The following is a 65,718-nucleotide window of genomic DNA, read 5'->3' on the forward strand; positions in this document are numbered from 1 at the left end:
TAGATCTACGGCGGCTAAAGTTTGCACGTCGAAATATTTCTGGACTATAAGTCATGAAGAATCAACATAATCTACATTGGTGGCTGAGATCTGCACGAGCTGTAACTTGAAGAACATAGATCTGAAACGGCTGAGGTGGTCACGTTGAATTATTTCTAAGCTGCTAACCTAAAGAGCATAGATCTAAAACGGCTGAGGTGGTCACGTTGAATTATTTCTAAACTTCTAACCTAAAGAACATAGATCTAAAACGGCTGAGTTGGCCACGCTGAATTATTTCTAAGCTGCTAACCTAAAGAACATAGATCTAAAACGGCTGAGTTGTTCATGCTGAATTATTCCTAAGCTGTTAGCCTAAAGAACATAGATCTCGAAGGAGGCGTGCAAGTATAAATATTTCTGAGCTATAAAACATAACAACATAGGTCTACAGCGACTGAAGTTTGCACGCTGAAATTTTCTGAACAATAAACCACGAACGACATAAATCTACCTAGACTGAGGTCCGCACGCTAAAATATTTATAAGCTGTTTATCTACAGCAGTTGTGGTCTGCACACTGAAATATTTTTTCAGCTGTAAAACACGAAGAACAAAAATCTACATGGGCTATTGTCTGTACGTATAATTATTTCTGAGCTATAGAAAATGAACAACGTAGATCTGCAACGAATGAGGTCTGCACATTGAAACATTTCTCAGCTTTAAAACACGAACAACATAAATCTACATAGACATAGGTCTGCACGCTAAAATATTTCTCAGCTTTAAAACACGAACAACATAAATCTACATAGACATAGGTCTGCACGCTAAAATATTTCTCAGCTTTAAAACACGAACAACATAAATCTACCTAGGCAGAGGTCTGCACGCTAAAATATTTCCCAGCCCCAAAACACGAACAACATAAATCTACCTAGGCAGAGGTCTGCACGCTAAAATATTTCCCAGCCCCAAAACACGAACAACATAAATCTACCTAGGCAGAGGTCTGCACGCTAAAATATTTCCCAGCCCAAAAACACGAACAACATAAATCTACCTAGGCAGAGGTCTGCACGCTAAAATATTTCCCAGCCCCAAAACACGAACAACATAAATCTACCTAGGCAGAGGTCTGCACGCTAAAATATTTCCCAGCCCCAAAACACGAACAACATAAATCTACCTAGGCAGAGGTCTGCACGCTAAAATATTTCCCAGCCCCAAAACACGAACAACATTAATCTACCTAGGCAGAGGTCTGCACGCTAAAATATTTCCCAGCCCCAAAACACGAACAACATAAATCTACCTAGGCAGAGGTCTGCACGCTAAAATATTTCCCAGCCCCAAAACACGAACAACATAAATCTACCTAGGCAGAGGTCTGCACGCTAAAATATTTCCCAGCCCCAAAACACGAACAATATAAATCTACATATAGGCAGAGGTCTGCATGCTAAAATATTTCTCAGCTTTAAAACACGAACAACATAAATCTACATAGACAGAGGTCTGCACGCTGAAATATTTCTCAGCTTTAAAACACGAACAACATAAATCTACATAGACAGAGGTCTGCACGCTAAAATATTTCTCAGCTTTAAAACACGAACAACATAAATCTACATAGACAGAGGTCTGCATGCTAAAATATTTCTCAGCTTTAAAACACGAACAATATAAATCTACATATAGGCAGAGGTCTGCATGCTTAAATATTTCTCAGCTTTAAAACACGAACAACATAAATCTACATAGAGGTCTGCATGCTAAAATATTTCTCAGCTTTAAAACACGAACAACATAAATCTACATAGGCAGAGGTCTGCACTCTAAAATATGTGTAAGCTGTAAAGTTAAAAAACATAGATCGAGAGCGACTGAGGTCTGCACGTGGAAGTATAATTTTATCATATCAGCTATAAAAATGAAGAACATAGATCTACAGTGAGTCAGATATTTCCGAGCTTTTAAAAACGAAAAACAGAAGAATAGAGGGCGAGTTTTGAATGTTGAAATATTTCCCAGCTCTAAAAATGAAGAAATAGATTGACAGCAGTTGAATATCTTAGTCCAAACATAAAATGTGTACAAAAATGTACTCACCTTATTATGATATAAAGTTCTATTTGAAATAATTTCTTAATCCGCTCAAATACAATACATAAAAGAGATTTACACAGAATAAAATAGCAGCAACTATATGAGACAAACTCGATATTACAAATAAAATACTAGTAGCTGTCAGAATATATTATCATAATAATAAGAGACAAAGCTGTTCTTATAATACAGCCGGCAAAGGGTGGCACGGAATCAACATTACATGTGGACATTAGTGTTCAATTAAATTGAGATTTTACTAATTATTCTGCAGTAAAACTGATTTTTAGGAGAGATCCCGTATTACAAATTCGTTTGCTTTCGACATTCGCTCGATTGTTCTCTCAGAGAAACAAAAAATGTGTGCGTGCGTGCGTGTGCGCACGCGCGCGCGTGCGTGTGTGTGTGTTTGTGGGGGTGGGGTGGGGGTAGGAATGTTCGTTGTTAATATTTGACAAAAGAAGCAGCTACTTTGATTAATAGTGCCTTATCATGCTGGACACGATTGGTTCTGCCTTTGCGAGCAGTTCATCCGCACTGTTCGCCATTCAGTCAGTATCTTTTTTGGTACGCACCCCTTTTTAAAGTTAATAGTACTGTCAAAATTAAAAGAAAGGACAAGTGCATTATAAAAATTTAGCAGGGTAAGGGTTGAATATTAGACATATTGGACTGCTGGTAATCGTTCAAGTAATATTTCAACCAGTTCAAAAACCCTTTATTTTGTGGTGTTTCTGTATCCATCCGAATGATGGGAAAACATGTTGCATTTATGAACGAGTATTTATTCTTATCGTAGTCATCATCACAAAGTGGTAGCCGTTAATTGACAGCTACGGCTAGATAGAAAGAAAAGTCAATACTTTAATTATGAATTTCACGTTTTCAAATTTCATATCGTTCAGATATTATAGACAAACTCCTAAATGTCATGTTTTTTCCTATATATGGATGCTTTTAAAGACCACCGATGTTTTGGTTTAAAAGTATCACATAAATTAGATATATAAATTAGGTTTAAGAATTAAATGTGGAAACAATCCACTTTTTCTTTAACACCTATTAGGAGATATATGTGAATTACCACCATTCTATTAATTTAATTTGCCTAATCATAATTAAATTTACATCATCACATATCTGACATTTCTTTAGTTTTTATGTTAAAATGTATTGCAGTCTGGTATAACAGTTTATAAAGTTTCAGAAATTTATATTTCAAGATCTGGCCTATAAAGGAGAGGTAATCCCTGTTTACTTTGATAAAGGGAGATAAGTTCTGGTCGACTTTTATATAATCAGACCTATAAAGGGGGGTAATTTAGAGACTTGTCAAAGGGAGATAAGTACTATTGACTTCACAGTCAGACCTAGCCTGGGAAGCCGTTGATAATATTTGTGCTTTGTCAGAAGAAATCATACCTGATATTTATGCATTAATGATATCACTTAATTCGCGCTAATTAGTGTTAATTGGCATTCATCGAGTTTCTGATATTATCAGAAATTGCAGGTAGAAAAATGTTAGAAATTGTCAGACTGGATTCCCAGGCTAAGTCAGACCTGAAATGTAGATAAATCCTGTTGACTTCAGTCAGGTCTATGAAAGAAATTTAATTTTGGTTGACTGTATAGTCATACCTACTAAAGAGAGGTAATAAGAAATTCTTAATATAATAATACTGTCAATTCTGCAAGAAAAAATATTCAAAGATGATGTTTGATTTATAGAACGTTGTATAAATTACATGTATTTTGATTGCAAACGTATTGTTTTGTTTATCTGTTTATCAGGTATATCACCTTTAGATGAATATATTGACAAGATGTTCAATTATTTCACTACAGTTAACTTGACCTTTAAAGGTACTGAATCCGATCAAAACTTTAACATATGATTTACACAATTAAATTCTAAATATTCATTGCCTGAACATACATACGAGTGAAAATGTAAGATTGAAACATATTGTGATTTTACATTTATACTCATACAGAAGAAACAAAAGGTAAATAACAGCTGCCTTGTTTTGGACAAAGAAAAACGGGGACACCGTTAGTAGCCATTGATGGCTATATTGTGCCCCGAATTGCCCAAGATTATCATGTTGGTAAAATGCATAGTGCACAGGAACAACTCTATACCAGGTTTGTATTAATGATTTACATGGCAGTTATTCTGCTGAAATATGGTAGAGTGATTGGTATCAGGCAAGGAGTTTTGTCTCTTTTGATGAGGCAGTAGACAGTTTCTGTATCGAAAATAGTAGTAAATGCGAGAAACAGAAATACAAGGTAAGTTAACAATTCAGGCATATTATTGGTCATGCAAACTGTTGTGGATAAAAGGCTTATTTTTACCAAAATGGTTAGTAAGCTGATCAGGGTATATAGTATTGGATTACATTAGGTTTCGGATATATTCTGGGTTGTTTGTCTTTGGACGGTGTGTGGTTATTAATTTTCAAACAAGACCAGATGGATTACTCCCCTTTAAATACACATTGTTTTGTCGGTATCCCTTTCAACAGCTTAAGAACATATTTGTTTATTATAAGTTGCTAGTTTTCGAGTTGTTTCTTCATTTATGCATAAGCGGGCATATAGCTGACAATTTTTTAAAAAGAAACTGACCAGTAGTTGTACTCTATGGTGCTAAAACTACCCAAAAGCTGAACATTTCAGTGGAGCTGCATTCAAATTTCATTATGTTTACAGATGGGTTAGTGTCTTCTGCACTTAAATGTTATTATCATACTTTATACTCATACAAAAGAAAAAGAAAACAAAGGTCACAACTGTCTTGTTTTGGTAAAAAAAAAAACGAAATGGGGACATTGTTAGTAGCCATTCATGGCTACATTGTGCCCCGAATTACCCAAGATTATCATGTTGGTAAAATGAATAGTGCACAGGTGGCAACTCGTCACTAGGTTTGTTTCTATGATTATTTTTACATGACTGTTGTTCTGATGAAATATGGTAGAAGAATGGTTATCAGGTGGGATATTTTGTCAGTAAACAGTTTCTAGCACTGCATTTGAATTTACCGCGTTCGAAATCAGAAATATTACTTAATGTAGCAAACAGGGTAAGTTATTTATAATGTAAACAATTGTCTATGAAGGTTCATTGTTCAGTACCTATTGAGAAGTGGCGACGCATGCGAACCTATGTCTTTTTAGTGTCAGTTTGTCGCTAATTTGACAGGGGTCTTCAAGGACAATATAAATATCTCATAAACGGTACGAATCAATAGCAAACACATTTTAATACTTACTTTTTAGATTCTGCTAAATGTCCTGGAATATAGAGCAGTAAACTAAATGTTTCTATCATTTGCAGGGAATTTTCTATGACTTTTTTTAACTTTGGCTAATGTGTATGTTTTCGTTACCAGTTTTTGCGGTCATTCTCTATAGTGGTAAAAGCTTAGCAGTAACTAAACAGACAGGCAAAATCTTGTTTGACCGTATTTCGAATTAATAAGAAGTCATTGTTAATCAGAAAGTAATATATGAGCCGCGCCATGAGAAAACCAACATAGTGGGTTTGCGACCAGCATGGATCCAGACCAGCCTGCGCATCCGCGCAGTCTGGTCAGAATCCATGCTGTTCGCTTTTAAAGCCTACTGCAATTAGAGAAACCGTTAGCGAACAGCACGGATCCTGACCAGACTGCGCGGATGCGCAGGCTGGTCTGGATCCATGCTGGTCGCAAACCCACTATGTTGGTTTTCCCATGGCACGGCTCATATTATCTTTTTATGTGTGCTTGTTTACACTTACAAACTAATTTCATTGGTCGGGACACATGGCTTATTTAAGAAGCTCCAAAAACTGGTGCTTGTCTCCAACACATGGTGGCAACTGTGACCGATTTTTGGATGGGTAAGTAATACAACCTTTTCGAATTAAATTTAATTGGAATAATCGGAAATGAATTTGTTTACATTCATTGCTTCTTTTGCATCTTACCTGGCTAACAGTCATGTTCTTTTGAATGATAATCACGGGAAAATATAAACGTAAAGATGTGACTTTGCAAGAAAAAATTATAATTGATATGTGAACGGAATGGCCAAAGTCAGGGCAGTTTGCCGAGCAGTTTGGAATTGGAAAAACATAAGTATGAGGGTACTGTAGAATTTGTCATGGATGGAGAAGAGTGTTTAGAAATTACAAACAATCTGAAAGGTAAGTAGAAATCATGGAAATATTTGACAACGACGCTGAGAATGACATTCACCTAGAAGAAGTAAATACTTCAATATGGGATTGGTTTCAAAATGTTGTGAAACAAGATGTTTGTTTCAGTGGAGCAATGTTGCACGAAGAGACACCTATGTATGCCAAGGAGCTCGGTATATCGGAAGTGGACTTAAAAGCCTTTAAGGGAAGCTCAATCGATTCTATGACAGCCATAACATTTCATTTCGAACTGTTTGTGGTGAAAGCGGAAGTGTCGAGTTCTAAGCTGTGCAACAATAGGAAGTAAAGTTGCCCGACATCATCAACGGTTATGATAAGCGTCACATGCCTAACATGGATGAAACAGGACTGCACTTCAGGGCACTACCCGAAAAAGAAACTGTGTGTGTTCTTGGTGATGATATGAAATGTGGTAAACGTTTTAACGACAGGTTGACAGCCGTTGTGTACAAATATGAACGGGGAGTTAAAAAGCTGTTAAGTTATTATCAAGGCTAGAATGCATTTTTTTACAGAAATCTTCAAGTGAATGATCTTCCGGTCACATGAAAGTGGAATAAGAAAAGCGTAACTAACCTCCGATAGCACCTCCCAGCAGACCTTTATCTGAGTAATGTGAAAATTCTGTTTTACCAAAGAATATAACTGTTACAAAAGTTCTTCAACCACTTGACCAAGGCATCTTGCAGTATATGGAAGTTCACTACAGCAAAAGGCTAATAAGATCAGTGTTAGCAAATCTTGATGCCAGCTCTTTAAATGAAGAGATCCTTTAAAAAATGTATAAGTGTGTTGTAAGCTGTGCGTTACGTTAGTGGTTCTTTGAAAGACATAAAGCAGGAAACTGTTTGTAAATGCTCTATGTAAGCTGCAATTGACAACAAGTCTGAAACTGAGAAATTTGAAGATGCACGAGGATGTGCCTCTTGCCTAAAAAGTGGTAGAATTGCAAATTGTAGAATCATTTTCGCCAAAACTGTGTCACCGGAAGAGTGCATCAGTGCTGATAATGAGTTTCCAGTTCAAGAGGAGCTGTCACCAGAATGGGAACGTGAACTGTTATGATCTGCGAGTACAGAGTCGAAGGACTGTGAAAATGGTGGAAAACTGCAGGATGGGGAGGCTAATGATGACTGTGATGAAACTGAAAATGAACTTGTGATAAAGTCGCATTGGGATACTCTTTATTGCACTGAGAACATTAAAATGTACTTTTTAAGCCAAGGGCTTGAAGATTCTATTGACATATTTAATACTGCACAGAACAGCCTTGGGAAACAGTCAGTTAAAGCCTCAAGCTATACAGAACAAAAACGTTTTAGTCTAATGTTTCCAATGTCACAGTGGCTATTACAACTGTCGTGCAAATTACTCCGCTTCTTTGGGTAGGACCATCGAACTTGCGTAGGCCAACTGGGTGGCTTCCTCACACCACATAACGAATTTTACAACTGAAGTGAGGTTTGAAACCCACATCGGTGATGGGCAAGTTATTGAACTCAACGGCAGACGGAGGATACACACATGCGTGCAGCTATTTTTAATGGCAAAAAAAGCAGTTGTCTATTTCATTTTTATTGTATGATGATGAGGTAAATATCCAAGTTTACAGACCTGACCAGGTGTTTCATTTCATGATATACTGAAAAAAGGCAGTATCATTATCATCTAAACATAAATGCTACATTATTCATAAGAAAATAGGTTTACAGGCAGTCAATTAAACATATAGAAATTTTCTCGGAAGATCTGTGCCCGTATTCATAAAGCTCCTAAGGAGAAAACTTAGGAAAATCCTAAACTTTGTAAAATTTCCTAAACAACATAGCACAAAAGAAAAGTGTAAACTTTATAAGATTTATTGATAATCTTCATTACTATGCCAGACTCTATGAGACAATATTGTTAGACCTTTCAAATATCTCGCCGATTGTTCATAAAACGCTTTGGAATGTTCCCTTAGTTAGCTTTATGAATATGGGCCCAGGTGTTTGAATACATATCTATACTTAGTAGAGCATGTGCGTTTGTTTTGAAGAAGAACTTTTAGGTCAAGTCTTTTTTCAAGAATATCACTTTCTATGGACATCCATGTGACCAGTTACCGATCACAATGATAAAGGATTTTACGATGCATACAAAATAAAAGCAAAAGTCAATTGAGCAATATGTCAGAAAGATTAAGTTTATGCAGATATAGGTCTGCAGGTCCCAGCTCTTTGATCAAGCCTATGTCTTTAATAGTTGCAGCAGTTCTCATAGTCTCTCTGGTCAGGTGTAATTGGATAGCTTTGTATTTGCAGTAATCTTTGTAAACATTTCATTTCCCTTTGTTTGGAGGGCTACTTATTATATGAGCCGTGCCATGACAAAACCAACATAGTGGGTCTGCGACCAGCATGGATCCAGACCAGCCTGCGCACCCGCGCAGTCTGGTCATGCTCCATGTTGTTCGCTTTTAAAGCCTATTGGAATTGGAGAAACTGTTAGCGAACAGCATGGATCCTGACCAGACTGCGCGGATGCGCAGGCTGGTCTGGATCCATGCTGGTCGCAAAGCCACTATGTTGGTTTTCCCATGGCACGGCTCAATTATTATGTTGATCACCCACTATTTTCTGGGATTAAAATTGTCATTTTGCTTTTAGGGATAGGATGTTGAGGCAGGCAGTTCTAAATACTATTCTTTATTTCTAACTATTTCAGTATTTCTACACTACTTTCAACAGTATTAGAAATGGCAACTTTTGGTTTGATTATCCAGAAATGACGGCGTAACGTCATTTATCTGGAAAACATAGACTAACTGATTCAAAATAATAATGTATTTTAGTAAGCAGCAATGTACGGACTCTATTTGGTGAATTGTTGGAAATTAATAACGCGAGCCTATACAATATGATATGACTGAAAGTAAGAAAATCTACAACTATGAAAACCTACATTGTGGAACCTTTTCTGCACGTCATCAATTGCGGGTTTCCCATACAATCCCAGAAGTGACAATTAGACCAATATTTTCGTGTCGGTCTTACGAATACGACCCTATCTTTTTATTGACAAAATGCTATGAAAAATATGGTTTTAATAACATTCTACATGGTAGAACAATATTTATTTCAATCGTGCAGAGCTGCCTTAAACCAAAAACTTGAGGCATTATTGTTCTCTGTTTATTGATAAATACAGCTAATACTGACTGCCTGTTGTTGAATTTACACGTCTGCATTGTTTGATATATGTACCAGGTAACGTAAGGTACTTTAAGACGAAAACACTTAAAATGAATTTTAAGTTATTGACATAAAATGTACGCAAAACGTTGCCGGGCGTTGTGAAGCCACAGCTTGCATGTTAAAGTTTGGCCAGTTCATCTCGAAACGTGTGTCAACATATAAAACTGCAAGTTTGTCTTGTCAGCATATCCCAGAAAATACCGAATAGTCTTTGCTTTTGAACAGTATCAGATAAGCGCGATTTTAGCTCAATTTTAACATGTTAGTGTAAATAAAGTACACGGGTTGCAAGCTTGTACGCATTGTGATACAGCCTCAGTACAGAAAAAAAACAGTCTGACATATTATGTTTACTCTTTACAGAATGGCGAGACATCCTTCGTTGTTAAATAGTAAGATCCTCGCGGCTTTCCTTCCGATGACGCATACCCCATGCGCGCGCACTTGCCATTGCACGGGCAGCGTCCCATCTCGAAATCCTCCGTACTTCCACAAGGAAACGCTTTGAAACGGCAAGTGGAATTTATGGACTCGATAAAATAATCACGTGCTCGTGCGTGGTCGCATCCTATTCCCTTTCTAAATGCTGGAAAATACAAATAAATAGTATTATTGTATACTGTATTACATAATTTATTCTATATTCTAAGAAGAAGGAAACTAATAATGTAAATCAATATGAACATACAGGAAAAAATAAATAATAAAAAGGGTTTTAAATCTTTAAATATCTCCCTCAATGGAAGCAATATTGTCTATTTTTTACATCACATACTGATGAGCTTCGGTAAAGCACACACGTGAACAGACACCAACGATAGAATGCTTAACAGCCTCATGTAAAATATAATACTTGACTTTATCCTTAAATATATATTGATGTTAGTAAAAAATTATACTTTTAAATTTTCCCGTGATAAGCTTGAACAAATGTTTTCCCGGTGCTTTACATCCAGGCTGGTTCTTTCCGCCGTTTGGGTAAAAGTCGGCATGCCCCATCGGGGTACTCGATCCAAGACCTTAAATAGAACAGTAAATAAGCCGCGCCATGAGAAAACCAACATAGTGCATTTGCGACCAACATGGATCCAGACCAGCCTGTGCAGTCTGGTCAGGATCCATGTTGTTCGCTTACAGTTTCTCTAATTGCAATAGGCTTTGAAAGCGAACAGCATGGATTCTGATTCGCACAGGCTGGTCTAGATCCATGCTGGTCGTAAACGCACTAAATTGGTTTTCTCATGGCGCGGCTCAAATGTAATATTACATATATTTCACCGTTGTGTCAATTTCTAAGACTAAGCCGGTTTGGAATTCAATACAATGAACAGTACAAAACATACAAAAGTATTATGAAGAGCCTACAGCGGCCCAGACCCTAGACAAAAGATATACATTTTAGTTTTCGGGTTCACAAATTAGTTTTCGTGTTTGGACGCAGTCTCCTACGAGTTATATAATTTGGGGTTTCGTTGCAAATTAGGATTAAGTTTTCTCTCGACAGCATGGACGTATTTAAGAAAGTTTTACACCATCATGCAAGTAAATTATTGGACAACAAATAGCATGTGCATTTTCAGTATATATGTAAAGCAAAAGCGAAAATCAAGAGAGGGTATAAGTAGGCACAGAATCGAATAATTTCCCTATTTCCCTAGTGATTTTTTAGGGTATGGTCTGGACCGAGGCATTAGCCGAGTTCATTAGACCAGCCATGAGAATATCACCGTATCCGAATATTCATTTGAGAAATCGGATCAGTAACATGGTTCTAGGATCCAAAAACACAGGAGGCAACGATTTTGGTAAAGGAAATAACTGGATTTGTCCCAACATAACGACTGGACACGATGAATATGATGTAAATTGCATAATATTGATGATTTAAACTTAAACATTAAATGCAGAGGTTGCGCATTAAAGAAACAAGAGGACCATGATGGTCCTGAATCGCTCACCTGTTCCCACATGACCCAGTTTTGAGTATGACGTTGTTTTTTCTATTATTTGACATAGTGACCTAGTTTTTGAGCTCATATGACCCAGTTTTGAACTTGACCTAGATATTATCAAGATAAAAATTCTGACCAATTTTCATGAAGATCCTTTGAAAAATATGGTCTCTAGAGAAGTCACAAGGTTTTTCTATTATTTGATCTATTGACCTAGTTTTCGAAGGTACGCGACCCTGTTTTGAACTTTACCTAGATATCACCAAGGTGAACATTCTGACCAATTTTCATGAAGATCTCATGAAATATATGGCCTCTAGAGAGGTCATAAGGTTTTTCTATTTTTAGACCTACTGATCTAGTTTTTGACCGCACGTGACCCAGTTTCAAACTTGACCTAGATATCATCAAAATGAACATTCAGACCAACTTTCATACAGATCCCATGAAAAATATGGCCTTTAGAGAGGTCACAAGGTTTTTCTATTATTTGACCTACTGACCTAGTTTTTGAAGGCACGTAACCCAGTTTCGAATTTGACCTAGATATCATCAAGTTGAACATTCTGACCAATTTTCATGAAGAAGTTTTGAAATATATGGCCTCTAGAGAGGTCACAAGGTTTTTCTATTTTTAGACCTACTGGCCTAGTTTTTGACGGCACTTGACCCAGTTTCAAACCTGACCTAGATATTATCAAGATGAACATTCTGACCAACTTTCATAAAGATCCCACAAAAAATGTGACCTCTAGAGTGGTCACAAGCAAAAGTTTACGGACAGACGGACGCACGGACGGACGACGGACGCCGCGCGATCACAAAACTTTGTGACAGGTGAGCTAAAAATATGAAACAATACATAACGTATGCAACTATTCTAACAAAGCACAAATATTACCTAGAGTACGAATAGGATGTCCATCTGTATGGATGACGTCAACAAACTTTGCATCCGTGGGATCTAACCTCACTTCCGGCGACTTTCCTCCAAATGCAAGTCCTGCGGGGTCCAGCCCTACAATATGGGATTATTTTTTTATCAATCTCGTTAGCGGATAAATATTTGAATTGTATCTTGTTGATAGCACATGCTTTAGATTTTACAGGTCTTTTTTCAGAATACTGAAAAGGTCCACCTTCTGTTGAAATGTTTCAGACAAATATCATGAATGTCTTATTTTAAAAAATACTAAAAATACGAAATAATCGTAAAATGACTTATATTCCTTAGGGGAAATGATATGCAACCAGAATGTTCTCAGCTTTGGAAAAAATAAATGCTACAACGTCATTTTTCATGTGCAAGCTCTCATATTTCTGAAATCTGACCAATTTCTCTTTTGACAAGGCAGTCTGAAAGACATCTAAATCCCCCGCTACTGCTATGGATAGTGAAAGGGTAAACCTTTGATTTTAGCTGTGACCTTGACCTTGAACTGACATGGCTGACTCATGAATTCCGTACAACGTCTTGATGAGGTGATCATTTGACCCAAGCTTCATGAAAATCCTTCAAGGGGTTTAGGAGATACAGAGCTGAAACCTTTGACCTTCAGTTGTGACCTTGACCTTGAGTTGACATGGCTGACTCATGAGTTCTTGATGAGGTGATCATTTGACCCAAGTTTGATAAAAATCCTTCAAGGGGTTTAGGAGATACAGAGTGGACACAAAATGGAAGGCTCAAACCTTCGACCCTTAGTTGTGACCTTGACTTTGAGCTGGCATGGTTGACTCATAATTTCTGCACATCGTTTTGATGAGGTAATCATTTTACCCAAGTTTTATAAAATTCCTTCAAGGGGTTTAGGAGATATAGAGCGGACACGAAATGGAAGGCTCAAACCTTTGACCTTCAGTTGTGACCTTGACTTTGAGCCGACATGGCTGACTCACAAGTTCTGCACATCGCCTTGATGAGGTGATCGTTTGACCCAAGTTTGATGAAAATCCTTCAAGGAGTTTAGGAGATATAGAGCGGACGCAAAATGGAAGACTCAAACATTTGACCCTAAGTTGTGACCTTGACCTTGAGCCGGTATGACTGACTCATGGGTTCTGCACATTGTCTTGATGAGGTGATCATTTGACCCAAGTTTGATAAAATTCCTTCAAGGGGTTAAGAGATATAGAGCGGACACAAAATGGAAGGCTCAAACCTTTGACCTTGAGTTGTGACCTTGACCTTGAGCCGGCATGGCTGACTCATGGGTTCTGCACATTGTCTTGATGAGGTGATCATTTGACCCAAGTTTCATGAAAATCCTTCAAGGAGTTTAGAAGATATAGAGCGGACACAAAATGGAAGGCTCAAAACCTTTGACCCGAAGTTGTGACCTTGACCTTGAGCCGGCATGGCTGACTCATGGGTTCTGCACATTGTCTTGATGAGGTGATCATTTGACTCAAGTTTTATAAAATTCCTTCAAGGGGTTTATGAGATATAGAGCGGACACAAAATGACAGGCTCAAACCTTTGACCTTGAGCTGTGACCTTGACCTTGAACCGACAAGGCTGACTCATGGGTTCTGCACATTGTCTTGATGAGGTGAACATTTGACATAAGTTTCATGAAAATCCTTCAAGGGGTTTAGGAGATATGGACCGGACACGATTTTGTTACGGACGGAAGGACGGACGTTCTAACGAAACGGTCTTTATGTGACTCCCCCATTGTTCTCTCTATTGTTCTAACAGTCACATAAAAAGAAAAATAGTCACATAAACAGAACGGAATGAATGACATCAAAGAGAAAGTACCGTTATGCAGTCACTTAACCATCATTTCGCGGGCACGGACAGACGCAGACCATTCCTATAATCCCTCCGCCACGGCGGGGGAATAAAAAATCTGAACAGAGTTCAAGATAAAGATAAAGATAAACAGTCATTATAACGGTTGTAAATGAGAGCAAATAAACTGTTTTGGTAAAATGGTGAACAAAAGTTAGATTCAGTTTAAGACTGAAAATTTGTGGTAGTTTTCTATACCTTTTATAAAAATTAATCTCACAGCATACTTTACCTACCAGTAATCCTTCCAATACCCTTAACTCTCTTTCCGGCATATCCAGCTATATGTGCCCCAAGACTGTGACCAATCAAATGCATGTCACTAAACTGGGCACCTGCTGACATAAGCAATGACGTAATAAGTTGAGCAATTAACGCGCCAACAACCCGGGTGTTAGCGGCAGCTTGGTTATAATCTTTGGTGTCAGCGCCTTTCTCCCAGTCAACAGATATAACATTTACGTCCTCCTAAAAGTGATAGGTATCAAAAAATATAATAAGTAATTTTGTAATAGATACAAAAAAATTGGACCAGCATTTGTTCAAAATAGGTATGTGTAGGATCAGGGATAAAGAGTGAAGGAAAGGCCCTAGAGAACAGGTTGCTGACTCTCCTATACATCAACCACTCATATTCGAGCGTGGGATAACCACATAATATATATCAATACAAATAACCATGACGATGACGACGACCACGATGATATGACCGCAGCAGTGGAAATGGTGATAACACTGTGTAAAAGTACCAGTGAATAGAATACTAGGTTACTGTCTTCAAAAAATTGAATCTAACAGGCTTGTCTACGAAAAAAAAAAGTCTCGGCTGAGCCTCGGTGTGTGTATTTCATGAACTAGCCTGATAAGTCAGTGAGGTACTATTCTCAAGTAACGTTTATAATGCTACTTACTACAATTTAATAATAATGACAGTTATATATTAAATTAAATGAATTTATCTTTTATGTTATACCAGAATGTGCATAGTATACCTTTTCAAGCAACGCATTTTTCATATTGACAACCCATGTTTCCCTGCCGTCGTCTCTATAACCGTGAATTATGAATTTTGTTCCTTTGGTTCCATTAAAATTAGATCTTCTTATGTCAACTACATCTTTAGTAAGTAACTGGTATTTATCTCTATTCTGTCGGGTATGTAACAGAAACGATACCTTAAATATTTATATAAAAATATCATGAAATATTTGGATCAAACCCTGAAATATTGATACTAAAACATAAGCTGTTCATAATAGAAACCTAAAACGCTACAAAAACTTGAATTATTAAATTAATATAAAACATACATTTTGATTTAAAAACCTGAAATATTAACAATAAAAGCCTAAAAATATTGATATGAAATTATTTTAGAAAGTGTATGAATCAGCATCGTCATGTCAACAACAACGTCATAACTGACTTTTTACTTATCTGCTAACTCTCTTCTTTTTATTTTTTTTTCACATATAACCTCATTTTCTGAAAACAGTTACAAAACAGTCGGTTTCCCGGATAACTAACAAATTATCGATCTCAGATAGACAGATAGTGATATCAACTGCGCAACGCTTGACTGATATCACTTTCTGAAGGTCGATAAATCTTCATAAAAGTATTCTTTCGACGTCCGAACTAAAATAACACAAAATTTAATTAAGTACCTTCTTTTTCTTGTTAGAATCTGTTACGAGTTTGAATATTTTGTTAAAAGTAGCAAGTTATGTTAGATTACCTCCCTTTATGACTCTTGTTTTAGCGTTTTTATTGGATTTTAAAGGAACAAATGTTCCGCCTATGTTATAAAACACATCTCCCGTGCACTTTCGTGTTAAATCAAACATACTTACCCCTACTTCCGCAGGAGATTTTGGCAATTTTCCAGCGGCATTTGTGAATGGCGGATCGTTAGAAAAGCATCCAATACCTTCATTTTTAAAACATAAATTCTCACTGTGAATGTTCAATACAGCTGCCACAGCCATTACGGTGTTCTTTAGCGTGGACCACAATCCCATTGTGAATTCAGATCAGCCTTAAACTAAACATAATCGAAACTTTAAACATATTCTGTAAGCAATACGATTTTTGGTTGCGGGTTTACCCCGCTACCAAAGTTACAAGTGTATTTCTGACAATAATATAGCATCTTTATTTTATTCCTAATCACATTCAAAGGATGTTAATGCGCTACACAAAATAGTCCCATTCCATGAACAAAGCGGATGAATTATCAATGATCAATCAGTTATAATTCAACCTGTATCACACTGACCATTTAGATTATGTAAGATCTATCAATGATAAGGTATTCCAGCCCATGGTTACATCACTGATTTCCAGCTGGCAATTTAGATAAGTTCATGTAATATCAGACAGAGTTCATCTTAGATATAAGGCACATTTGTATTTGTTTCTCATACACGTATATTTATAGACTGGCATTTAAATAGAAAATAAATCTACCAAAACCCGCAACTACCAGACTTCTCAAGGCTTTGATTACTGTATTGTATCTCTATACCCCAGGCATATATACACAATAGTCTATGTATTACTAGATTTTTTTCAAAATCAAATCTAAAATACGTTATGATGAAATGTATGTTCATAAAAATAAAAGAGGTTGCAATATTTTGAATACATGTACGTGTACATGTACGAGAATATTCAGAAATAAACTGCTAAAAAGAAAGCAATACGTACCACTCAAATTTTCTGCTAGATATACTTTATCCGTACGTTTTCGTTGTATACATATATATATAATAAATAGAAATATAGTTGAAAGTAAATATACATACACGCTTACCCGTCCACGAACAACAATCTCAATATCTCTTATTTATCAGTTACGTATTAACTGTGACAGCCTGTATGATCGGGTCAGTTATCGTGTCCTGCTTATGTTGACGATTAGTGCAAAATAAAAATCAGTTTTCCTAGACATTTATGTTATTTTGGCAATGTTCGGAAACCTTTGATGTATTATGCTGTCCGTTTTATGAGACTTTTGTATGTTTCAATATTGAAACTCATATTCGTAATAATTTGACATCAGATAGCAGTTGTATTTTAGATTCCGTTTTCTCTGTTTTATGACGTAAAGTTTTCAGTTTGTTGTCTCTGCCAAGAGACATATTTTTACGCGGATCGACTGTCAAAAAGAGAAAAGTGTGAGTTACCCACGGATGAAAACCGCAAGTCGTGATGCATGTGTTGATAGTTGACGATATTGTCGTTTCACAGATCTATAACCTAAAATGTGCCACTCTGTACTAACAATGTGACAAAGAAATAAAAAAAAACATTATTTGAGGTTTACTTATTTTGGCTTCCGCAATTTCTTTTAAACTCGCCCATTTATTTGATACCCAGATTGAACCTATATATTATGTAACCGCGTTTTAGTTTTAAATGTTTATTGCGTCGCAAACAGTCTGCGTCACATTTCTCTCAACCCACTATAGATCACTTGATACAATATATACGTTTTCCTGGAAATGGAGTTGTTGTATATATCCTGTGCTTACACTCCATACATATTCTCTGTCATTTTATGTTAACGTTGAACTTTTAAACAACCAATATTACAAACATTAATGTCAGTGAGGTTCTTTTTTATCCATGACCGCAATCAGGTTCAAACGTAGATAAATCTCAGTATTGTTTGTGTCGGCAAAATTACGATGTTTTAATAAAAAAGATAAGTTTCTTAAATGTTACTGTTTTTCAATATCAATTTACAACAAAAAACACTTCCAAATACTGTGTAAAATGTAACATAATTGAAACATCTACTCTTTTTTTTTGCAATATTTTTCATATCACAAGTAGCATTTTTATGAAATTTTGCATTCTTTTAGAAAAAAAACTGACGTACGTAACTGATAGAAAGTTCAACAAATCCGAACAATGAAATATCATAATGTAAAACATATTGTTCTTAACTTATGAGAAAGTTCATGAATTATACTGTTTGCAATATGAAAGATAAAGATAAAAAATATCGACGGGCTTCAGAAGTTTCGTTCAGTGTAATAGTAAGCAAATCTATCTATAAATGGAAACTCGACCGTCTGTTGTTGTTTTGGCGGTTTTTTACAAACAGTAACCCCCAAAATTGTACTAACAAAAAGGGTCATATAAGTGAAAGAGATATTACCTTTTTTATTAAATATAGCTTACAAAAAATGGTAAATTGGTTTTATCAAAACGTGCAGGGAACATTACTGGAATATAACACTATGGTGTGTACATTGATCATGTGGTACCATGTAAAATCTCATAATTTACAATACGAATTCACATTTGTATAACTATATGTTTTAAAGATGTTTATACTTGTTTAAAAGAAAACGTTATATTGCATGAATACGTCACATTGATGCATACCACCATTCAAGGACGTGTTGCTGAAAACTCCATCAACTGGATACACTTATCAATTAATAGTCCACTAGTACAGAAAATTGTGTTTTTTATTTACTTCATCTTTGGATGAGAATGTGCCATATTTCAAAATATGAACAATACCCAAGCTAAAATGCAAGTGGCATTTTTCTCTCGAATTCAGAAGTTTAATTAAACTGTGTAGAAGAGAATTCAAAAAATAAGCTAGTGACCAGAAAAAAATAATATACATTTTAGCAACTAAGTTCAGGGCATCTTTTGACGTGCTTTGCCCATTCCATTTAATACCGGATGATAATCATCGAAGATTTAATAACTGATAAAATACTGAAAATGAAAAAAAAATCAAATTACCTTATGAGATCACTATCAATCTATTATTCAAATTTAAATACATCCATTCGCTGAAATATAACTAAGCAACCGTATATACATATCGCCTTTTATTTTTAGATGACCCGTAAGGCATTTTAAATGAAGAAATTATCATTTGCACTTCGCTAATTGTGACCAATGATTGACATCCTGACACCGATATAAACCATAAAGCATGTTCAACATGCAACGTCACCATCGTATAAAACTGCAATAAAATGCACATCCGCCTTTTCAACTGTTAATATATGTGTTTAATTGATTTAACCATATTTTATTGCTTATATATACACGCAAGTAGAATAAAAACAATACAAAAGCAAATGGGTTGGGCAACAAGTTCTAACAACATTACATAAAGCCCTTCCCAGTAGTGAAAATTACAGAAAAATACAATGGCGACTCAGAATTATTCACCATTTCATTACCTAATTTGATAAAACAAAATGCATGTTTATTGTGCAATGCAAACTTTTGTAAATAACCAATTATTTATTTTGCATCAGACAAAAACAAATCATGACATTTGTCAAGTTATTTATGCTATTTTACAAATGCATGTCCGTGCTAATGCGAAATATAAAATTACATTTGCCTTGTCCTCCAAGTGTAAATTTATCCTATTGAAAGTCAGAATGACAGCTGTCCTTTCAACTTCAAAAACATTACATGAGTTATTTTGCATTTTCTTAATGTCTTAAACCACCCCAACCACAAACAACAACAAATTTACAAAACACACTTTGTTTCGTAAACATATAATGCGTTGCAAAATAACTATATGCACATGAGTGAACATTGCATCTATGCTCATAAAAACGGTCTTTACTATAGGGTTGTAAGATACATTTACAAATATTTACCACAATTTTTCCATTTTTTATGTCGTTAATCTGTTGAATTTTTGCACATTAGGCCATGAAAGTTTTGGTATATACTTTGACAGAATATTAGAATATTTGCAGCATGTCACCAAAATGTGACGTTAGTTCCAGTGACCCTTATCAGTACCAAGGTATCTTCGTGGTTCGATAGCGTTAGATGAAAGCATGTAAACAACTATCCGAGATTGTCATGTTGTGCAATATAAAGAAAAAAAGTTCATATCTACATTTGGTTTTTGATTTTACATAATAGTCCAACTTCAGCATATTATTAATATCAAAGTACCAGTTAACTCTAATTTTCTGAGACGAGCCTGTAACACTGAAAAATAATTAATATTTTCACCAATATTGTTCCACACATTGCTAAAAACTAAAGTGATCGTACATGTTTAGCTCAACATTAGCCCTTATCATCCTGGACACGATTGATTCTGCCTGTGCGACCAGTGTAGATCATGATAAGGCAGCACATCCATGCATTCTGATCATGATCTGCACTGTTTGCCATTCAGTCAGTATCTTTTTGGTAAGCACCCCTTTTACAGTAAATGATACTGTCCATATTGAAAGATGGACAAGTTCATTATAGAAATTAAGCAGAGTAAGGGTTAATACAATGTATAGTAAAACATGATACATCAGGAAATCTATTTTTCATTACTTTCTGCCACAAAGCAAATGCAATACTCTACTTGCACAAAGTATATCTTCCTTATTCTTTAAAAAAAGACTTTCGAGTACCCATTGTTTGGTTCTAGTATCATAAAAACAAAATGCATGTATTTCTGAGTAGTAAAATACAATATGCCCCTTCATCATGTCAACTAACAAACTTTTTCAAATCAAATTAAATATAATCCATTCATTGCTTTGAGGCATTGGTCAGACAAAGAATTAAGTGTCCAAAGCTTTGTATCATTACTGCTATACTTAACCTCGATCAAGACAGCAAATGGACAATCGACCTCATACATTCATGATTCCGTGACCGAGTGGTTAAGGTCGCTGACTTCAAATCACTTGCCCCTCGTCGATGTGGGTTCGAGCCTCACTCGGGGCGTTGAATTCTTCATGTGAGGAAGCCATCCAGCTGGCTTACGGAAGGTCGGTGGTTCTACCCATGTGCGCGCTCGTGATGAAATAATGCACGGAGGGGCACCTGGGGTCTTCCTCCACCATTTAAAGCTGGAAAGTCGCTATATGACCTATCATGTGTCTGTGCGACCTTAAATCCAACCAAAAAAAAAACTTTCATGATTGGACAAGGCAGCTAATGGACAAGGGACCTTTCGACATTGGACAAGGCAGACTAGAGCAATAAACAAGAGAAATTTTGACATTGGGCAAGGCGTTTTAAAGCAAATTTACTAGAGACCTCTGACATTGGGCAAGGCGCTTTTAAGCAAATGTACTAGAGACCTTTTGACATTGGGCAAGGCGCTTTAAAGCGAATTTACTAGAGACCTTTTGACATTGGGCAAGGCGCTTTAAAGTGAATTTACTAGAGACCTTTTGACATTATGCAAGGCGCTTTAAAGCGAATTTACTAGAGACCTTTTGACATTAGGCAAGGCGCTTTAAAGCGAATTTACTAGAGACCTTTTGACATTGGGCAAGGCGCTTTAAAGCAAATTTACCTGAGACCTTTGACATTAAGCAAGGCAGCATATTGACAATTGACCTTGAACATTGCGCAAAATAGCTAACGGACAAGGAACTTTTTGAAATTGGGCAAGGCACTCTAGGGCAAAGTGACAAGAGAAATTTTATACACGGCAAGGCAATAAATTTACAAGTGACCTTGACATTAGGCAATGCACTCTTTGAGCAAATTGACAATAGACGTTTAGACATTGGGAAAAACACTCTTGAGCAAATTGACAATAGACGTTTTGACATTAGGAAAAAAATACTCTAGAGCAAACTGATAACCTACCCTTGACATTGATCAAGGCAGAAAATTGAAAGGACAACTCTGACTTTGGACAAGGCAGCAAATTGGTAAAATAACTTTTTTGTTTTAATTAGATTGAACGTCGAACCGACACAATTATAGGTCATATGGCGGCTTCCCAGCTTTGACGGTGGAGGAAGACCCCAAGTGCCACACCGTCATTATTCCTTCAAGGGCGGGCACCTGGGCAGAACCATTATCCTTCCATTAGCCAGCTAGATGGCAGAAACCTTTTGATATTTCACAAAGTAGCAAATTGACATTAGACCTTTTGATATTGGACAAGACACTCTGCAGCAAATCTACCTTATGCCAACTTAGCCAAGCAAATTAAGTTGTTTGATAGCTGGTGATGTTAGAAGGACACGAAATACTTCATGTTATAAAACGATGTTTGGAGACATGTAACAGAAACATAATAATACACGTTCAGACCGTATAATATCTTCGTAAATGTGGTTTATGTTTATATCAAGATACCTTGTACGTACTAATCTACCTCAGAGGGCATATACTGTATGAGGTATACCGCAGGACTATAACTTGTCCAAATCAAGGGCAAAAATTTCATAAATAGGAATACACTAAATAAATTAAATTTAGGTTCATATTATTGAAAATCAGGACAAGATCTAAACATTTACAAGTTAAAATAGTATAAATCATTCTTTCTTTCGCAGTAAAAGACTGTTCGCATCTTTTCATTTGCCGACTGCTTAAATAACATTTGAAGTAACTATAAACAACAACTTAGTTTGATTTAATTGGTTCAATTTAGACGTTTTAATAACAGGCAAAAGCTTAATACAACGCTATTGTTCGCAGAAGTGAGAAGTTGCCCTTGTTGTGAGGTAAAATGTACCATGCGGATGCCCTTGGTCCGCGTTGTAGCCCATATTAGCACAACCATGCCCACAGGAAGTGCATCTTCCGCCATTAAAATCACTCTTGCTCGCACATGGAAATGACCGGAAATGGCAATTTGAGTTTATAGACTCTGTAAACAGGTCTAACACTCGCATGTGACTACAAGCAACTCTGTCAGTAAATCCTGTTAAAACAGAAAATACGAACGTTAGAGCTAAAATAGAAAAACAAATCAATTTATTTCTGTATTGTTATGGCTGACTTGTATTGAAATGTAGTCAAAAATTCTGTAACAAATGTCAGCTTGCTGGGAACAAAAAAGAACTCGTCAGTACTTTTTGATGTTTTCAGAAGTACTCACAAGCAATTACTTCTTAGATTTAATGAGATATTTAAACTGTTTTCAATTCCTGATCAACACGTGCATAAACTGGAAATGCTTTCCATTTCTTACTATGTTTGATATGAAAGAGTTTACAGCCGAATACACTGGGCAACAACTTGTGATGTCTGCATTTGTTTGCATTACTATCATACATATTATTAAAATCGACTTAACCCTTACCCGGCTAAATTTCTATAATGAACTCGTCTGTCTTTCAATTTTGACAGCACCATTTACCGAAAGGGGTGCTTACTAAAAAGATACTGACTGAATTGCGAACAGTGCAGATCATGACCAGACTTCACGGATGTGCAGGCTGATCATGATCTACACTGGTCGCAAAGGCAAAACCAGTCGTGTCCAAAAAGGGTTAAAACAATAATAAAAGTAATAAATAATAATCTAGTGCAGTTATGGAAAATGGCCATACCTTCAATTTTTCCTGTGATCAAACTAAACAGATGTTTTCCAACTTCATGTGTACAGCCAGGCTGTTTCTCTCCTCCATTGGGGTAGTAGTCTGCATGGCCAATAGCCTTCTCTAGCCCAAAACCTATACGACAGTATTGCAAATATACATAGAGATATACTAGGTAATTGCACTGGTCACTCTGAAATTAAAGTGAGCAAAACGCCAAAAACATTACAGCACGGAAAACTAATATTGGTCCATGGAGGGTCACAACAAACAAATGTTCTCTGATGGTATGAGGATGTTATAACACTACGTCTTTACTTGTTTTTAGGTACCTACTATAACACGCAATAACACTAGGCACAATGAGTGACATTGTAGCAACAAGCTGGTGGTTCGATGCCAGTTAAGAATCGTTTAACTTTTTTTCTAAAATTGGCTGAAGTTATACCTACATTTTATCTATTATTAATGATACTTAACGAGTTACCTAATTCCAGTAGAGAATCTCCATCAGTGTGTATTGCATCAACAAACAGGGCATCACTCGGGTCTAGCCGCACTTTGGCATCTTGCTTCTCAAACAATGGTCCGGCGGGGTCAAGTCCTTTGTAGAAAAATGGTATTGGTGAAATTTTATTATTTTTTTCCGCGTCTGATTTAAAAACTGGGTTCAAAAATAGTTTGTACGCTTTGTCAAAATCTTTATTAAGATAATTACGAACACCTACAAGTAAAGTTCTGACTTCTCAAACAACGATCGTTATTTAGCGGAAACCACATTAGTTTTAACTATTAACGGAAACGGTTGTATAATTTTCAAATTGAAACATCCAAAAGTCATTCTATGATTCCAAAAACAAAACATGGCTGAAAATAAAACATATTTACCAGTAATGCGACCGAGTCCATGTATTCTCTCCCCGGCGTAACCGGAAATGTGCGATCCTAGACTATGGCCAATCAGATGGAAGTTTTTGTACGGAGCATGCGCAGCGGTATGGAGAGACGTAATAAACTGTGCAATAAGCGCACCAACAACGCGCGTGTTGGCTGCAGCCTGTATGTAGTTTATATTGTCGGCTCCTTTGGCCCAGTTGACTGCAAACACGTTGGCGTCTTCCTATTAAAATACTATTCAATTTTATATTTATATATGCATAACAGAAACGGAAATATTTGTTTATTTTCACATTTAAAATTTATAATAACAGCAAAAGAAAGTTTGATAGAAGGTCAAAATTGTACTGTTACTCTTAAAAATTCTGGCAATGAGAAAAAGTCATTTCTGTTATCAAAATGGAGCTTTTATTTTACTCCTTGACAACCGCGGGAATAAAACTTGATAACATTTAGCGAATACCTTAGTGAGTATAGCTGATGCCATTTTACCGAGCCATGGTCCTCGACCATCATCTTGGTAGCCATGAATAATGAACTTTGTCTTCTTGGTTCCACTATAATGAGAACTGTGGATGGACGATGCTTGTTTCGTTACAATCTGGGGAGTATGTCGGTTGCTCCTCGTATATAACAGAAACTCAACCTAAAATAAGTTTGATCCTTCAAAATAAGATGGACATGGATTATAAAATAACGAAAAATTAGTTTATGTCTGAAACACTGCAAAATTCTACATGCATATTGTGTTAAATTAGCTTTCCATTTTCATGTAGTTATGTTTGTGAAATGCTCTCAAGTAGCTTGTAGATGTGATCAAGCTTTTATTTCATGATACTCTATTTGTGAAAATGTGGTCACCTTGTTACCCCCTACATGGAGAGTTAGAAGATTTTCATGTCATTTTAGGCTAATTTAGTGGTTGTTGAAACAAATCAATCATTGGGTATGTAAGTGACCGGAAAGTACGTGGGATCGCTATGATAAGTATGGCTAATGCATCGCCATCATGTACCATACTGATCACATACAGTTCCTTTGTGGGCCACGGATAAACCTAATAATCATTCTGACATACAATTTGTTAATTACACATAAAAAGCATTTGTTTGTGAAGTATTTATGGTGTGAAAATAATACGCTTGTAATTTTTTGCCATTCATACCCAGAAGTCAGAAAAATAGTATACATTACTGTTATTGAATGGTATGCTGGTTAATAACCAAAACAATTTCAAGAGGCCTGAAAGATCGGGGGCAGCTCGTTTGACTGATGACTTGCGAGCAGCATCAGACAAAAACAACAAATAATTCTTAAAGATCTCCTCTGAAATACCTGTATATGTTGTGGCGACTCGGGTAAGTACCCTTTAGCGTTGTTATATGGTCGTGCATTGCTGAAGCAGCCGATACCGTCGCTATGGAAACAAACTTCCTTTGATCCCCACAGGAATCCTAAAAAAATATCTTGTTTCGAAAATATGTTCCATATACATTTTTTATTTTCACCACTTAGTTCCACGCAAAAGTCAGTTTGGTAAGTTCTATATGCACAAGCTATTAGACAAGGCTTTTTTGACTGGCATTCGTTTTCTGTGCATTGTATTTATCTTTTTCAAAATACTATTCAAGTATAAGCGTTACGTAATTACGGAGATCAACTCGACTAAACAATCACTGATAACTTACCGTTGGCATAAGAACCCAGGGCAACAACAACCAACAAAGCCGCCAAAGTCATATTACACGTTGTGTTTCAAAGACAATGGAACAACTAAATCTTATCTACATGTACGAAGATAGTCAAGGTTATTTGGCCTCTTATCTGTCTATTTTCAAAAACGTTGAATAAGAAATAGTTTAAGGACTATCATAGGTACTGAAAATATGTCTGTATTTGATTTTCTCTTCTTTTGCCTTGTAGATATTGCGAATAGCTGTGTTGAACACTTTGTTCTCAATTACTACTAAAAGTTTATTATTTTTAAGATTTTACATTTTGACTTTGCAATTGTTAGAAGTATGTGTTACAATCCTATTAGTTCATCACTCTTATCCTCATCCTGATAAATTTCTATATGAAATCGTCATCTTTCAATTTGGACCAATCCATAAACTATAAAAGGGGTGCTACTAAAAAGTATACTGACTGAATGCGAACAGTGCGGTCATGATCTGACTATACAGATGGCAGCTGACTGGGTCTGCATATCCAAAGCAGAATCCTTGTCGCTAAGTACGTAAACATTCGGTCGAGGCTATGTTTCGATAATGTATCTGATTGCTGAAACGCGAATTGTGAATGTGTGCTGGAATCGTGTCTTCGCAGTCATGATCTTTTTAGATTCACACGAGTATCGCACTTTGCTTTACAAAATACAGGATGAAGGCACATATAAAGATGACTATTCGTGTATGCTACATATCAGCTAGAACTATCTTCATGCCTTTATAGGTAGAGCAAACGTTATATGAAATCGATATCGAAAAAGATTAAAATATGCACATGCATGTGTTGTGTACATATTGCCGTCTTTTCAACAAATTAAACATAACGTTCTGATCCTTATGCATGCATTTTATTTGTTGTAATTTGTTATTTGTTAACTGAACACGGCAAAATATGTTTGAAAAAAAACTATGTTTAAACTATATATGTTTGTAAAATATGTAACATGTGTTAATGAATAATGGCAATGAAACACTTTGAAACTTTATTAATTGGGGGACCTTTGTTTTTTCTATAACATATTTCTAAATACTTCGATTTATGTAGCTGCGGCGACCTAACAGATAAGGCGTCTGACCCAAAATCGGGAGATCGAAGAGTCGATCCATTTCAAAGGCGGCACTGTTACTGAAGAAAGACTTGTTGGCGAGCCGCCAGGTAGTTCAATAATGGATTTCAATTGCCTACCTGCCTTGGGCCTGGCATTATGAAATAGGAATCGGAAATTGGTACGATTCATGATGATGATGATGAAGTAGATTTCTTCACCTTCGCCACCGGGTAAATCATATGGGCGAGCGTTCAATAAGTTGTTATGCCTACTAACATTGTAATCACTAAGTTGAAGTCTCTAAGTTGATTACGTTGTGTAAAGTTGATGTCTGAGGTGGAGCTGAGTAATGGTGTTGTCTTTTACATCTCATGGTATTAACAACTTTATCGACTTTTGATGTATCTCCTCGTCTTCTGCTAACTTATGAGTTGTGCCATTCTTGATGTCTAACGTTATGGTCGACCCAAATCCATCGCATCGAGGTCCATCAGTTGTCTGCTCATCATGTCTGTCCTCCCGGAACATCTATCTTCACCCGCTCCCCACGTGATGTCTTGCGTCCGAGTTTTGGACATCAGTCGGTAATAAGTTGGCTCTCGCCGATAAAACCACGTAAAAGATGATGAAATGCCGGCTGATGTCAGTTTCAGAAGTAGATCTGTGAATCTAGGTGTCCAGCTTGCTCCAAGCTTACAGTATCAGCCGTCTGTTTGTTATAACCGAGACTGAAATAAATGATGTATATATACTGGTATACCATTGAGCAGATGTAACGCAAACGAAAATTTTTATTTAGAAAAAGTGCCTTTGGGTTTATATATTGCAACTGCTGTTTCTGAACTTGTCAATACATTTGCAGATGCTTGCACAGAAAGCAATGTAAAACGACCACTCAGTCTTTTTCGTTGTTTTATAACGAGAATCCTTTCGTAGAGATGGACCGGGAAAAAAGTTATCTCCGCCAACGGAATCACTTATTACAAAGGACATGATACGTTTAAAAAAACAAGAAATGCTTCTGTTTATGATTATTAAAAATAACCTAACTAACAAATCACTGTTTTAAAATTTTCTGTTCCCATTAAATTGTGCAAAATGTGATTTTTTTTTCGAATCTTTTAAAGAAAACGCTTTCGCCCAACAAATGGATAGTGTTCAGTTTATTTTCAGGATAATGGAACTAAATTTAACATTTCATCATTTGCTTAATCAATACTCTCCCTTTTCTTCTGAAATACTTCATTTAAAAGTTTAATGAAACACATGTGAAGTCTTATTGAATATTTTATGACACGTTTCTTGTTCCAATGTATCCACTTACAAAAACGCTGTCTATTTCATTTGCCCTTAATGGGAGCGGCTGTAACTAGCTATTTATTTGATTAATGAGAGAAGTAGGTTTTTCATTCATAAAGAATTATTTGCACATTGCCGATATTATATCAGTGACCTAAGTCGGAGTTTTAAAGACTGATTATCTAACTCCGGATAAAAGGTCAGTAAAGATTAAAGATTAATCCATTTATGTGGCATTAATTTTTGAGTTCCTGTTCAAATATTATATGGCATAAAATAATCATATTTAACTCCATAGATCGCTGATATGATTAATTTAACTTTCGTTTAGAAATAATTCACGACCTCTGCACAGCGGAAAAAAGGATATTTGATACTATTTACTGTGGAAAATAAAACTATTAGACTTTTAAATGTGGAAAATAAAACTGATGGATATGATTTGAAGTGATATATTCTAAACGATATGCCGTTACAAACTAGGCGTTCGCAGGCTTCAACCACTTTTTATGGTCATTCCACGGAGCCGGTCAAAACTGGAGAATCTAAGAATAGTAACTTTCGAGCTTCCAATCGAAGCAACCTCCATAGTTTTCGAGTACTTCCGTCTTATCCGACACCTCAGCAACGAAGGGAGATAACTTCTGATGCATCTGCATCATCTTTCCGGACCAGTTACGTAATGCCAGACGACTCCAGCGACTCCGAGTCTGACGCTTCCACTGAGAGCAATTTATCACGTGCGTTTTATCGAGAACGCACGCTCGCAAGGGGCACTTTTCGTGTTGATGAAAGTTCTGACGAAGAGTCTGCACCAAGTGAAACAGTGACAAATTTGACATACTCATCAATACATCTTACCCCAAGATCCAGACAACTTCAAAGAGAGGCGTACAAATTCAACGTGGAAGGAACGGGGGCTATTTTGTGCATTATGGCTACACGCGCAGGACAGTGCTGGATTTCTAGGTATAATGATAAAATTCTACATCTTTACCACAGAAACGGACACAAAAAGGAATCAAAGACTATAAGTGAAAAAGTAAGCATGATGTGCTTGCGACAAGATAGAACATTCCTTGTAACACCGCAATTTTCTAGGAGTATATTCAAAATGGCACCTTCTGGCAAAATGACAACATTTTTAACATTCGAGCTAGAAATCGGTGGATTTTGTAGCACCAGTAGAAATGAAATTCTTGTAACAACAACTCCTATTCAAAAATCTCAGAAGAAAGGTCCACGACCCCGTAGAACCCCATCCGTTCTCCGTTTTGGTCAGTCTGGTGAGGCCTTATGGGAAATCAAAGTCAAAGGGATAGCCACCTTTGTTAAACCATCTAAAATCGAGGTTAACGTCAATGGAGATATTTGTGTTTTAGATCACGAGACATCAAAAGAACACCTTATCATACTTTCCCCGGATGGAGAGGAAAAGAAACGTTATTATGGAATACAAGACAAAGTGCTAGATCATCCTTTTGAACCAAAAGACATATGTTGCGACAAAGAAGGATTTATTTACATTGCTGACGTGCGTAATAATACCGTCCACGTGCTAGACAAACATGGAAACTTTCATCACTTCCTGTTTACAAAGCATGATGGGAATAAATACCCGTGTGCCATTGCATGTGATTCGGAGGGTTTCCTGTGGGTGGGACTATCTTCTGGAGCTATCCGTGTTTACAAGCTAGATCATAAAACAAAGTCAAAGTGATTAGAAATAAGAACAGATTTGAATAGCGTGCAGCAAAATTAAGGAACCACGTAACTCTGTGAAAACTATTTGTCCAAATAGAGCCTAAGCAAAAGAGTTACATCTTGCATTATGTTTAAATCTGAGATGGATTTCGATGTTCACATCAAATGATTTCCTATTTTTATTTTATGCATTACTTGAAGAACGGCCACAGCAATATTTCGTTGATTTCAAGCATTTAAAGGACGTGACGTGACCATCAAACAAACTTTATTCACATGCTGAATTCATCTATATATTATTCAAACACGACTCGAAAAAGAAGTCTGGAACTGTGTGTTATATGCAACAGCATCACATTTTGTGCGTCACATTTATTACGTCATTGTGGAGACTTGAAAAAAGAAAAAAACATAAAATAGGCAAATATTTGATGGATGTCGTAAGAAGATGTAGATAATTATGCTTGATATCATGTTAGAAGCAAAATAATATATCGCAAATAGGTCATTTTTCCTTGGGATAAAATCGTTGTTTGCCGTATTATTACATTACTTGGACTGCACCCTCGTGATATAATTCCTCTGATTCTGAACTCCAAACAATGTTTTTATTCAAAGACAAAATCACTGTTTGTTAAATTAACAGACTTTTTAGAATAAGTGCCTATAACAAGTCTTATGACGTAAATCATGTGTCAAGTTCAGTTTATCGAATCGTCCACTACCACGAGTTCTTGACACGTGGAAACAAATTTTAATTCAATTTGACCTAAACCTCGTAAGAGAGCCACTTCTAGATATGTTAAAAGGCAAAAATATTTATAGAGAAATAGAGAACTACTTTGCTTTAGAAGTCAGACATGTAACTGTGCTACATTGTTTAAAAATACACCAAAATTGAGACGCTTGTAGAATGGTAAAATGACTAGATCTATTATGGTGAACTGACAAAGGACCAATCACAGTTAATCTTGATTGAGGCTTCGGCTGTGATGAGGTTATTATGAACGAGTATGAAATTAATTACTTTTTTGTTTTATTAGTATTTTATCCATAACACATTTCCAGGCCATGAATGATAATTTTCCGGTTCCAGTTTTGTGTTATGATGAGCATTTACATGTGGAAACAGACCGTACTTTGACATAAACTCTATAATATCTTTTCCTGTCTCATGTTTTCTATGATAGATCCATTCCATCAAAATATATTCTACTTCCACTTCTTTAAAAAAATTCTCTCCCCCTTGAAGCGTTCTAAGTTCATACGTTTCAACGTCGATCTTGATAAACACGTTCTTCCCTGCGAAACGTGGTATGAGATCATCTAATGTTATTGAAAATGCTTTATGTTCATCATCAGTATCTTCTACGTGACCAGGCTCAACGAACGTAGCTCCAATGTTACCAATAATATCTGTCAAAGTGACATTTTCACGAACGTCTGAAATGGCGTTCCATATTAACGTTACCTTGTCCCTTAGACCTCCTAGACTTAACGATTTTGTTAACAATCGAAGGTTGGCCCTGTTTGGGTCAAGTGCCACCACTCTATGTCCGAGATGAGCAGCTAAGATTGTATAAACGCCAATGTTACACCCGAGATCTAGGAATTCAATTTCATTATTTAATTTGAGCACGGAACCAACCGAATACAGGTAATTTGGTTCCCAAGTTCCGGTGTTGGAAATGCTACCGGAAATAACTTCATCATATTCTGGGTCATGAATACAAATAGGTGCATTTCCATGCATGGTTTTTAATAATAAGCATTGGTTTGAACTTATTGAATTTCTCAGTTTTGCACTTTCTTTCAAAGGGTCAAATATTTTCACATACTTTGGTAAATGTGCTAAGCGATCACTCGTATGACGATGGTTACTTATAGGAAGAACATTTCTATTTTTAGCAACATTTCCAGTTAACTTTGCGTTCACATTAAGTTCTTTTGATGCGCTATTATTTTTATCTAGATAGTTTTGCCAGTTGTCTTCTATAACACTTTCATTATCTTCCAAATGTTCTTTCATCATTCTTTCATTATCACTTTCTATAAGTATACCAGTTGTGATTTCTTTCGTTTTCTCTGTAGTATTAACAACATCGTCATAGTAATCATAGTTTGCCTTGGTTACGGCGTTATCTTTAGCAAATTCTTCTATGATCTTTGGTGGAATGATGTTTACGTGTGTTCTCAACACTTTCGTAACCGGATGTTGTGATGCGTGCGCATCTTCGCTAGTTGTTTCTACACGGTCTGTTGAATCGAGTTTGACGATGACAATATAACAAACAATGAAGAATGTCATAAACGCTGTAACCGTACCTGAGGGTCTGTGCCGGTTAAGCCAACCTGGTATCAGCATGAAGCCTCTTCTAAACATGTCTATTGTCGTCATTTACATGGAAATGATGAATTTCTGAACGAAGTTTTCGTCACAAACTTTCAAACATAATGCAGTGCCAAAACATGGCGACTGGCACGTGTCCTTTTTACATTCATACCACTCGCTTGTCCACTTTCGGTGCAGCTGACCTGTAAAATAATAAATGGTTTTCATTTCATAGCAAACACTGGCATTTAAGACCGAAACTATGGTCAGAACTGTACATAGCAGCCAGTCAAGGGAGCGACACAATATGGCTGCTGAATGCAGGTGGTTGTGTGAGACAAGTTAAAATAAGATCCATATGAATTTCAAAATTTTGATGACTGGTTGAATCAGGTAAGTGGCGTCTTAATACTGATGCCCTTTAAGGCAAGTTCTACCGGACATGTAACATTTCTATGATGGTGTTAAAAAGAGAATTTGAAGGTTTTCGTTGAACTATATATGTGTAAACCGATATTCCAAATGAAATACTCTCGAAAGATGTTGTTAAATCTAAAAAAAAACTAAACGAATTATACTAGGAAAAATAATGATTTGTTTCAATGTTAAGTAATTTCTCTAATAACATGCAGGCCTCGACTGAAGAAGTTATGAAAGATTAAACGAGAAAAACATGCGTCTGCGTGCCCTAAGAGAATGACTTACCTATTGTATCCGGAGTTTCTCACAATAAATCATATGCATAATGCATAACCATTTTGTACAGAACTTCTTAATTAAATCTTAAACTGAAAGGTTCACCACTGATAAATCCTGTATACTGAATTACAACAAAATAATGCCTCAGGCGTCCGTATACACGCAACATGCATCATAAAACCATTATACTATGTTGTTTAGTTATATCCTTACAAAAACTATTGTCTATATTTTGACTGTGCAGCTAGTTATTCATGTAGCCTGTCACTTGTCAACGAGAAGTGACATTAAATATAAAATTACAAATGCGGTATGAAACACGTGTCTATAGAATGTACGTTCAACTCAACATTACTTACTAGAGTATAATTATTTTTCAAGCGGCTGGCTTTGTCAGTACGTTGGTTTAATTAGGTAGTCACGTAAGCGGGACGCTTGAGTTAATGCTAAATTTTGAATGTAAGGTATGTAGAACTAGTACTATATCTCATCAATTGTGTATTGTCACTCCATTGTCCGTAATTTAAATACGATAAATCTTTTTTAACAATGTATGAAGTAGCCTAGTTGTGTTATTATACAATTTGTCATACACCGCGTAGTTGCGCATCCAATATAAACAACAGGGAGCATCATATTTCTGCTGAATTACTGTTGTACCTATCACTTTCACTACAAAAATGCAAAATCTATGACCGTTCAATAAAAGAAAAACGTTCTGATATTCTTATCATTGCTTTATACCATGTAGGCTATGCAAATGTTCTTAACTGGGCTTTGCACAAGAAACAATAACATTAATAAAAACGTTGGTCAAATACAGAATCTAGTCAGTATTAACATTTAAACAAGAGCGGTGTAACACTCAAAAATAAGTAATAAAATGAGCCGTGCCATGAGAAAACCAACATAGTGGCTTTGCGATGAGCATCCGCGCAGTCTGGTCAGGCTCCATGCTGTTCGCTTTTACAGCCTATTGGAATTGGAGAAACTGTTAGCGAACAGCATGGATCCTGGCCAGACTGCGCGGATGCGCAGGCTGGTCTGGATCCATGCTGGTCGCATACCCACTATGTTGGTTTTCCCATGGCACGGCTCAAATGTATTTGTTAGTATGACATCAATCCGACTGATCACCTTAGGCTTACAATGTATAAAAAAATATTCCCGTAAACTTTTTGTATTTTGATTGCGAGTGAAGGACTATAAATAGATTACAAACTTGTCGGGGTTTGGTCTTTAACCTTTAGCCTGCTAATTACATTTCTAAAATGGACTGGTCCATCATTCAATATGGGCAGTACCATTAATTTTATTATTCGAAGGTGTGTTCATTGACAATTTACTGACTGAATAGCGAACAGTGCAGACCAAGATCAGTCTGCACGGACATGCAGGCTGATCACATCGGAGGCAAACGATTTCTGAACGCAAAACACTTAAAACTAACGTCGAGTTTTACCTGAAAATTAGCGTAAAGACGTCTATAATTTAAAAAACTGCCAGACAGAATTTTGTACAAGATCGCTATCAATTCTTTAAAATAAATAATGAGGGACTTTGATGAGTTTCAAATTATCTCCCTTATTGGATTATGTCCAAGAAAATGAAATTGAAAGTAGATCCCATCATTTGGAATCCTCTGACTTTATCGCTGTTTTCTCTATGAGATATCTCAGTTCTAAGGTGTGAGATATCCTGCATATTTGTTAAATTAAATGTCTGGAATGTCAAAATTAGACACTTGAGTGTTTGTAGAATATGTAGCTTAAGACATTATCACCGTTTTAGATTTCGCTCTATTTTCCATGGTTCCTCACATATGGAAGGGCATTAGTGACAGATGCGTTTTTTTTTTATTAACTCGTAAATTACGTAACTCGAAATTTCGAGTTAATAACAAGAAATTTCGAGTTACTATCTTGCCCTTTTATCCGCAAAATTTGAACGTTTGTCCGTCTGTCAAATACGGAAGAGCATTAATGTCAGATGCGGTTATTTTATTACGTTAATAAGTCGAAATTTCGAGTTACGTAACACGAAATTTCGAGTTATTAAGTCGAAATTTCGTGTTACGTAACTCGAAATTTCGAATTACTGTCTTTCTCTTTTGTCCGCAAAATTTGAACGTCTGTCCGTCTGTCAAAGACCAAAAATGTAATGGACGACTTTTGACTCTTCGAAGTGGAACCATCTATCTTAGTCTACATCTATCTATACATGCATCTATTGTACCCAACATATAGGGACTTGAACATATACTACCATACATCAATGTATGACCTACCATAGTCTTTGGAGCTACTCCAGATTTCAAACTGTATCCAGACCTTCAGTTACATGTATAGTACGTTCGTGGTAGGGCTCGAACTAGGTCGAAAAGCTTCCAGATATGGTCAAAATAGTGAAATATTTTAAGTTTGAATACTTCCCGGTCACCTTTTATGACCTCTCCTCAGAATTAAGATCAGTCCAGGTACCAGCTCTTGGCCAGGTCTTATACATCAACGTAATCTATTGTAGTTAGTAACTCAAAATTTCGAGTTAGTAACTCGAAATTTCGAGTAAATAAATAACATACACCTGGCACTAGTGCTCTTCCGTACAAACCCCCTGGTGAAAATAACTACGTTTTTATTCCTATTGAATAAATTTACATTAATTCAAATTTAGTTTCTGTTTCTGTTGGAAGATATAATGAAATAAAATCACAATAATGATAAAATGAAAATGTTATTTTATGAAATTCTGAAAATAGATGAATGTTTTCGAGAAAATGCCCTCCTATACATGCACAAGCAGGCAGGAAATGTGCATCTAACCAAAAGTCATATTTCTTGTTTATCTGCAGTGCCAGATGTAGACTAGCCACTAGCCTAATAATAAATATATTTCTACATTTTTCCCATTTTTGTCGAATTCAATTCCATAGAGACAAATGCCAGTCTATTTTAGGGATTTTCACAGAGGAATGATGTTAAAATTATCATGACATTGGACATAGGATATAGACTAACACAGTTCACTACATTCAGTCATAAAAATGTAAAAAGATATATCATAGTCTAGGAGCTAGTCTCTGCCGATGTTAAATAAAGCGGGAAATATGTCAGACATGACGTTACAACTACAATCAGCAACGTGTTGCCATAATTTCCAGGGGGCGTACCTGGGACATAGGCTGGTACGACTGTGCGTACAATTAAATAAGGTAAGGGTAGATTCCTTGCAAGGATAAGGCACGGCAAATACAGCCAGAGCCACACATCACCAAATAGGCCCGCCTTAAATAGAAACACAGACGCACACATGCACACACGTACAAAAACAAACAGCGGTGACAAAAAGAACACTGTTAAATTGGCACCGCCCAGGAACGGAAAATGTTTTCTTTATTCTAAATTATATATTGTTTACAAAGAAACTATTTTATCGATAAAAGCTAGTTCTATTGACAACATTCCATTTAGTTTTTTCCCCATGTGCTCCTCCTTCCATTATTTTTTCACGGGCGGGCACCCGGGTAGAACCAACGGCCTTCCGTTAGCCATCTGGGTGGTTTCCTCATGATGAATTCAACGCCCGAACTCACTTCGGTGAGGTGCAAGCGATTCAAAGTTAGCGACCTTAAACACTCGGCCATAGAGGCCCCAAGTAAAACATTGGTATTCAAGCATGCAAAGGGAAAACAAAAATGCTTCAGTCAACCAAGCTCTCAATTAAAATAAAAAGCTTGCGCTTGAAGTATAACATTGAACGTCCATATCGATGTGCAATTGAACAAACTATCAATCTACATTCAGATCAGGATACCGAAATACCAAAGCAATTTACGCAGTTGCAAAAAAAAAAAAGTAGATGTTGTTTACGTTTCCTAGAAAATGTTTACTTTGGTGTAAGAAAGATATATCAATAATTATTTGATAAAACCTGACACATTCGCAATGTATAGGTAGACGCATTTATAAAAAACCAGTCAAAATGCGGATGTAGAAGTCATGCATGAAATTTAAACATAACGATAATTTCAAAAACAATTACAACAAAAACCAGGTAATGTTTAGTGCGTTCTGGTTGGTGATTGATGTAGAAAAAAACGAAGAAGAGACTTTTATCAAACTGAACCTTTTTCTTCCGTTTACAATATCTACAGTATCAGGTTGCGATTTATATGGAAGATCGTACACTCCATAATTTTATAGTGGATGTTAATGAGCAAAATGAGCAATTTTGTTGGTTATTAACCATACGGGTCGGAGTTGACGACTATATATATTTAAAGTTACAAGCAATTTAAACAGACAACTTCTTTTCGTTTTGTTTTTGTTTTCTTTTTTCTTTTTTTTTTTGTTTTCAATAGTAGAAATACAGTTCTTGATGAGTATATTATTATCTGAAAATCCGATATTCTAATAATGTCTAAATAACATCACCAAGTAAGTTTAAAGAATAGTAGGATTTAGTGGTGTTCAATCTTAGAACACCTAATCCGTAACGGGTTTGTTTGTTTTTTATTTGCGACCTTATTTTTGCAAGATCCACATATAAACCATACATCATTTAAATGTATGCAAGGTTGGCATACAGGTTCTTCTTCTTGTTTTTTTTTTTTTCTTTTTGTTTTTGTTTTGTTTTTTTGGAGGGGGGGGTTGTTGTTGTTTGTTTGTTTTTGTGTGTCTTTTTTTGTTTTTTTTAATATCTTTAAGAATGTCAATTTTATGGCTCAGTTTGTATTTTTTCCCATTTTAAGACTCGGACAAAGCACAGTTTTTTTTTTTGTGTGTGTTTTTACATACGTTGCCTTCATGGCTTCTATCAATAAAAAATTATCAAAATTTGATTTATAAAATTAGAGTCCAAAAACAATTCAAAAACAATTAAGATGCTTTTTTATTTTTTTTAAATGTGTTTTTAATTATGTAAAATACCACCACTTCTGTTTTGTAGCTGTTGTGATGAAGGCCTAACTAAAGTAAAGAACCAGCGTGGGAGCCATCTGGTCTAGTCGCGTAATGGCAGCCAGGTATTTGAACACTAATTCTTCACTTGGCATGGTTAAAGAGGTCTAAATCAAAGCCTGCTTCTGTTTAAATTTCATTGTGGATGTATTTTTGATATTTTGGTAGGAAAAATGGGAGAGCAGGTTGTATTTGGTGAAGTGAAGCTCAATTTTAGTATGATTAGTACTTCCAGGTCACAGCAGTGTGATTTTGATGTGATTTTACAGTAAGCAAATGTGACCAGAAAAAATCTCTCTAAGAAGATATATGGCCCTTACTTTTCTCTTCATTTTATATCAGTTTTATCATAACTCTTTAAAATGAGGTAAGGATTTGTTCTCTGAAATGAGTCTAGCTATGTTTGGTAGCTCTTTAAAAAATGTCAGTTTTATATGTTTGTGATCTGAAGGCGGATCAAACAGTAGTGGCGTATAACCTTAAAACATAGTTATCACAAATGATATAATTATTACACCGGGTCAATCGCAGCAGACGCTCAGAAAATAAAAAGTCGTGTTGATCTTCGATGTGATGCCATTTAAACAACTATTTTAAGTCAATTAAGAAGAAAAAAAGAGTTGTGTTACTTGATATTGAGGTAAACAGTACTTGTGAAATGTTACATAATTTTCTTTATTGACATCGTTACGAAACCGGCTTTGATAAAAGTGGGTGGGGTACGGTTCACAAAATTTGAAATAAGAAGTTTACACAGTGATTATTGTTTTGTAGTTATGTTTATATGTTTGTTAGGCAATGCCTTTTTGCGTGTTTTATTCATATAATTTTGTTACATTTTACAGGGTTCGATGTAACTGAATCCTTAATTTTCTGTATTTTCTGTCGCGTACATTAAGTTACGGTGGAACCCCATTTGGTTAACTTACCAGTGTCAAACCGCAACATCTTGCACAGTCTCTCGTGAGAAACTGATAACATCATGCAACATGACTTTGACTCCTTGAACATCCTCAACGACTACCAGCATGGCTTCCGAAAGAAACGCTCCTGTGACACCCAACTCATACTCACTGTCAACGATCTAGCCAAAGGCCTCAACAGTAACCAACAAATTGATGCAATCCTGTTAGACTTTAGCAAAGCTTTCGACAAAGTCAGCCATAACTGTCTCCTACTTAAGCTTAATTACTATGGTATAAGGGGTAGCATTCACTCCTGGATAGCCGACTTCCTCCAGTGTCGCACACAACAGGTAGTTCTCGACGGTGCCAACTCTGAGATCTCCCCAGTCACATCTGGTGTCCCGCAGGGCGGCGTCTTAGGACCCCTTCTCTTCCTCACATACATTAATGACCTGCCATCGCGCGTCAAGTCAACTGTCCGCCTATTCGCAGATGACTGCTTGATGTACAGAAAAATCACAAGCCAGGAAGACGCCAGACAACTACAAGTTGACCTTGACCACCTTCAAGACTGGGAGCGAGAGTGGCACATGGCTTTCAATCCTGAAAAATGTGAAGTTCTCCATGTAACCAACAAACGAAAACCAGTCAGCTTCACTTACAACATCCACAACATACCACTGAAACCCACTGATGAATCTAAATACCTTGGAGTATCGATCACACCTGATCTGTCCTGGAAAACACATATTGATAACATCACTAAAAAGGCAAATTCCACCATGTCTTCAGGCCTTTTTTTCATCAATTTGGGAATGCCACCGACACCGGTGGAATTGGGAAAATGCTCTCGGAAATTGTCTTAATTGGGACAATTTGCAAATTACCAAACTCTACATAAATGTGTTTTTGTGTGAAATATTAATGAATTGTATTTCAGTAATTGTTCAACAGTATTACAATTTACCTAAATATACATACAAATCAGCAAAACTATCTTAAAACAGCAAAAATCCTAAAAGGTATAATCATTTGGGAATTTTAAATTCAACTTTGGGAAAAAAACATACTTTTTTGCATTGGGATTACCTCCTTTTACAGGAGGTAGATTTATAGTGGAAAAAAGCCCTGGTCTTTCATCCGCAGAAATATCGGCTCAAGTCCACCACGTGCCAAAGCAACAGCCTACAAGACCTATGTCCGTCCGATTGTAGAGTATGCATCAACAGTCTGGTCCCCGTACGCCGAGACCCACATCAACCAGCTGGAGATGATACAACGTAGAGCAGCCAGGTTCGTCAAACGAGACTATCAACAAACAAGCTCTGTCACTGCTATGCTGCAGGATCTCCAGTGGGATACTCTACAACATAGACGTAATGTAGCTAGGGCAACTATACAGTACAAGATCAACCACAAACTAGTTGACATCAAACCCGATCCACCACTCCGTCAATCCAGGTCATCCAGGTTCAATGATCAGCAATACACACAGATCTCCTGTTCCAAGTCTTCATATCAACACAGCTTTTTCCAGCTTCCGTCATCATCTGGAAACGATTGCCTCAGTGCGCCGTGAACCAGTCCACCCTAGAGGGCTTCAAGACTGTCATGGCTGACATACACACCTTGTAACGTCGACGCTGAATTTTTATCAGATTTTAAAGTTTGTACATAGAGAGATTTTAGACTGTACATAGTCCACCTTCAGCTGCGCATGCACAGTTTTTAAACATAAATCGCGAGTATACTCTACACAGAGTGAGGCGATCACTAAAGATGATGATGATGAACAGTTCAGAGCACGTGGTTATTTTTTGAAAATCAAGATCAAAATTTTATCCTCGGCGTACCATGGTTCGCGGAGTTAATTTTAGTTCAGCGCAAACTCAGTAAATAACAGTTGACATGTGAAAATGTTTACATACCTGATTAAATACATTTATCCTCCACCACATACATTATTCCAATCAGTGATTTTTTTACTTTTTTGGCAACAGCCCATGGCTTTTAAATTGGGAATTTTAAGCGCGATAAACTTCCAAATTGGGAAAAATTAACAAAACTTAATAAAGAAATTATTTTGGAAAGTTTTATTTTAAGGTAAATTTACTTCATTCAAATATGCACTGAGGTTGAATAGACAGGACAGACAGGTTATTTTCTGATGTCACAGGATCTGATGGCTCACATAGCTTAGGGTCACCATGAGCTTCTGTTGGTTTCTGTGGGTCATTTTGTGGGGGCTCAGATTTCTTGGACAGATAACTTTGCTTTTCTGACGTTTGATTTGAATTTGATTTCTCTTTAACTTTACCAAAAGATGTTTGAATGTCCGGAGTACCGATGGCGTGTTTAAGGTTTATTTTCTTATTATAATATTTGGAATAAGGCGACATTTTTCAATAATTTAGGTAATTTTCTAACAATTTTTTTCCCAACTCATTTTGACGCATGAAAAAGCGTTTAGCGACTGATGAAAGTCATACTAAATGCCGTGACCCTTTTTATGTAAACAACGCGCTTCGAATTAGCAACAAAATTCTGCAAATAAACCATAATTAGTGTCGGAATTTTTATGATTATTTGCATCGTTTTAGTTCAACTTTGACAAGAAATCAATCTAATTGGGAAAAATCATCTCGTTTTGGGGAATATTTAAGTATATTTTGGGAGTTTTGACAATTTTTGTCAGTTGGGAAGACGTCGAATTTCGGAGTCAAATCCGCGCAAAAAAATCACTGCCAATTAACTTTATTCCATCTAGTTATCTACTGGCATTCATCCGAAACAGTCATGTCAAATAAATTATGTCAGTCGTCTGCAAACCTTGATTTCGCGAATATGACATCACAGCATTACGTGACTTAAAGGTCAAATATAGTCATTCATGTGGTTTTCATGATTTTCAATGTTTTAGCTTTAAAAATGTTTCATTACAGTAACCAAAAAATTAAAACATTAACATTTTAAATCTCCAACAAAATCGTTTCTATTTTTCAAGACTTACACAGTGAGGACATGCGAAAGATTCCCATCTTTTAGTTACTCTTACGTCAGTGCAGTGAATCTGATCGATTCCAGTGTTTACATGGGTTTTTCTTTTCCCATCTCATTACATTGAGCTAACTGTGGGATCGTGATAGAGATCTATTGTAATAGCGTATATTTACTTCTGATAGGTTGAGGTTTACTTAGAAATTTTGAAAAAGCAGGGAAAAAATTACTAAGGTATAGGTACATGAAAAATACTTTTTTTACTTAACCGTTATTCATCACAAGTTCACAACTTGTGCCACGTGACCTCCATTGATAAAATGTAAACAAAGCAGATGAAGGAAATTTAGACTTTTAAAAAACATTTTAGGGTATAAACATGTATATTTTAAGTGGCTATATTTAGGGATTATCGTAAAACGTAAAATTTTCATGACAAATTAATATTTTATGCACTTGCCTTCTTAAAACACATTTTTAGCTCACCAGAGCCAAAGGCTCAGGGTGAGCTATTCTGATCACTCACTGTCCGTCGTCTGTAAACTTTTACTTTAAACAACATCTCCTCATAAACCGCTAGGCCAATTTCATCCAAACTTCATAGGAATATTCCCTGGGTGAAGCTCTACGAAAATTGTTCAAAGAATTGAATTCCATGCAGAACTCTGGTTGCCAATTGGCAACTGAAAGGAAAAACTTTAAAAATCTTCTTCTCAAAACCCAGAAGCCCTAGAGTTTAGATATTTGGTGTAAAGCATTGCATAGTGAACCTCTACCAAGTTTGTTCAGATCATGACCCCGGGGTCAAAATTGACCCCACCCCAGGTGTCACTTGATTTTACATAGGAAAATGTTAAAAAATCTTCTTCTCAAAAACCAGAAGCCCTAGAGCTTAGATATTTGACATGTAGCATTGCCTAGTGGACCTCTACTGAAGTTGTTCAATTCATGACCCCGGGGTCAAAATTGACCCCTCCCCAGGGGTTACTTGATTTTACATAGATTTCTATAGGAAAATCTTCAAAAAAAAATAAAAAATAAACCAGAAGGCCTAGAGTTTAGATATTTGACATGAAGCATTGCCTAGTGCCCTCTACAAAAGTCGTTCAAATTGTGACCCCCTGGATCAAAATTGACCCCGCTGAGCTCCAGGGGTCACTTGATTTTACATTGGAAAATCTTCAAAATTTTTCTAAAAATAAACCAGAAGGCCTAGAGCTTAGATATTTCACATGTAGCATTGCCTAGTGGACCTCTACAAAAAAGTTTCAAATCATGACCACCGGGGTCAAATTGACCCCGCCACATGGTGTTACTTGATTGTATATAGAAAAATCTTCAAAATTTTCTAAAAATAAACCAGAAGGCCTAGAGCTTAGATATTTCACATGTAGCATTGCCTAGTGGAGCTCTACAAAATTTGTTCAAATCATGACCCCGCCCCAGGGGTCACTTGATTTTACATAGGAAAATCTTCAAAAATTTCTAAAATAAACCAGAAGGCCTAGATCTTAGATATTTGACATGTAGCATTGCCTAGTAGACTTCTACAAAATTTGTTCAAATCATGACCCCCGGGGTCAAATTGACCCCGCCCCATGGGGTTACTTGATTGTACATAGAAAAATCTTCAAAATTGTCTAAAAATAAACCAGAAGGCCTATAGCTTAGATATTTGACATGAAGCATTGCTTAGTGGATCTCTACAAAATTTGTTCAATCTTGACCCCCTAGGGTCAAATTGACCCAGCCCCAGGGGTTACTTGATTGTACATAGAAAAATCTTCAAAATTTTCTAGAAATAAACCAGAAGGCCTAGAGCTTAGATATGTCAAATGTAGCATTGCCTTGTGGACCTCTACAAAATTTGTTCAAATCTTGACCCCCCAGGGTCAAATTGACCCAGGCCCAGGGGTTACTTGATTGTACATCTATAGGGAAATCTTCATAAATTTGCTAAAAATAAACCAGAAGGCCTAGATCTTAGATATTTGATATGTAACATTGAAGTAGTCTTCTACAAACTTTGTTCAAATCATGACCCCGGGGTAAAATTGGCCCCACCCCAGGGGTTACCGGTACTTGATTGTACATTGGAAAATCTTCCAAAAAATTTCTAAAAATCATCAGTTTGACATTTGAAACATGTAGCTCATATTACTCTGGTGAGCGATCCAGGGTCATCATGACCCTCTTGTTTCATAATTAGAAAGATCGTCATGGTCGAGTAACATTCGTAGTAAATGCTGACGTAATTTCCGGTGCGTGAATGCAAATTTTGCATGACCAGTAAGCAAACAAGAATGGCCGTGAACCAAGGTACTCCGCGATTTTTAAGAACTCCGACGATACCTATTTATGAGTTTAATTTAATCACAAACATAACCATTTTTGATAAAATTCATAAAAACATACCTTAGAAGGTTTAAGTTATCAGAAAAGGTCAGTAAATAACATTCTATACCATCTATTGGTTTTCAAAATGAGGAGTACCCTGATCAGGTGACAACTGCAATGGCGGACAAAATATTGCAGTACCAATTTGAAACTTACGTGTATAACTTGTCAATGCAGTTGTGTTCAAATTTTGTTGCATGGATCATTTTATGCCAGATCAAAAGAAAAATAGATTAGAAATATTTTAAAGTAAAAGGTGAGTCCATCGCATTTCCTTTGATGAAATTATAGCGTGACAGACTTCTGGCACGATTCCTGGTTAGGTTTCAGTACGGGATTCGTTTCAGCTCAGAGATCCGTAACAGCATATAAACATCTCTGAGCTGAAATTTTTTAGCTACGCAGGCACGAGTATCGGACCATGGACAAAAAATATGGCATGACTGATAAAAACCTTTGTTTTCATCCTAAATGAGCACAAAATGAAAAATATGTAGTGAAATATGAGCCCCCTTCAAAAGATGCATATGTCTACTGAAGGCCAGAATTTCGAGATTTGAGCCTGCGAGCAACGGGTTGACTTTCCGGGCCGTTGTGAAATAAATTCTCTAGACAATTAAAAAACTATCTATCACTATTTCACGTGTACATTTAGCTACAAAATGAGACCGACCCCAAGTCTCTAGCCCTCCCTGTTCATGAAATATCTATTCGAAAATGATGCCTTTCTGCTGCAAGTTCCAGGTAGATAAAAAATGTGGCACCCGACATTTAAATATGGCAGAGCCCACAATACAGTTCAACCTTTGGGGGGAGGGTAGTGACGGGGATCTGAATTTTTTTTAAATACAGGTGTGAAATGGTGGCCTCTAGTGTAGTTTTGGGCCAAGACCTTAGTAAGTATAGGTCACTTCTCAGTCCGCTGAGGGTAGGGGGAGTTGCACCAGCATCCCAATCCTTCTCCCCTTGGATCCAGATCTGGCTTTTTATGCACCATGTTAGAGCCACAATTTTCTATCTCTGTTTTCTATCTGTGCATGTTAAATTGTGATTTAGTTAATTATACAAAGTATGTTTCCAGTTCTTTTCAAATCATATTTAAAGTAATGAAAAAGAAACCAAGCTTACAGCACTTTAACTGCATCATATCATTTCTCAGTACACTGATTGTACCATATCAAGTAGAATTATGTCTAATTACATCACATACATCATTCAGATGCCACTATTTCACACCTGTATTTAAAAAAAATTCAGACCCCTGTCACTACCCTCCACACAGATGTTGAACTGTGTTGTGGGCTCTGCCATATTCAATGGTTGGGTGACTTTTAATACATAGAAGATTTCCATTTTCCAAAGTGAAGGGGGGAGCCGTGTCTAGTAGTACTGTCTACTGCTCAACCTAGGGGCTGTGGGTTCAAGCCCAGCTTGGGTCACAACTACGCCTTCTAATATGTCACCAGTCTTGGTTTTTCCAGGAAGCGGACTCAAGATTTGTTCAAATAAGCTTGAAGCTTTCATCACATTAGAGTTAAAATATAATAGAATTTACTAAAATAAAAGTTCCATGAAAATGATATGGCCAAAAAGTTTACTTCAACTTTACCGATTGACTTCATAGTGACTTCAATTAGTCTCTTGTAAAAACTTCAGCAAAACTTTTTGTTCATGTGTAATAGATGAAGAAATGTGATTAACTAAAGTAAATAGAATAAAGAAGATTTATTTCTAAAGATACTAAAATTTTATATAGTTTTATATGAATTATTGTTAAAATCCATTTGTTCTTTTAGAAAATGGGAGGAGCTAGTTCTACACCCACTCCTGATCCAGCAGCTGTGAAGACAGATGTAAATGCCAATGCAATCCCAGCAGAGTGTCCAATGCATAATAAAAATGACAGTAAAATAGATGAAACTAAACAGGTAAAAATATTCAATAATATTTTATTAAAAAGGGACTATAAATCTTGTTGAATTGTAAATCTAGCCTTTTATAGTTGAAGGTCTCAAGGAAACTTGGTATAAAGTTTAGTTTTTACCTTGGCAACTACTGGTTTGATCATTTAAGTGGCTTCTCTCTCTCTGTGCAAAATTGCAAACTATGATCAATTTTAAATATAATTTTTAAAGCAAGTATTTGATTATTTTTTTTAAACAACATTTTTTATTCTGTAAAATACAAGTCTGTATTGTTGCAGTCAAAAAACTTCTAAAACAAAAGCTGAGTTGATAAAATGAAGTCAGCATGGGTATTCAATAGAGTAACATATTTTACAATAATTTTCATTTTTTGTTAAATTGCTTGGTAGTGCGGTTTTGATTTAATTTATAATATTAATAATGTAAAGTCGAGAAATTTCCCAGTTCTGGTTATTTTCAGGTACACAGAAAAGGTTTAAGTGAAGATGACATGCAGAAGATGGCTGTGAGTTTTTCCTCTGCACCAAGTGAATGTCCTATGCATGCAGGAGCAAGTTCTTCCCCGCCCAGTGACTGCCCAATGAGACAAGAGCAAACAGATATTAACCCGGACAACATGGTTAGTGAATTTGTAATATGTATTTATGCGTTAATAAATATTTAGCATTTAAAGGCGTATGCTAGAATTTCACCATTTTTTCCCAATAACAGATTTTGTTCATATTTCATATATTGTTAGTTCATTCTATAAGTAACCTAAAAATAAATAAAAAATATGGGGGTCACCGGCTTTGTTTTCATTTTATTTCAGATTATAATGCATGACTAGGGTACCAGTGTATCCTGAAATCTAGAGCGTGTCTGCCATAGCATATAACATCAAGGAATCAAATAAATGATTCATAAAGTATAACTGATAGTCAAATCTCATAAGACATCATGATTATTTCCCTTCAAAACAAAAAGAAATTTTAATGCGATTCAAGAAATAGTTGCATGGCACTTGTTTGTTGTTGTTGTTTTCAAAGTAAAAAAAGCATCATTATTATAAAATATTGTATATTTCCTTCAGCAGTTAATATTTCCAAATCTGCATAAAGGAATTTGAATAAAGTTGCAAGAACAGCAGAATATAATGTTTCCTTTTAAAATATAAAAAGAAAATGGGTGGTCACCGAACTAGATTTTTCACAATTTCATTTTGAAATATTGCCCTTTTATGATACTGGTTTGTGATCTTCATGCCAAAATAAAAGCTTTTAAAATCCCCAAAAGTCATAAAATTCTGGTCAGACTCCAATAAATGAAACATAAATATTCACAAAGAAACGTCAAATAGGTTAAATATAACTCATAATTTTAAATAAACTAAAATCTTAGGAAAAATGATGTGAACAAATGTGATGAGTTATCTACCCCGACACCAGTTTCAATACACCTCTGACTGCCGATGACACTAAAATGAGAGAAATAAAGTACAAAACATACGTTCAAAAATGTCAGCGAGGCAATTTTATGGTTTAATGTCAACATAAATTCATTATTAGACCTGTTACCTTTACAAATACATTCATTTATACATGTACCAGAAAACATTCCCAACAGACTTCATTGGGGGTTTCCTTACAGAAATAGTAGAATAAGCTCGAACGGGACAGGGACAGTCAAAAGTTATCACGCTGTCCTAAAACATACATCCTATTATTTGGACTGGTTTTGATCAAGCGTTAAAAATAAACGAGGTGATTGTCCACATATCCAAACCCATGCAACTTTACCGGAAGCAGTGCATTGTTCGATTTCTGTCTCGTGAAATTTTTATCTTGCGTACGCTTTCATTGGGGATTTCCTTACAGAAATACACAGAATAAGCCCGAAATGTATATCCTATCATTTGAACTAGTTTTTATCAAGCGTTAGAAATAAACACGCTGATTTTCCAATTATCCTAAACCGTGTCGTAATCGGTGCATCGTGCAATTTCTACCTCGTGAAAATTTTATCTAGCATAGGCCTTTAGATTTTATTGCTTTGGTTGTTAGGTATTCTGGTAAAATTTATTAATATGACTAATAGTAGCTGAACCCGTCTACAATGGTTTTGTTCCAGGAGTTAAGAAAAGTTTTGTGGTGATTATATGCTACCAGGGCTTTTTTCCGCTGTAAATCTACCTCCTGTAAAAGGAGGTAATCCCAATGCAAAAAAGTATGTTTTTTTCCCAAAGTTGAATTTAAAATTCCCAAATGATTATACCTTATAGGGTTTTTGCTGTTTTAAGATAGTTTTGCAGATTTGTATGTATATTTACTTATTTAGGTAAATTATAATACTGTTGAACAATTACTGAAATGCAATTAATAAATATTTCACACAAAAGCACATTTATGTAGATTTTGGTAATTTGCAAATTGTCCCAATTAGACAATTTCCGAGAGCATTTTCCCAATTCCACCGGTGTCGGTGGCATTCCCAAATTGATGAAAAAAAGGTCTGGCTACCTTAATATGTTCTAGACTAAAAAGTAATTAAGAAGAGTTGAAAAAGTATTATAAAGCTTGGAACTTCTGAGTGTTTATCACCCTAGAATATTCATATACTCAGTAACCATTGCTGTGTCTTAATTGATTAAAGCTTTCAAATTGCTTTTAACTTAAACTTACTGAGAAGAATACTCGATAGGGATAAAATTTATTGTAATCTTTGTCCAAAGTCTCCCTTGCATATCTTACTGAGCAACAGGCTGGTATCAAAAGAATTTGAGTCTTTAGATCTGTAGATAACAGAGCACAGTAGACTTTTAGTTATTCTTCTTGCTGTTTTTAGCTCGAATAGTCTAGCTATTCTACTCACCCTGGCGTCGGCGTCACACCTTGGTTAAGGTTTTTGCATGCAAGTACATACAGCTATCATTTAAAGGCATATAGCTTTGAAACTTATTTATTCTTTTTCCAGGTCAATTACCTACCTCGCTGGGTCAAGTCCCATAACTCTAACATGTATTTTGAGCAAATTATGCCCCCTTTTGGACTTAGAAAATTCTGGTTAAAGTTTTACATGCAAGTCACTATCTCCAAAACTAATATTGAATTGAAACTTCACATGTGTCTTCGGGGTTATAAAACTAGTTGATAGCACCAAGTCCCATAACTCTGACCTTCATTTTGGCCAAATTATGCCCCCTTTTGGACTTAGAAAATTCTGGTTAAAGTTTTGCGTGCAAGTACATACAGCTATTACTAAAAGGCATATAGATTTGAAACTTATTTTTTCTTTTTCTAGGTCAATTTCCAATCTCACTAGGTCAAGTCCCATAACTCTGACATGTATTTTGGCCAAATTATGCCCCCTTTTGGACTTAGAAAATCCTGGTTAAAGTTTTACATGCAAGTTACTATCTCCAAAACTAATGCAGGTATTAAATTGAAACTTCATATGTGTCTTTGGGGTTATAAAACTAGTTGAAAGAATCAAGTCCAATAACTTTGACGTGTATTTTGGGCAAATTATGCACCCTTTTGGACTTAGAAAATTCTGGTTCAAGTTTTGCATGCAAGTACATACAGCTATTACTAAAAGGCATATAGATTTGAAACTTATTTTTTCTTTTTCTAAATCAATTACCTACCTCACTGGGTCAAATCCCATAACTCTGACATGAATTTTGGCCAAATTATGCCCCCTTTTGGACTTAGAAAATCCTGGTTAAAGTTTTACATGCAAGTTACTATCTCCAAAACTAATGCAGATATTAAATTGAAACTTCACATGTGTCTTTGGGGTTATAAAACTAGTTGATAGAATCAAGTCCCATAACTCTGACATGTATTTTGGGCAAATTATGCCCCCTTTTGGACTTAGAAAATCCTGGTTGAAGTTTTGCGTGCAAGTACATACAGCTATTACTAAAAGGCATATAGCTTTGAAACTTATTTATTCTTTATCTAGGTCAATTACCAATCTCACTGGGTCAAGTTCCATAACTCTTAACATGTATTTTGAGAAAATTATGTCCCCTTTCGAACTTAGAACTCTTTTGATATTTAACGTTTTTGGTAATAATTTCCTGCTTCTGTGACAATATTTCGAATAGTTGAGCTTGGCTGTCTTACGGACAGCTCTTGTTTTACAATTAATACCTCAATAGCTTCTCTGTCCTTGACAAAAAAATCCAACTTGTGCCTGGTTACTATGTAGGACATTTTACTTGATAAAATTTACACCTGTTTAATATAACCATATCCAAAAATACTACCAGTACAAAATCTACAGTATTCAGTGAACTAGTTTCATCAGGTTACAAGATATCATTATACTTTTATTATTCAGATGCCGCCACCAAACCAGAGACCAGCACCAGACCAGCCATTTCCTTTGTCCACTGACAGAGAGGTGTCTGGTATACCTCGTGCAGGAACTGAGGACAATTGGGTCTATCCATCACAGCAAATGTTCTGGAATGCAATGTTAAGAAAAGGTAGGGTTATCAACATAGATAAATTTAATATGAAGGATGGGGGTGTATTCAGACCTTGGTTTTAGAATCCGCTATTGTTATCATTCGCTTTAGCTTAAAGCAATGCCGGTTTATCAGAACTCGTTGGAACTGAAATACATGGCAAATGTTGGATTTGACTAATTGAAACAGTTAAAGATTAGTGTCAATTTGCATTTAAGAGCTGTCAACTCTGTGCACTTAGTTTGATGCCATATGATCGGACTTCTCATCATCAGCTCCTATTTTTGTTTTTTGCACGCAACATCTTCGGAACAATTTGATAGAAGTAAATGAAATTTTGCATTGATGTTCTTCGGATTGTCCACTTCCAAATTTGCTCGTACGGTTCCGCTCAGCTGCACAAAGGAGTCATCAGAGCTGAAAATTGAAAAATCTTTCGATAACATTTCTTAAACCATCTGTAGGATTTTATAGTTTTTAGGGGTGGGCAATATACCGCGGTAGACCGGTTATTGCGATGTTTTTTCCGACGATACGATATTGCAATATGATTTTCGAATACCGGTTATTTTATAACATTAAGTAACACTAACATAAACCAAGAAGATTCACAAAAAAAAATCCTTTTCTTGCCAGCACGATTCAACTTTGTTTTCATTTTTCTCCTTTCATTTCCGGTGCAGGTAGCAGACTGGTTTACAGCTATTTTACGGACCCAATTCCACATAATAAAACCAATAAGAAAATTTAGATAAAAATAATTTTGTATTTTTCAGTAACTCATTAGTAATTTTTCTATCAACTAGAATTTATTATTCATACAACAGCTATACCACTTTCCTCGTTTATAATCGGTGAATTGAGCAACCTGTGTTATATGATTGTATCCGTAAACCGAATGTAGTGCCGCACAATAAACTAAATAATATTTTGACGCAGTCTACTTTTCGCTTTTGAATATCCGGTAATCGGCGTCAGCAACATATCGGACTCAAGTAACCTCAACAGTTAATAGTATTTGTGTATGACAAATTCACAATACTCCCCATAATCTAGTCAAATTTTTATTTTTTTGTTTACTGGTATTTTTATTTATTGAGAAGGTCGAGCAAACACTCGTTTTGTTGATACTAGTCATTTTACTCATTTTTAATTGAATAAATTTGAAAAAAAAACAGTATGATTCGCCATGTTTTTGTTAATTAAATAACTGGTACAATATATCGCAGTATATTGCAATATCCACATACAATTTGCATTATATCGCAATACCAGTTTTCTTAGCAATACCCACCCCTAATAGTTTTAAAGAAATATTTTCATCACCTTGTATCAAGTCTGTTCAGATTATTTAGATTTTGTCAAAAACAGGTTCACTAAGAGGCATGATTACTTTTAAATGTATGTATGTTTTTAGAACTTCAAAAAAACATGTGGGTAGGATTTTGAAATGATTTCACACAAATATTCCCTCTACCAAGATTGATATTGCAGTTCATAGACGTAAAAAATGTAAGATGACTACCAGCCTGGTTTCATCAGAAATTATGGCATAATTTTAACAATTTCTCAAAAATAGTCTACTGAAAGAGTGCTAACCATCCTATTTCATTAAAAAGTGTGACAGATAGTGGGAGAGGGGAGGAGTGTTTTCTCTTTACTTATTGGTGAAAACGAGTCTAAAATAGCTTGTTTGATTTCAGAAATATTTCACTCAGTTACAAGTTTGTTGGGTGACCTTTAAAACAGTTATAGTTCCATAGGTTTTCATTTTTTTGTTAAAAACGCTTTAAAACAGCTGTTCAATTTGAGAATATGCTTGATGACACGGTAACATGCAGAGCAGCACTGAATATGAATGTTGCACATGAATTTATATAGCTATAGCCATCAAGGAAGGTGGTGATCACTTGCTACAGTGTTAATGAAATATTTAGACATATTATAAATTCATGCGAAAAATCAATATGAAAATATGATTTAACAAGAAATTAATATTTTATTTTCATAGAAGTCTTGACAGCCAGATTACAAATAATTCTTGCATACATGTACCAGACGGAGATTTCCGGTATTTTTACCGGTGCTGGAAAAATCCATCTTACACCCCAGGGTGTAAGATGACTCTCGTGCTGTGAATGACGTATTAAGAACTACATATATGTAGAAGATTTATGAAGTAATATATATTTTATTTAAAAAACGGAATAAAAATTCAATACGTTGACAGTTCCTATTGGTTCCTGATAGTATATTTCTCGATTCAAATCACGTTATTTTATCAAAAATTCATAACGTTACGCTGCAACTGATAAAACAAAACCGGAACTAAACATTGTTATTTGTTTTGAAACGTCATGATGTCTTTCCTGTTTACGGACGTTGTTTTCCCGCGCTTTGTTTAAATACACTGCCATAGGAAATAGTTCTAAAAAGAAAGCCGTTCGATTGATTTTGTTTTTATTATTATTTGTTGAAATCGGTATGCAAGAAAAAGATTCTGTCACTGGATATAGGTGCAGATGGAAATATCCGGCTCTCGGGTAACTGTTTAGGCAGTAACTCGGCAAGAAGCCTCGTAACCTCCTTAACAGTTACCCTCGAGGCCGGATATTCCCATCTGCACCTTTATCCAGTGAAAGAATCTTATAATCCATTATGACAACTTTTGTGCCAAGTTGATTTGTTAAAAAAAGAACATGGCAGCCAATGCAACATAACCACTTGAACGCGGGTGTCTCAGTGTCATATTTTCTTGTTACAGTATAGATTTTTATGTACAAATGATTATAGGTTGGAGATGGAATGAAGATGAGATAAGTCAGAATGATATGGGACACATCATAAAGATACACAACAGTAATAATGAACAAGCATGGCAAGAAGTCCTCATGTGGGAGGCTCTTCATGCAAGGTAGGCTTCACTTCTGGTCTGTTTTTACTAAACTATTTTTACTATTCAGGGAAACAGGTCCATTTATATACCAAAGGGGAAGTGTGACTTAGCTGAAGGGCTTCCTGATTCTGGAAACTGAAACAGATACTTCAGTGCACATAAGCTGTGTAGATATATATCAAAATTTTATAAGCTCTTTCTACTTCAGAGTTCAGACTCGAATGTCAAGGTCACACTTCAGAGGTCAAAGGGTTTATTTCATTTTTCTTTTCTGGTCTGTTGTATGTATGCATAGAACGCTATTCAAGTGAATTGTTACAAACATTCTATAGAACAAGACAGTGTGCAGGGTTGTCAATAAGTTTTGTTGAACAGGCTGATATAGAAAAGTAGCCGATCAGCCAGAGGGGTCCGGTGGCAATTAAGGACACCTTTTCACTGCAATTTTATTTACAGTATACCCCTTATTTTCACATTTTTATGAGCTCGCCTGTTAAATTTGGGAAAAAAATAAAATTAAATTTTCTTAACGTAAAATTTTTTGTTTCTTTGAGATAATTAACATAAACTGAACAGCTAGTATCAGTCAACATCAGAGGGGCTGCAGTATCAGAAAGAATCACAGTCTAAATTGTGTGGTAGTGTTGGGGTGGTTTGTTTGAAGTGTGTGGTAGTATCATAAAAGCAGCTAAAAAATGGTATTGATATGTACATGTACAGTACAAGGGATATATTACATGAATGGTAATCACTGAGTAGTCTCTCTTGGATGTAAAAAATTTAATGAAGAAAAATGTAGGTCATTGGTAATGACAATATTGTCCCAAAAGAAGGTAGGTCTTTCTCTAAATGACCAAAATTATTCGAAAATTGGGGTCACGAAAATATATGACAAACGAGAGCAAGGCAATCAAGGCTAACATTATTTTTATACGCCCGTTTGAAAAACGGGACGTATTATGGGAACGCCCCTGGCGGGCGGGCGGGCGGGTGGGCGGGCGGCGTCCACAGACCTTGTCCGGAGCATATCTTCTACATGCATGAAGGGATTTTGATGAAACTTGGCACAGTTGTTCACCATCATGAGACGGAGTGTCATGCGCAAGAACCAGGTCCCTAGGTCTAAGGTCAAGGTCACACTTAGAGGTCAAAGGTCAAATTCAAGAATGACTTTGTCCGGACCATATCTTCTTCATGCATAGAGGGATTTTGATGAAAGTTGGCACAATTGTTCATCATCATGAGAAGGAGTGTCATGCGCAAGAACCAGGTCCCTAGGTCTAAGGTCAAGGTCACACTTAGAGGTCAAAGGATACAAGAATGAAAACTTTGTCCGGAGCATTTCTTCTTCATGCATAGAGGGATTTTGATATAACTTGGCACAAATGTTCACCACCATGAGGCGGAGTGTCATCCGCAAGAACCAGGTCTCTAGGTCTAAGGTCAAGGTCACACTTAGAGGTCAAAGGATACAAGAATGAAAACCTTGTCCGGAGCATTTCTTCTTCATGCATAGAGGGATTTTGATATAACTTGGCACAAATGTTCACCACCACGAGACGTAGTGTCATGCGCAAGAACCAGGTCCCTAGGTCTAAGGTCAAGGTCACACTTAGAGGCCAAAGGTCAGATACAAGAATGACTTTGTCCGAAGCATTTCTTCTTCATGCATGGAGGGATTTTGATGTAACTTGACACAATTATACACCATCATGAGACGAAGTGTCATGCGCAGTTCCCTTCTTTCGAATTACTTCCCTTTGTTGTTACTATAAATAGCTTATATTGTAACTTTTTCATTACTAGTTGTAGGGAAAAATCGAGACCGCTTTTCTGTAGTACAACATGCATGCTACATCCAATTTTGAGGTGTATTTTGACCAGTCTCTACCTGGTAAAGATTTTTGTGAGGACTTACAATTTTTTTTTTTTTTTTTTTTTTTTTTTTTTTTAAGACTCTTTTTCAGCCTTTTGGGACAGATCAAAGGTGGCATGGATGAGATGGCGGTATCAGTCTGATAATACCAGTGAAAATGCAAACTCAAGTAATTCAGCTGATAAATCTTGAATAGATCTGAATGTAAAAGGGAAACTCCCATTTTTCCAAAGGATGATTGTTTTGTTGCAGAAAACACTGTGATATGTAGTAGTTTGACTTGTTACCATCATCAGTGAAGAATGGTACAACATAATTTTCTAAGGGCATTTTTGTGAACATGTGGACTTACATTTTCATGGACTTTTATAGTAAAACTTTGGACTTGTGACCCTGTTGTTCATGGATTTTTGTGATTTAACCTTTTTGAACATGGAGTTTTGTGACTCAACTATATACATACATGTGGTATTGTTAGTGGAATTTTGTGGCTCAACTATGGACATGTAGCCTTCTTGTCACGAATGTTTGTGATTGTATTATATAGACTAACAAGAATCTGGACATGTGCTAACTCGGAGAACATTCATGAACATACGATTGGTATATCTGGAAGGAAAAAAAGAAATATTACATTATGTGAAGGCTAATAAATTAGAAACACACATAATTGTCTTGTTTGATTACAGTTCTGCAGTTTTTACTTTTAAAGTAAGATATGATCTTAAAGTGGAAGAAATATATAAATGTACAACGTACGTCGCACGCTATTTTACACATAGGCGATTTCGAGATACATGTTGATGTGAATGCAGCTATTTAAATTATGAGTAACTGACGTCCATGTATGTTTTTACTACAGTGATTAAAAGATTTAAATTACATTTTTCCCAGTTTAATTTTTAGAGAATTTATAATCGTAAAATACATAAAAAATCGAATTATCATCAACAAAAATGACGAAAAATGTAACGTTACGCGTAACAAAATGTTAGTACGGCAGTCGGAGCATTTCTTCTTCATGCATAGAGGGATTTTGATATAACTTTGCACAAATGTTTACCACCACGAGGCGGAGTGTCATGCACAAGAACCAGGTCCCTAGGTCAAAGGTCAAGGTCACACTTAGAGGCCAAAGGTCAGATACAAGAATGACTTTGTCCGAAGCATTTCTTCTTCATGCATGGAGGGATTTTGATGTAACTTGGCACAATTATACACCATCATGAGACGAAGATTAACTTCCCTTAGTTGTTACTATAAATAACTTATATTGTAACTTTTTTATAATTGACCGTAGGGAAAAACCAAGACCACTTTTCTGTGGTACAACATAGATGTTACTTTCCAATTTTAGGTGTATTTTAAGGTATCTCTACCTGGTAAGGAGTTTTTTTGTGGACTTAGAAAAACAAAACACTTAGTTATTACTAAACAACCACAAAATTAAAATTCCATTTGCAAATACAGGTGCTAGAGTAAAGAAATTTGCTGTGACGGGCGTATATTGTGACATTCTTGCACTCTTGTTTAATATAATTTATTACAATTTATAACTTATTTCCTACGACCAGAGTTAATTTTACCAATGATTTCTGCTTGTTTATGACAGTTTTTCATTGGAATTTGGCAAAATCAATCTACAACCAGGATTTCAAAATTCTTGGAAATTATCACAGATGTCCCGTCAATCTTTCATTCCAAAGTTTTGCCACAAAATATAACTTAAGATGGCTATTTTGACACTACTTTCATGATTTCGCTCTTTGAAAAAAATGTGTAAATCAGGTTTATACATGCGAAAAACATTGCTGCGAAATCTGTAACTAATGTATATGTTTCATGTAATACCTGGCATTGCCTTTTAATTCAGATCGTGAAACATGATTTTCATTTCTTTGACGATAACATGGTAAATATATATCTCACCTGGATTTGTTTTAATTTACTTCAGTCATAGCTGGGACATCCATGTCCAATAAACACAGTTTCTTTTTTCTTTTTTTATACGCCTGTTTGAAAAACGGGACATATTATGAGAATGCCCCTGGCGGGTGGGCGGGCAGCGTCCACAGACTTTGTCCTTAGCATATCTTCTACATGCATGAAGGGATTTTGATGAAACTTGGCACAGTTGTTCACCATCATGAGACGGAGTGTCATGCGCAAAAACCAGGTCCCTAGGTCTAAGGTCAAGGTCACACTTAGAGGTCAAAGGTCAAATTCAAGAATGACTGTCCGGAGCATATCTTCTTTATGCATTGAGGGATTTTGATGAAAGTTGGCACAATTGTTCATCATCATGAGACAGAGTGTCATACGCAAGAACCAGGTCCCTAGGTCTAAGGTCAAGGTCACACTTAGAGGTCAAAGGATACAAGAAAGAAAACTTTGTCCGGAGCATATCTTCTTCATGCATGGAGGAATTTTGATATAACTTGGCACAAATGTTCACCACCATGAGGCGGAGTGTCATGCGCAAGAACCAGGTCCCTAGGTGTAAGATCAAGGTCACACTTAAGAGGTCAAAGGATACAAGAATGAAAACCTTGTCCGGAGCATTTCTTCTTCATGCATAGAGGGATTTTGATATAACTTTGCACTAATGTTTACCACCACGAGGCGGAGTGTCATGCACAAGAACCAGGTCCCTAGGTCAAAGGTCAAGGTCACACTTAGAGGCCAAAGGTCAGATACAAGAATGACTTTGTCCGAAGCATTTCTTCTTCATGCATGGAGGGATTTTGATGTAACTTGGCACAATTATACACCATCATGAGACGAAGATTATCTTCCCTTAGTTGTTACTATAAATAACTTATATTGTAACTTTTTTATAATTGACCGTAGGGAAAAAACAAGACCACTTTTCTGTGGTACAACATAGTTGTTACTTTCAAATTTTAGGTGTATTTTAAGGTATCTCAGAAATTTGCTGTGACGGGCGTATATTGTGACATTCTGGCACTCTTGTTTTCTTTTTTGATTGTAGGGGTTGCATTTAATAGAAGCTCAGTCAGTCACACATACTCCTTTTAAGAGATACTATTGCAGTACTAAGCATTAAAATAATCAGATTGAAGACATATTTTTTGACACCTTGGCATGAGGATTAACTTGTTCATGACAATATAACATGTACCTATTCATTGTAGGGAATGTACAAATCCTAAGCTGAAGAAATTTGGTGGTAAAGCTAAAGATTACTCCCCCAGAGCAAAGATCAGGAGTTGGATGGGGTAAGATATTTTTACATCTTCCATGGTCATTGTTTGATAAAGATTTAGGTAATTATACAGAATGAATGAGGTCAGTATGATGGAATGATTAAAGTCACTTACATTGAATAGTTCGCATCTGACTACTGTTTGTCTGGATTCTTTGGTTATTCCTTCATTAGGGGAAGACGTCCAGCTGGCTTTTAGCTCAGTAGTACTCCCTAGTTTCTTGCTGGTAATTATTACTAAGAATGAGTTATGACAAACATATTGATGCCTCCCCCACCCCTCTACCCCCAACACACAAACACACACATGCACATACACAAAGGGCAAGTTACATAACTAGCTTTTATTTTGTTAAGATTTAATATGCTCCTTTTAGCATCAAAAGTTTGTGAAGGTTTTGTGTGAAAAGGTTTCTCAGGAACTTCTTGACCGGATATCTTAAACTCCCCAAACACCTTTAGCATGAAATACATAACCTCACATGGCAAGTTTGTCTGGCATACAGTTTGGCAAACTTTTATGCTCTTTGTTCACTTAGACAATTGTGTTGAAAGTTTTGCATGTTGGCAGTTTTTAAGGAACTATTGCACTGAGTACATTCAGAGTCATCGTAAGTCTTTATCATAATGAAATGACCATTCTAAGTTATGTTCCATAACTCTGACTTACAGTTCACAAAATTGTGCCCTTTTGTCATCTTTGTAAGTTTTTTCTTAAAGACTTTGTTTGTAAACTAGTATGAGGAGGAAAGGGTTCAAAATTAGTGAAATTTGTAGTCTTTGGTACCTATAGCTCTTGTTCATGGTTCATACTTATTTAAAGTTTGCAGCAGTAATTTTACTTTGACATATGGATACTTGCATGTATTAACTAAAGAATGTCACTGAAGGGTCTTCATTTTCTGTCCACTCAAATGGAGTTGTGGTATGTTAAATTTGAGTAAATCAGAGTGATAGTACATATAGTTAGATGGAACTTTGCTGGGATCTGAAAATATCCTTGAGATAACCAGTATAATGAGGTAAGCGAGTGTGAAAAAAACTGGAGTTACAACTATATTTTATATTGTTTCAGGTATGAACTTCCATTTGACAGACATGATTGGATTGTTGACAGGTGTGGGAAGGAAGTTAGATATATAATTGACTATTATGATGGCGGAAAAGTAGATAAAACTACATATCAGTTTACGCTGCTAGATGTTCGGCCTGCTTATGACTCTTTTTCAGCCTTTTGGGACAGATCAAAGGTGGCATGGATGAGATGGCGGTATCAGTCTGATAATACCAGTGAAAATGCAAACTCAAGTAATTCAGCTGATAAATCTTGAATAGATCTGAATGTAAAACGGAAACTCCCATTTTTCCAAAGGATGATTGTTTTGTTGCAGAAAACACTGTGATATGTAGTAGTTTGACTTGTTACCATCATCAGTGAAGAATGGTACAACATAATTTTCTAAGGGCATTTTTGTGAACATGTGGACTTACATTTTCATGGACTTTTATAGTAAAACTTTGGACTTGTGACCCTGTTGTTCATGGATTTTTGTGATTTAACCTTTTTGAACATGGAGTTTTGTGACTCAACTATATACATACATGTGGTATTGTTAGTGGAATTTTGTGGCTCAACTATGGACATGTAGCCTTCTTGTCACGAATGTTTGTGATTGTATTATATAGACTAACAAGAATCTGGACATGTGCTAACTCGGAGAACATTCATGAACATACGATTGGTATATCTGGAAGGAAAAAAAGAAATATTACATTATGTGAAGGCTAATAAATTAGAAACACACATAATTGTCTTGTTTGATTACAGTTCTGCAGTTTTTACTTTTAAAGTAAGATATGATCTTAAAGTGGAAGAAATATATAAATGTACTGTAATCATCATTGCACCACTCTCATCCCGCCCCTGCCCCCACCACCACCATCTTTAATGAAAATTTGAATGTATAGTTTTGCCAGTTGTCTGTCCGTCCCAAATCTATTATGGTTTCCAGTTGTGAAATGGGGGGCTGCTTACACATGTAACAGTCCAACTTTGTGGGTTGCATATTATTAGTCCCCTACTGGTTGAAAACCAGTTATGGGGACTATAGGAATGCGCTTTTCCGTCCTCTGTCCGTCTGCAATTTTGTGTCCGGTCCATAACTGTCATCCATGAATGGATTTTAATATAACTTGGCACAAATGTTCCCCATAATAAGAGGATGTGTCGTTGGCAGAACCCGGACCCCTAGCTTAAAGGTCAAGGTCACAGTTGGAGGTCAAAGGTCAACAGGGCTTTTTTCCTGTCTGGTCCATAACTATGCCATCCATGAAGGGATTTTAATATTACTTGGCACAAATGTACCTCATAATAAGACGATGTGTCCTGCACAACTTTCAGACCCCTAGCTCAAAGGTCAAGGTCACACTTGGCAGTCAAATGTTTACATAGCATGAATAGGGTCTGTTTCGTGTCCGGTACATTACTCTGTCATTCTTGAAGGGATTTTAATATCACTTGGCAAAAATGTTCCCCATGATGAGACGTGTCATGCGCAAATCCTGGACCCCTGGCTCAAAGGTCAAGGTCACAATTGAGGTCAAAGGTCAACAGGGCTTTTTTCTTGTCTGGTCAATAACTATGCCATCTGTGAAGGGATTTTAATATTACTTGGCATAAATGTTCCCCATGATGAGACGACATGTCATGTGCAAAACCCGGTCCCCTAGCTCAAAGGTTAAGGTCACAATTGGAGGTCAAACGTTAATAGTTTTTTTTTTCCTGTCCAGTCCAGAACTCTGCCATCCATGAAGGGATTTTAATATTACTTGGCATAAATGTTCCCCATGATGAGACGACTTGTCATGCGCAAACCCAGAACCCTAGCTTAAAGGTCAAAGTCACACTTTGAGATCAAAGGTCAATGGGACTTTTTCCTGTCCGGACAATAACTTTGTCATGCAAAACAGGATTTGAATATCAGTTTGCACAAATGTTCCCCTTGATGAGACAATGTGTTGTGCACAACACCCGAGCCCTTAGCTGCAAGGTCAAGGTCACACTTGGAAGTCAAAGGCCAAAAGGGCTTTTTTCCTGTCCAGTCTGTAACTCAACAATCCTTAAAGGGATTTTAATATTACTTGGCACAAATGTTCATCACCATAAAACAGAGTGTCATGCACAAGAACCTGGTCCCTAGGTCTAAGGTCAAGGTCAAATACAAGAATCACTTTGTTTGGAGCATTTCTTCTTCATGCATGGAGGGATTTTGATGTAACTTGGCACAAATGTTCACCACAGTGAGGCACCCTTGTTTTTAGAATTGCGTCCCTTTGTTATTACTATAAATAGATTATATTGTAACTTATTACTGTTCGTAGGGAAAAATCGAGACCAGGTTTCTGTGGTACAACATGCATGTTACATCCAATTTTTAGGAGCATTTTGACCTGTCTCTACCTGGTGAAGAATTTCTTGTGGACTTTCCCCGCCCCCGCCCCCCTTTGTTGTTACTATAAATAACTTGTGACACCTTTTTAGCTCACCTGAGCACAAAGTGCTCAAAGGTGAGCTTTTGTGAGCGCCCTGTGTCCGTCGTTCGTCTGTCGTCGTCAACAATTTGACTGTTAACACTCTAGAGGTCACAATTTTGGCCCAATCTTAATGAAACTTGGTCAGAATGTTACCCTCAATAAAATCTTGGACGAGTTCGATATTGGGTCATCTGGGGTCAAAAACTAGGTCACCAGGTCAAATCAAAGGAAAAGCTTGTTAACATTCTAGAGGTCACATTTTTGGCCCTATCTTAATGAAACTTGGTCAGAATGTTACCCTTAATAAAATCTTGGACGATTTCGATATTGGGTCATCTGGGGTCAAAAACTAGGTCACCAGGTCAAATCAAAGGAAAAGCTTGTTTACACTGTAGAGGTCACAATTTTGGCCCAATCTTAATGAAACTTGATCAGAGTGTTGTCTACAATAAAGTCTTGGACGAGTTTGATATTGGGTCATCTGGGGTCAAAAACTAGGTCACCAGATCAAATCAAAGGAAAATCTTGTTAACACTGTGGAGGCCGCATTTATGACTTTATCTTCTTGAAACTTGGTCAGAATGTTAATGTCCAGTTTGAATCTGGGTCATGTAGGTTCAAAAACTAGGTCACCCGATCAAATCAAAGGAAAAGCTAGTTTACACTGTAGAGGCCACATTTATGAACATATCTTAATGAAAATTGGTTAAAATGTTAATCTTGATGATCTATAGCTCAAGTTCAAATCTGGGTTAGGTAGGGTCAAAAACTAGGTCTCCAGGTCAAATCAAAGGAAAAGCTTGTTAACACTCTAGAGGCCATATGTATGACTGTATCTTCATAAAACTTGGTCAGAATGTTAATCTTGATGATCTTTAGGACAAGTTCGAATCTAGGTCATGTCGGGTCAAAAACTAGGTCACCGGGTCAAATCAAAGGAAAAGCTAGTTAACACTTTAGAGGCCACATTTATGACCATATCTTAATGAAACTTGGTCAGAATGTTAATCTTGATGATCTTTAGGTCAATAGGTCAGGGTCAGCGATACAGGGCCTTCATGGCCCTCTTGTTTAACACATGTCCATTTTTATTGCCTAACCAGAAAGTCGTGATGCCGACATATCAAAGGTGCAGCGATTATCAAAGTGAAATGACATCATACTTATTTGCACGTGCCATAGTGATAATTGTTTGATGTTAACATTAGATTTCTTTAATCAGCGGTCATTTGTTTTCGAGACGTTATGAAAATTGCATTTGATTAAAACTAATGAATTAATTAGTTGGAATGTTTACTAAGGATTAATTAGAGGTTATCGCGATAAGACTGTATAAATAAATATCTTCTTGGGGGAAAGCATCATTTGTTCAACAAGTCTGATCGAAATGCTGCCAATCCTTCGGGAGAGGAACGTGGTACAAAAAAGGAACTTGACTCAAAAACATTTTAGGTTAGTGTAATTTTTTTATCTTCGAAAAACTGAAAACTTGATAAACACAAACTGTACGGAAACGTGTGCGCGTTAAAAACCAACAGGGTATGCACGGCATCAAGGAAACAGTTTTTTTTTTATCTTTTATTAAATGTTTTCGTAACTTAACCAACTTTTTTTCATCATTTCGTCCATGTACGTTCCTCTTCATAACTCGAATTTCGTTCATCTCGAAATAAAAAGAACGGTCCCGTGAAATTCGAGATACCGAGTTTCGACTGTATATAAATTTTAATCCAAGTGTTTTGTTATAACATATTGTATATTATTATTATTATACCAGATTTATATAGCGCCCTTTTCATGATAAACACGTTCAAAGGCGCTTTACATATAGCAAACGCAGCCACACAGGGTGAAAATTTTATCTTCTACTAGTACAGACACAGAGCGATCTGACCAGAGGGACAGAGTGAGATAAAGCCCCAGGAACAGATGGAGAGAAATCAATTTTAGATACAGACTTGTCTGGCTAACTTAGCCTAGCTCTTTGCGAACAGACAGTCTGGTTCTTTAACGTGCTCGGTGTATAGCACCGATACACCCGAAGCCGTCTTTCCTGGGAAGAATCAGTACAGGCCTCTAAGTTAGGTGGGAGACACCAAAGAGCATCTCAGAAATTTCCAGTGCCTGGACTGGGATTCGAACCCTGGACCTCTGAATTGACAGTCAAGTGTGTTACCACTAGACCATCGGCCCATTTATATAGTACAATATTGTTTATACATCATTGACAGATCTGATATCAGTTCATTATGTTATACTGCCGTAGAGAAAATTAGGTGCCGTCCAGTAGGGGACTTTGTATTGCATGGCAATATTTCATTCACTTGTTATATACAGGCTTTCAAGTGGCCCTAAAATTCCTAAAAAAATCCTATTTTTTAGGCCTCCCTAAAATTCCTAAAAAAAACACTCAGAAAGAGCTAAATTCCTAAAGAGAGCCCTTATTTTTTAGCTCACCAGAGCACTTAGTGCTCAAGATGAGCTATTGTGACCAGTCATTGTCTGGCGTCCGTCAACATTTGCCTTTTTAACGCTGTAGAGGCCACAGTTATGAACCAATCATTATTAAACTTGGTCAGAATATTTGTCTTGATGATCTCGAGGTCAAGTTCGAAATTGGGTCATGTGGGGTCAAAAACAAGGTCAGTAGGCCAGATCAAAGGAAAACCTTGTTAACACTAGAGGGCACATTTATGCTCAAGATGAGCTATTGTGACCAGTCATTGTCCGGCGTCCGTCAACATTTGCCTTTTTAACGCTCTAGAGCCACAGTTATGAACCAATCTTCATGAAACTTGATCAGAATGTTTATCTTGATGATATTTAGGCCAAGTTTGAATCTGGGTCATATGGGGTCAAAATCTAGGTAACTAGGCCAGATGAAAGGAAAATGTTGTTAACACTAAGATCACATTTTAAGTTTGAGACTCATGAGAATTGGTCTGAATGTCTGTCTTGTTGACATCTAGGTCAAATTCGATTCTGGGTCATGTGGATTCATAGACTAGGTCACCCAGTCAAATTAAAGGAAAAGCTTGTTAACACTGTAGAGGCCACATTTATATGACCTATCTTCATGAAACTTGTTTAAACTGTTTTTCCTGATGACCTCTAGGCCAGCTTTGAATCTGGGTCATGTGGGGTCAAAAACTAGGCCACCCGGTCAAATCAGAGGAAAAGCTTGTTAACACTAGAGGCCATATTTATGACCCTTATCTTCATGAAACTTGTGCTCAGAATGTTTATCT

At 36.3% G+C, this 65,718-nt stretch overlaps 5 protein-coding genes across 10 annotated transcripts; 2 read left to right on the forward strand and 3 right to left on the reverse strand.

Moving 5' to 3' along the window:
* Positions 1–9,373: 9,373 nt before the first annotated feature.
* Positions 9,374–20,139, reverse strand: LOC123524352 (inactive pancreatic lipase-related protein 1-like). 5 transcript variants are annotated; one of them, XM_045302498.2, is made up of 7 exons: positions 19,669–20,139; positions 16,142–16,332; positions 15,281–15,463; positions 14,525–14,756; positions 12,393–12,509; positions 10,439–10,558; positions 9,374–10,125 (listed from the first exon to the last, which is right to left on the reverse strand). In XM_045302498.2, the coding sequence occupies exons 2-7, from the start codon at positions 16,307–16,309 to the stop codon at positions 9,890–9,892; spliced, it is 1,056 nt and encodes a 351-aa protein (XP_045158433.1). In that variant the 5' UTR covers positions 16,310–16,332; positions 19,669–20,139; the 3' UTR covers positions 9,374–9,889. The 5 variants fall into 5 exon arrangements, with proteins under 5 accessions (XP_045158433.1, XP_045158436.1, XP_045158432.1 ...); XM_045302501.2 differs by lacking the exon at positions 19,669–20,139 and adding an exon at positions 19,059–19,607 and having other exon boundaries at positions 16,142–16,326; XM_045302497.2 differs by lacking the exon at positions 19,669–20,139 and adding an exon at positions 19,059–19,606.
* Positions 20,140–22,664: 2,525 nt separating this feature from the next.
* Positions 22,665–26,322, reverse strand: LOC123523424 (pancreatic triacylglycerol lipase-like). The gene is made up of 7 exons (XM_045301105.2): positions 26,176–26,322; positions 25,823–25,941; positions 24,951–25,133; positions 24,479–24,710; positions 24,078–24,194; positions 23,603–23,725; positions 22,665–22,971 (listed from the first exon to the last, which is right to left on the reverse strand). The coding sequence occupies exons 1-7, from the start codon at positions 26,225–26,227 to the stop codon at positions 22,733–22,735; spliced, it is 1,065 nt and encodes a 354-aa protein (XP_045157040.2). The 5' UTR covers positions 26,228–26,322; the 3' UTR covers positions 22,665–22,732.
* A 2,156-nt stretch (positions 26,323–28,478) lies between these two features.
* LOC123524351 (uncharacterized) lies at positions 28,479–31,142 on the forward strand. Its single transcript, XM_045302496.2, has one exon. It carries the CDS (start codon positions 29,032–29,034, stop codon positions 30,283–30,285), a length of 1,254 nt encoding a protein of 417 aa, XP_045158431.2. The 5' UTR covers positions 28,479–29,031; the 3' UTR covers positions 30,286–31,142.
* Positions 31,143–31,288: 146 nt separating this feature from the next.
* LOC123524350 (uncharacterized) lies at positions 31,289–33,628 on the reverse strand. Its single transcript, XM_045302495.2, has 2 exons — positions 33,307–33,628; positions 31,289–32,804 (listed from the first exon to the last, which is right to left on the reverse strand). The coding sequence occupies exon 2, from the start codon at positions 32,665–32,667 to the stop codon at positions 31,309–31,311; it is 1,359 nt and encodes a 452-aa protein (XP_045158430.1). The 5' UTR covers positions 32,668–32,804; positions 33,307–33,628; the 3' UTR covers positions 31,289–31,308.
* A 4,619-nt stretch (positions 33,629–38,247) lies between these two features.
* LOC123525675 (holocytochrome c-type synthase-like) lies at positions 38,248–60,745 on the forward strand. Of its 2 annotated transcripts, none has more exons than XM_053538959.1 (7): positions 38,248–38,323; positions 46,354–46,485; positions 46,943–47,101; positions 50,809–50,956; positions 53,732–53,852; positions 58,866–58,949; positions 60,012–60,745. In XM_053538959.1, the coding sequence occupies exons 2-7, from the start codon at positions 46,357–46,359 to the stop codon at positions 60,265–60,267; spliced, it is 897 nt and encodes a 298-aa protein (XP_053394934.1). In that variant the 5' UTR covers positions 38,248–38,323; positions 46,354–46,356; the 3' UTR covers positions 60,268–60,745. The 2 variants fall into 2 exon arrangements, with proteins under 2 accessions (XP_053394934.1, XP_053394933.1); XM_053538958.1 differs by lacking the exon at positions 38,248–38,323 and adding an exon at positions 38,746–38,898.
* Positions 60,746–65,718: the final 4,973 nt, after the last annotated feature.

The sequence above is a fragment of the Mercenaria mercenaria genome, chromosome 3, assembly GCF_021730395.1.
Source record: "Mercenaria mercenaria strain notata chromosome 3, MADL_Memer_1, whole genome shotgun sequence".
Lineage (NCBI taxonomy): Eukaryota > Metazoa > Mollusca > Bivalvia > Venerida > Veneridae > Mercenaria > Mercenaria mercenaria.

Excerpts from the sequence above, each read along its gene's own strand:
- LOC123524352 (XM_045302498.2), bottom strand. The coding sequence starts at position 16,309 with ATGGGATTGTGGTCCACGCTAAAGAACACCGTAATGGCTGTGGCAGCT. Across the intron at positions 14,757-15,280 it reads AAAATGCGTTGCTTGAAAAG|GAGGACGTAAATGTTATATC; the intron begins GTATACTATGCA and ends TATCACTTTTAG. Across the intron at positions 12,510-14,524 it reads GGGTATTGGAAGGATTACTG|GGCTGGACCCCGCAGGACTT; the intron begins GTAGGTAAAGTA and ends CCCATATTGTAG.
- LOC123523424 (XM_045301105.2), bottom strand. The coding sequence starts at position 26,227 with ATGACTTTGGCGGCTTTGTTGGTTGTTGTTGCCCTGGGTTCTTATGCC. Across the intron at positions 25,134-25,822 it reads AGTCGCCACAACATATACAG|GTTGAGTTTCTGTTATATAC; the intron begins GTATTTCAGAGG and ends AACTTATTTTAG. Across the intron at positions 23,726-24,077 it reads AGATTCTCTACTGGAATTAG|GTTTTGGGCTAGAGAAGGCT; the intron begins GTAACTCGTTAA and ends ACTGTCGTATAG.
- LOC123524351 (XM_045302496.2), top strand. The coding sequence starts at position 29,032 with ATGCCGTTACAAACTAGGCGTTCGCAGGCTTCAACCACTTTTTATGGT.
- LOC123524350 (XM_045302495.2), bottom strand. The coding sequence starts at position 32,667 with ATGACGACAATAGACATGTTTAGAAGAGGCTTCATGCTGATACCAGGT.
- LOC123525675 (XM_053538959.1), top strand. The coding sequence starts at position 46,357 with ATGGGAGGAGCTAGTTCTACACCCACTCCTGATCCAGCAGCTGTGAAG. Across the intron at positions 46,486-46,942 it reads AAATAGATGAAACTAAACAG|GTACACAGAAAAGGTTTAAG; the intron begins GTAAAAATATTC and ends GGTTATTTTCAG. Across the intron at positions 47,102-50,808 it reads ATATTAACCCGGACAACATG|ATGCCGCCACCAAACCAGAG; the intron begins GTTAGTGAATTT and ends TTTATTATTCAG.